The sequence below is a fragment of the Chelonoidis abingdonii genome, chromosome 6 (assembly GCF_003597395.2).
Source record: "Chelonoidis abingdonii isolate Lonesome George chromosome 6, CheloAbing_2.0, whole genome shotgun sequence".
NCBI lineage: Eukaryota > Metazoa > Chordata > Testudines > Testudinidae > Chelonoidis > Chelonoidis abingdonii.
In genome coordinates this window covers 102915793-102987881 of record NC_133774.1, presented here as the reverse complement: position 1 = coordinate 102987881, position 72089 = coordinate 102915793, and the positions used below count along the sequence as shown (strand labels likewise).

The 72089-nt window shown below is 40.9% G+C and overlaps 1 protein-coding gene across 2 annotated transcripts; it reads right to left on the bottom strand.

Annotated features, from left to right (window-relative positions):
• Positions 1-14851: 14851 nt before the first annotated feature.
• CEP78 (centrosomal protein 78) lies at positions 14852-70573 on the bottom strand. 2 transcript variants are annotated; one of them, XM_075067297.1, is made up of 17 exons: positions 69255-70573; positions 68678-68861; positions 62643-62925; positions 61869-62044; positions 61296-61368; positions 60556-60659; positions 48910-49084; positions 46668-46781; positions 45640-45704; positions 41899-42007; positions 39270-39402; positions 35847-35892; positions 33891-34037; positions 27053-27130; positions 24493-24659; positions 20661-20814; positions 14852-18110 (listed from the first exon to the last, which is right to left on the bottom strand). In XM_075067297.1, the coding sequence occupies exons 3-17, from the start codon at positions 62893-62895 to the stop codon at positions 17589-17591; spliced, it is 2316 nt and encodes a 771-aa protein (XP_074923398.1). In that variant the 5' UTR covers positions 62896-62925; positions 68678-68861; positions 69255-70573; the 3' UTR covers positions 14852-17588. The 2 variants fall into 2 exon arrangements, with proteins under 2 accessions (XP_074923398.1, XP_074923399.1); XM_075067298.1 differs by lacking the exon at positions 69255-70573 and having other exon boundaries at positions 14852-18059; positions 68678-68918.
• Between the last annotated feature and the right edge of the window lie 1516 nt (positions 70574-72089).

The following is a 72089-nucleotide window of genomic DNA, read 5'->3' as shown; positions in this document are numbered from 1 at the left end:
GTTCCAGGGAGTAGCCCCTTGCCCTGCAACACGGTGCCTGAGCCATGCTGGCTCACGGTTCTTAGTCTGTGCCTGCCGGCCTCCGGCCGTTGCTGACAGAAATCCACAACGACTCCTGGTTACGGTGCTCGGGGGATCACAGATGAAGTGCCCATTTGCCCGGCGTTTAAGCCAACAGCAACATGGAGTGGCACTTTCATTTCCCCTCACCTTCTGCACAAGCCGGCGCTACTCGGCGGACAGAAGCGCCTCCTCGGCACCGGACCCCGCTGGCAACGGCGTTGCCGGCACCGAAGATCGACTCGGCACTGCTCCATCTCTCTGAGGTTGAGGAAGCCCACGACTCCTCCTACCAGTGCGTACAGCTCCCGGCACGCGCCGTGGTTGAGCTCCCTGCTCCTGCTGCTTCTTGGCACAACGGCACCGCAGCCGAGAGCTCATCACAGTTGGATCGCCCCAGGCACGACACTGAGAGACACGAGGACGCCGCACCCTTGATTCCGGTCCCGCGGGGCCGTCGAATCCAGTGCCTGGCGCTCCCCGGCATGCCCGTGGTTGAGCTTCCTGCTCCGGCGCTTCCGTGCAACTGCACACGCAGCCAGTGAGCTTCATCGAGTCGGATCGCCCGGCACGGGCACCTGCCCAGCACCGACAACGCCGGCCCGTGATTCCGGTCCCACAAGGGCCGTCGAATCTGGTGTCTGTGCGCTCCCGGCACGCGCGTGGTTGAGCTTCCTGCTCCTGCTGCTTCCATGCCAACGGACTGCAGCCCAGAGAGTCACCTTCTGGCTCGCCCGGCACTGAGTCCTGCCGCAGCACCGACAACATCGGCACTGTCGATCCCGGTCCCCCAAGGGCGTCGGACCCAATGCCTGACTGCTCCCCGGCACGCGCCGTGGTAGAGCTTCCTGCTCCTGCTGCTTCCGTGCCAACGGCACCGCAGCCAGAGGGCTCATCTCACTTGATCGCCCGACACCAACACCTACAGAGGCACCGACGAGCCGGCACTGTTGATCCCATACAGGCGCTTGGGACTGCCGTACCGCTCCCGTCCTCGAGGTCTTGGTCGACCTCCCAGGTACCGCTGTAGTAGGAGGTCCGGAATCTTCGTTTGGCCATCCAGTGTGCGCCTTCCCTGGGAAGAAGTACCGGTCCAGGTGCAAGTTGGGAGTTCTGGTAGAGTCAGGAGACTCTGACCATGATTTTTCGAGCAACCTCCATGGCCTTCCAGGGTCCGACCTGTCTTCCCACGCGGACATCTCTTATTGCTCAGACCGCGATTTCTGGTGTGCCACAAACATCCTACAGGCATCAGGACCATCCACTTGGAGACGGTAGCGCTCAATGTGGACCTCCAGGTGCGGACGGTCCCGGAGGAACAGACCGGGTTAGGGCTGTTCTATCGAGGTTGCCCACAGAGAGGAGGCCTCTACCATTCTTCGGACCATCCAGGCGATTGCCAATACTCTCTAGAGGGTCGGACTTGGTTGCTTGTCGTCCTCCCTACCCTGCTCACTGTAATCCAGTTTGAGTTAAGAACAGGTGAATGGATTGGCCAGCAGGTGACCGCCCCGAAATGTAGGGGGCTCAGCAAGTGACCCTACTTCACTTCAGGTGTACTCTGCAAGGGCCTTATGCCCTGCGTTAGCATCAATATGAGCCCTGCTTGTCCCTATATCCGTCCACGGAGATGTGATGGAATAAAGTTACTGGGAGCTTCTCCATCAAGACTCCGCCAAGAGCTCACTGCCCTGAAGAAGGAAAACGGCCGTCAGAGCTTCCCTCAGGCCTTGTTACCTTAGAGCATCTCCATGAACATCAGGTTTTTGAACCTCTGCGGTGAACTCAACCACAGATGGAAAGCCTGAAAGGACAACAGGGTCCTCATGCGATCTCTCTCGGCGTGCATCGCCAACGTCCGCTACTGCAGGCCTTCCGTACCCAGTCCACACCGACCACACTCTCTGTTGCCGCCACAGATACGGCTATTGGCAGCGCGCGCGGCTGCACGTGGTTCACAGCATGACTGCTCAGGACCCGAGGAGAGGCCAGATGAGGTCCCTCGCAATCGCATCGGCGGACCAACGACCAATCTGTTCGAAGGTCTGCACCCCGAGGGGTGGGGTGTTACCGGTACAGGCCTGATCCCCTCCTACTTCTCTTGGCGTGGTCCCCAGTTTACTTCAGTCGCTGTCTTCTTACACACTAGTGGAATGCATGGGCGCGCCACCTCCACTTTGTTCCATACCCTGGCTCCCTCTTCAGAGGCTCCTCTTGGGCGCATTCCTCTATACAAGAGGGCAGCGCCGTGGACAGAGGGGGCAAAGGGGTGACTTCCCTTATTCCCTACACCCCAACCCGTTCGTACGGTCTCAGACCTGTCCTAGACCCAAGAATTCAACAGCTTATGATAGGTTGAAGTCTTGCATGGTACTCCTGGGAACCATTATCCTGTCCTTGGATCCTGAGTTGGTATGCGCCCTCGATATGAGGACGCGTACTTTCACAATGCCATTCTTCCCTCTGACGGGAGAACCTCCACTTTCTAGACCAACCGTCAAAGTACTTTCCGGTTTACAGCTTGCTGTTTGGCCTCCATTTCACGGCCCAGGCATTTGCCCAAGTGCGTGATATGAGCATCCCCCACGAAGGGAAGCGAACCGGGTAGTCAGTGGGGATTCGGTTTGGTGGGAGTGCACGTGGGGCAGCTGGGTTTGGGTTTTTTGGTGGGGGGCAGACAGGGTAGGATTCAAAGAGCTGCAGGTTGATAATGGGCTGCTCTCCATCTCCAGTCCATGGCATGCAGGATGTGTCAAGTCACAGTGCCAATTGCAACAGGGCACTGGGGTGCTCGTCTCCGTCCGTCTGCACCCAGGCTGGAGAGTTGAATGCTTGGGCTCTCTCTCTGCAGGGGGGTGGGGCAGGCGCACTGTGAGGAAAAGAGTGGTGCGGCCCTACACCAAGCAAGGTTGGGGAGGTAGAAGCTGGGACGGAGTGGATTAAGTGGCTACCACCCTCTATGCAAGACAGCCCACAGAGTCTGCACAGCCTGCTTCCCTCCCTTCTCTCCCCCTAGGGGCAGAGCCCTCTGAAACCATGCAGCTGTTCCAGTGCTGATGCATGTCAAGCTGCCCGGCTGCACCTTCTGACAGCCCACAGTCAAGTCGTGTCTGCACCACACCCTTCCTCACCCACCCAAGCTGCTCCACTCTCCTTTGGCTGTTGGCTGTGCCAAATCTACCTACATTCTGTTAAGTACCTCCACGCAGAATCTGTACATTACTGATTCACAATCAGGACTTCAACATGGCAGAGTCCGAAGAGCATGGGACTTCCTTGGTTTTCTAAATGCAGGAGCCAGGAGCTAAAGAGCATCACTGGGAGCGTGGTCTTATCCACCTCCTCCCTATAGTCTGCATCTAGGTGCCAAAGAGATTTCGCTGCTTCTAAATGGCAGAGTAGGAGAGCAATTTCATTTAGGAGCGTGATTTCTCCATCTCACATAATAGTCTGCGATTATTCAAACGGATTTCCCTAATTCACTGGCTTTTGTAATGCAGGGAGCTCAGTTCATGGGACTAGTCTTCTACGTCCTCCCTACAGTCTGCTCGATCTGCAGCTAGCTGGTCTTGTTTTTCACCAGCTTTCAGCGCCCCAGATTCTCCACCCCTAGAACATAAGAAGGCGTAGGTTTCCATCCTGGACCAAGGTCCATTAGCCGCATCTGTCTACGGTTGGCCATTGCAGTTGCCCCGAGGAGTGATCTAACAGACAATGATAATGATTCTCTCTGCCATTCCTTTCTCCATCTCCGATGAACTGAGGCTTGGGACACCATCCTTTACCCTTCCTGGATACCAGCATTTATTGGATTAGCCACCTTGGAATTTATTTCCAGTGTTTTTACCCATTGTTATAGTCCCAGCCTTCACAACCTCCTCAGTAAGTTCCCAAGTTTGACTGTGCGCTGGTGAAGAACTTCCTTTTATTTGTTTTAAAACGTACCTTTATTCATTACCCTAAGTTTCTGTATTATGGGAATAAGTAAATAAACTTTTCCTTTATCCTTTCTCCATAGTTTTCATTTCATGATTTTATATACCTCTATCATATCCCCCCTTAGTCTTGCAGAGGGCCAGCTCTTTAATTCTTTCTTCATTATGGGACTCTCAAACCCCTAATTCTTTAGTTGCCATTTTTGAACCTTTTTCTAGCGCTAGAATATCTTTTTATTGAGCAGGTGAGGGAGACCACATCTGTACACGTCATTCGAGATGTGGGTTTGTACCATGGATTTATATAAGGGCAATAATATATTCTCAGTTCTTATTCCTCTCATCCCCTTTTTAATGATTCCTAACATTCTCTCTTATCGCCTTTTTTGACCACCTCTGCACCACTTGCAATGACCCTCTTCAGAGAACTTATCCCACGATTTGACTCCAAGATGCTTATTTCCAACTCGTTGTAGCTTAATTAGCCTCCATCATATTTGTTGTATAGTTGGGTTATTTTTTCCATGTACATTACTTTAACATTATCCTATTAAAGTTTCATTGCCAATTATTGTTGCCCCATTCACTTTAGTTTGTGTTGAGATTCTTTTTTGAAGTTTCTTTCACAATTCTGCTTGGTCTTAACTATCATTGAGAGTTATTATCATCTGCAATTGACCTCATTTTTACCTTTTTCCGATCTTTATGAATAACTAAAGGAGATGGTCCGTAGGACTGACCCTTGTGGAACCCTCTCTGAGGAAATTACCATTAATGTATCCTGTCCCCGTCTTTAAACAGTTCTCAATTCTATTGAAAGTTCTTTGTCCATGACGCTTTAATTTATAGTTAAGAGCCTTTGGTTGAGACCTTGTCAAAAGCTTTCTGGAATCTTATAGTACACTATGTCCACTGTATCCCCTGTCCCACCATGTGTGTGGTTGGACCCTTCAAAGGGAACTCTTCATAGATTAGGGTTCAGGACACGATTAAAGGAACTGAAGGGCGGCTGGGTCGGCAGGGGTATATATCCGGCACCATAGCGGCGCCACTCCAGGGGGCGCCCTGCCGACCCACCGAGTGTTGCTAGGGTAAAAATCTTCCGACGAACGTGCACGCGGCGCGCGCACACCTAACTGGAATGGATATAAGCAATCACTCGAAGAAGAACATGCAGCTTAAACATAGTATAACAAATATGAACTGGAAAAACTTTCAAACAAAAAAGATGTGCATAGTTTTCCTCTAATGTCAGAACGAAGAGAGAAGTTTCAGGTGGACCCAAGAGGTTTTCAAGCCTCGAGTGTTCCTGAAGGGGAATGTCAAGGTGGCAATCTAGGAAATCTTCCAACATATTTCCTGCCGCTTTTGCAAAAATCTCTCCGAAACAGAGGTGGGAGTTCCATTCAGATTCCAACATAGACTCATCAGCAAGTTGGGTGTCTGGAGACATGTTTGGTTGCAGTGATGGAAAATGGGACTCTCTGACCAGGAAGAAAGAACCTAAGTTTCCCAGGCTGAATGTGAAGAGATACCAATTATTTCATATGACAGGTAGTTCAGCCTCAGTGCTAGCAGGAGAATCCATGTGGAATTATGGGGTTTTCAAATATAGGACAAACTCACAATGAAGTTTAGACATTTAAATACTAACATTTTTAGAAGTACTGTAGTAACCAAAATCAAGTAATATTTTATACATGATTTAAAATGAGATGCAGTGGAATTGCAAAAGTTGTTATTATTTATTCTATCTGTGCACTGTGAAAATATTTTCAGATCATTTTATATTTGTAACAGGATATTTATGTCAGTCTATTTTTTGTTCCTATTTATGTATTTATCATAGATATTTGTAACTTATAAATAACTATTTTATATAAAATGGCAACCTATAATAGTACTGATTTGAATTAAATACCTATTGAACCAAAAAGGAGAATAAAAAAAGAAAACTCTAATTGTTCAGCCTTAAAACCTCAATTCGAGAGAGTACTGATGCATGTGACTAACAAAGTATGTGAGCCATTCCACTGATGTTAGTGCTTCCACTTCGGAACATGCTTAAATACGTTGATGAATCAGTGTCTCAGTTCACAGTAAATCCATATTAAAAATAATCGTTACAGAATGATAATTAGCCTTTCCATTCAAACAGACCAAACACCATAGCTGAACTCTGCCACCTTTTACTATTCTACTTTTTACCTGGTTACTTTTCCCCCCAAAAAACTTGCCATTTTGGATGTTTGGTGTAGTAGATGGTTGTGTTGGAAGAGGCTAGATTGGTGCCCTTTCCCCCAGTAAGCAAGATTGCATGCACCCCTTAACACACACCAATTGTTAGTTTGGAATTAGTCTGCCCATACCCCATCAATCAGGTTTATGTGCATTCATATACCCTCTCTCTCCACCAAAACCAAATCAGGTTTGTACGTATCCAGCACCTACCCACAATACATTTACTAGCCCTGCCCCCAATATTAAGTCTGTGCTCACATGCATTCTTATCAGGTTTGTGGCCCACTGCCTGATCCCATTACCTCTGTGTGCACCCAGGCCAGATTCATTCTTGGGCGTACACCACAAACAAAATTACATGTGAATAATGAGAGCAGGAATAGGCCATTTTGTATTAGGATTATCAAAGTTTCTCACTGTCATCTCTAAAATGCAGCTCCCCTTTTGGTGGAATATGTCAGTCAGAAACTACCCAGAAAAATATGGAATTCTTCTGAAAAAGTCTAACAACCCCAAACCTATTCAGTGCTGGGGGAAAACTATTCCCCTTCATTCCATCAGACCTTTAATAAAAACCGGGAAATGCTGAACGCAGTGTTCAATTGAGCTCTTTGACAATATCACCCATATCATAAGGAGCAGCCATGCCTGTGGGGAATCCCAGCTCACACTTCTTAAAAGAGAGGAAAAATTTGAGAATCTGAGATTCTCCCACAGCCTTCCACTCATGGACAGGAAGAAGGAGGGGTGTAAACCACAGAATCTGCTGAGTCTGGAGATGGAACAACAGCCACTTCCATGAGGAAGTCTACGGATGAACCCGTCCCTCCTTCCTCCTGGAGCAGAAGTGGGAAGAGATGGAGTAGAGGCGGGGCAGTGGTGTGGCCTTGAGGGAAGGGTTGGAGTGGGGGCAGGGTCTGGGGCACAGCTGATGCTGGTCGAGCACCCCCTGGCACAATGGAAAGTTGTCACCTGTGCTTGGAATAGGATTCAGAGAATTCACCCAAAGAGCTTTCCTGATCAGATATGCTGTTATTGGCTCCAGTATTATGTATTATAATTGTGAAATGTGTATAACAGCTTCAGATTCCAAATGAAGGAGGCAAAAAGGCTTAAAAGACTGATATGTAAGTAGTTCAGTAATATGTGCCAAAAAGTCAATGTATTGATATCAGACGTTTGCCATATCAAACATGAAAACTACAAACATGTAAAACATTGACGACCAGCAAGAGTTTGAAGTAGACAGTCTGTACCCAAATCCAAAATGCATAATGAATTTGCATGCACATTCCCACAAAAAAAAAAAAAAAAAAAAAAAAAAAACCTTTGTTAACTTAAAGTTAAGGTTTCTAAACTGCATTTCTTAAACACTTTTTACTAAAAATATTGCAAATCTCCAGTTTCCTTAATACCCAGTGAGACTACAATATCTTTAAGAGATCTTATTGAATTAAGTTTCAATAGCTTTGGAATCCATTGAACTATAAATGCAAAGTTTGTGTGTTATTTTGGGATTGTATGTAACCCTAAGAAGTGTTAGGAGCTTCAAAGGACTATTTTAAACAATGAACCAGACAAGAAGGAACTCACAAAGTTCAGTGGGTTTCCTAGCAAATTCGTGGGAGGAGGTGAACGCAAATTCCCACAGTTGGATCCAACCTTTTGAAGCTATGCCCTGAGGAGAGCACCACTGTCTAACTGGTTACATATTCTTGGTCTCTGAAGATCCCAGACCCAATCTGTATAAAGGAAAGGCTAATCTATATATATGGGTTCTAATTGTGAGCAAAAAGTGGAAGTTAGAACCACAGAAGAAAACCCTGTGTGGGGCTTGAAGGACTGACCATCTACCAGATCCATTGCGGGAGTTGGTAAGCTTATTAGCATGCATACTTTTATTATTTTTAATATATTTTCTCTGTGAGGCTTTCACCTTAAGAATAAAAGTGCTTGCTTGGAATGGGCCGTGTGGTAACTTATAACTGTGAGCAGTTATGCTGTTTGTAGCTTTGGGAGAGAAAGCAAAATGGAGACACAGGCTGTTTGGGCCATCTAGCTTATTGAGGAACTCACAATATAGGCAGGGAACTGTGCAACCTGGAGAAAAAGACCCAGTGAGGAGGGAGAGATGCAGGTCTCCACCCAAGAGGTGATGGCTGAGGAGCTGGGAACCTAGATCAGGTGCCCTTACTGGACCACAAAGGGGAAATATAGGTGCAGTTGTCCTCAGCTATGACACCCATGTCATCTCTAATACACTTAATTTACCTCTCAGACACCTTCATATTCATCTTCTCCTTTACAGTTCCAACATATAGCCCCAACAACACACACATCTAGTTTCTCACAGTTACACTCATCCACACAACCTTAGCTCTGGCCTCAGCAACATTAAAATTCTTTATTGACTAAAATATATTTTAGAAGAGTTTAGAGTGCGTTATTAGTACAGAAAGATCAGAACAACACATGCACATGTAAAAGCTGAGTATTATATATAGACTACAGATTATGTGGTGGATCATGCGGATCATAAAGGCTCTTGCTGCATTTAAGCAGTGAACACAAAGTTGTTTGTGGTTGTAAGGGATCAGGGAGTAGATGGGCTGGTCTAGCAATCACAGCTGGGCTGGTGTCACCAACTCATAAATGGTCACAAGACAGTAGTCAGTGCACAGAATCAGAGTAATCACTGGAGAAAGGATCCATAGGTGCCAACTCCATGGGTGCTATGGGGTTAGAGCACCCACTGAAAAAATATAGTGGGTGTTCAGCACCCACCAGAAGCACGTCCAATCAGCTCCTCCTCCTCCCCCACAGAGCCTCCCACGCACCACGATGAGTTGTTCAGCAGTGTGCAAGAGGCGCAAGAGGGAGGAGGAGGAGAAGCGGGGGCAGAAAGAGTTGCGGGGAGGGCAGGGCATGCTCAGGAGTGGGGGCTTGAGGGAAGGGGTGAAGTGGGGACGTGACCTGGAGCAGAGAGGGGGTCAAGCACTCCCCCAACAACTAAGAAAGATGGTGCCTCTTCTAGGATCAAAAAGCAAAAGTAGTTACCAGGCTGGAATCACATGGTAAGAGTCAGGACCAGAGACAGGAGAGCAAAGATAGCTGTCATACTAGAATCAGAAGGCAAGAGTCAGGACCAGGCTGGGGTCAGAGATTGGAGATCAGCAAAACAAGATGAGAAGTCTGCAAAATTACACAGACAATATCCTGGGGCATTCTCTAAGTTAAATAGTGAGAATGGGCCAAACAGAAGGTCACAGGGAGCTGTCACCCTGGATCCGTTGGGTGATATTTCCTGCAGCACCTAAACTCCACAGTGGTCATTGGTTGTGACACTGCATGACCTCCTAGTGCTAATGTAGGACCATCAGCTATCCCATTTTTGCAGACCTGGGTTCTAGTCCTACAGATCCTTACATTGACGTGCCTATACACAGAACCAGTGGCACTGGTAGTTGCTACTTCAGTGTCAGAATTTAAGAGTACAGAAAGGTCTGATGGCAATTATCACTGTGTTATAGTATGGCATTTCTTCATGAGTCAAACTTTGCCCTTTAATAGAATGGTTCCTTAAATCTGTGTTACTGCTCTAAGGGTTATGTCTGGGTTTTTGTTCTCTTTATCTCCTTGAGTTAGGCCCCAATCCTGCTACTGTTGACTTCCACGAGAACAAAACTGAGTCTTTTCTGAGTCTTTAGTAATAAAAAGTAGTTAGAGGTAAAACCTGGTACTTTGTATGTCCTTGTGTAGAAATAAAACGATGAAGATGTGGGTAGACAAAGGGTTATCAGGGCTACAGCTTTACATGTACTAGAGTTGATGTAAGACTATTTCATCTCGACTAAAAATCCTTTAAAAAACAGCGAACAAAGAAACATTTAGGTGTTTTAGCCCTAGTTAAAGGAAAAAAGCCTTCTCCCTTCTACAAAATATAGACCTTTGAAGGAGGTCAAAGTTATAATAATTTTAATCAATTGGGTTTAATGATCTTTGACACAATGTACAAACTACTTTAAAATAAGACACCAAAATACTTACTGTAAGATATAGGCTAGGGCATTTGTGCCGCCAAGTTATAGACACACATATATACACAATACCTTTGGTACCTCACAATGAGACCTTATAGTGCAGTTAAGTGAATCAAAAGCTTAGTTTCCCAGATCTAAATATCATTTTTAAATAGCAATTTTCTCCACCACTACACAGCTCTTAAAATTAGAATCCAGAGTCTCAGTGAAGATGCATTTTACTGTGAAACAACAATCTTTACAATTAATGTTTTTGCTGCAGTAATACCAACATGAGGAGGCAGTGGGGAATCACACCCTTAAATGAACCATGAGCTAAAGTAATAAACGAAGAGACACCTTGGGCCAGAACTTCTACCAGCCTATCACATATGCGTACTTCCTAAGCTGATTGTTTAGGAGTCTCTCATCCTATGGGAGAAGTGGCAGGATAATTCCCTTGGCATTTCAAGATAGATAGCAAGTATTTAATTTTAATTTTTGTAAAGAATTATAAAACGTATATAGATGACATACTGTAACTAACTGTGTAATAGCACATTTAGCAACAGAATTTAGATCTTGTAAGATATGGAGGGAGATTTTATGCTATTTTGCCCAATGGGACAAAATGCTATTGGGAAGGTTTAAAGTAAGGCCCTGCCCACACTGCCAAATTTCTGCACAGTAAAGCAGCTTTCTATGCTGTAACTCCCAGGGTGTACACACTACCAAGCCACTTGGTGCGCAGAAACTGCACAGTTGTAGCGCTCTAAAAAACCCACCCCAATGAGCGGCATAGAGCTTTCTGCGCCTGGGCTACAGCACCATGATTGATTACAGCATCGCAATTGGCCTCCAAGGAGGTGTCCCACAATGCTTGTTCTCACCTCTCTGGTCATCGGTTTGAACTCTACTACCCTGCCCTCAGGTGACCAACCGTCAAGCCACCTGTAAATTTCTTTGGAATTTTGAAAAAGTTCCCTTCCTCTTTGCTCAGTGATGCGTGCAGTGGTCTCAGCGCATCTTTCCAGGTGGCCATGCCTGATCTACGCAGCAGGTGATCCCCCACTTGGAGCAATGCCGAGCTGCTAGACCTCATCAGCATTTGGGGAAAGGAGGCAGTGCAGTTATAGGCACCGACTCTGTGGCTGCTCCAGGGCTGGAGCACCCACAGGGAAAAATTGGTGGGTGCTCTGCACCTATCGCAGCTCCCTGCCCCGCCCCAGCTCACCTCCACCTCCTCTCCTGAACATGCCGCCGAGCCATGCTTCTCCCCCTTCCCTCCCAGTGCTTTTGTTGCGAAACAGTTGTTTAGTGCGGCAAGCGGTGGGAGAGAGTCGGAGGAGGAGGAACGCAGCATACTCAGGGAAGAGGCGGGGCCAGGGACGGAGAGGTGCGAGCACCCACCGTTGCCAAGGAAAGTTGGTGCCTGTGAGTGCAGTCACAGCTGTGCTCCAGACATCGGAATTATGATACCTATGGACAGATTTCATGGCACATGACAGAAAGAGGCCATAACCAGGACACATAGGGTGTAGGGTAAAAGGGTGTAGGGTAAAAGTGAAGAAGCTGCATAATGCCTACCACAAAGTGCAGGAGGCAAACAGCTACTCCGGTGCTGCACCCATGAGTTGCCAGTTCTACAAAAAGAGCTGGACACGATACTCGGTGGCGACCCCACCTCCACCGTGAAGACAACTGTGGATACTTCAGTGGCTCATGTGCCAATCGAGAGTGGACTGAGCCAGGAGGAGGAAATCTTGAACGACAACGTGGAGGGAGAGGGGGACCCAGAGGCAGACGATGACTCAGAGGTCAGAGATGCAGGCAGCCAGGTGCTCTTTTCCACCCCAGAGGAGGTTAGCCAGTCATAGCGAAGCACAAAGGGGAGAGCATGAGCCTGGTAAGTGGATCTGATTTTGGGAATCACTGAAGCGAGTTGTTGGGGGCAGGAGGGTTGCAGAAAGCAGGCTTGTCTCTGTATGATGCACGTACCCCCACGTCTAGTCTGAGCGGCAGAACAGGCTGTTGATAGACTCCCTTGCTTCATGGGAATCTCCCTCAGAGATCTCCAGAAAACTCGTGGAGATACTGGGCAATCCGCTGCCAATAGTTCTTTGACAGAGCTGCTTTGTTTCTTGCCCCATTAACAGTAATTTTCTTGCACCACTGTGCTGTCATGGGGAGGGGGAAGGGAGGGATCATTGCTGCACACAGGCGAGCCGCATAGGGGCCAGGGTGGAAGCTGCAGTCTTGGAGAAGATCCTCCCTTGATTCCCTGTTCACTCTCAGCAGCAAGATATCTTCCACAATGATCACATCCTGTGGAAAGTGTGGGGACAGGAATAATTATCAGGCCCCTCCTACAGTGCTGGCTCTCCCCAAGAGCCCCACGTGCCCAGTGTACAGAAGGATCAAGGAAGATCCACTGCGTTTCCTTTGTCTAAAAAAATCTGTTACCTTCTCAAAGGAGATCAGGTTGGTTTGGCACAATCTATCTTTTGTAAAACCATGTTGTATTTTGTCCCAATTACCATTGACCTCAATGTCCTTAACTACTTTCTCCTTCAAAATTTTTTCCAAGACCTTGCATACTACAGTTGTCAAACTAACAGACTTATAGTTACTTGGATCACTTTTTCCCCCCCTTTCTTAAAAATAGGAATTATGTAAACAATTCTCCAGTCGTATGGTACAACCCCTGAGTTTACCGATTCATTAAAAATTCTTGCTAATGCGTTTGCAATTTCATGTGCCAGTTCCTTTAATATTCTTGGATGAAGATTATCTGGGCCCCTCAATTTAGTCCCATTAAACTGTTCAAGTTTGGCTTCTACCTCGGATGTGGTCATATCTACTTCCATATCCTCATTCCCATTTGGCATCCTACTAGTATCCCTAAGCGCCTCATTAGCCTAATTAAAGACTGAAGCAAAGTATTTGTTTAGATATTGGGCCATGCCTAGATTACGTTGCTCCACTGTTACGCTGGCAGCCTCCCTACGTGCCCCCTCCCCAAAGCACCTCCCACTCACTGGCAGACCCCATGGATCAGTGCCTTTCCCCTCCTCCCCTCGCCTCCTGCCCGTGGCAATCAGCTGGCTTGCAGCATTCAGAGGGGAGGGAGGGAGGAGGAGCAAGGACGCAATGCATGAAGTAAAAGGAGAGGAGGTTGGAGGGGAGAAGAGGTGGGTCAAGGATGGGGGTTTGGGGGAAGGGGTGGAGTGGATGGGCCGAGGGTTGAGCCCCCTACCCCCCGCAAAGTCAGTGCCTGTGCTTGCAAGAACAGCAAGAGGATCAGCCAATCCATGCTCTTCTCCTCTCTGGACTCCACCACCTCAACCAAGCTTCATACTCAGTAGTGATGGTTGTAGTATTAAATTGTTTCTTTAAAATTGTTTTTAAAAAAACCTTATATCTGTATTAAATCTCTTGTTTAAAATGTATATAATGCCTTTTATCTGACAAAAACAAATTTTCCCTGGAACCTAAGACCCACTATTTATATTAATTCTTATGGGGAAATTGGATTCCCTTACCATCGTTTCACTTCAGGTCGCATTTTTCAGGAACATAACTACAACGTTAAGTGAGGAGTTACTGTACAGCCTACATCTGCTGACTTTCAGGACATAGTAAATAAATGTAACTGAGACACAGCTAGTGCCACATCCTGTTACCTGATGCTCATTTTGTCCCCAGTACTCTCTGTATGACAAAAGTTGTGGCATCTCTTGGAAGCATGTAGCTTCTCTTTACCACAATGTCTCTCATACCACTCTATCTGGTGTATGCCAGAGAAACAGGATCACGTCATCTTCAATGACTTGAGTTTTTCTTCAATAAATCAGGTCACTTTTGATTAACTAAAGTCGAGACATCAGTATGAAATTATTAGATATTTTCAAATTGTTAATTTTCTGTATTTAAGTGTTACTCAGCATTTAAACAATCTGATAAATTATACAGGTTTGTCATACACTGCTTATTACCTGCTACAAAGCATGTTTAAGAACCTGCTGTCACTCAAAGACATCATCTGTCTCTCTTTAACCATAACAAATCTGACTACTTACAGAAGCCAAGTATAGCCCAATTCTTCTGTAAAGGTTTTAATCCACACATCAAGCACCAGCTTTCTTCACACTACAGTCTTGTTGACATTTCATTATTATTCATCCTGTGTTGATACAGTCACTTGCCCCTGTCAACACCAACAGGTAAAGTCATTTGCTTGAAAACGATGGTGATCTAGCAGATTAGACATTAACTTGTGATGCTAAACCTTGTTCTGTGACCTTTTCCATAACCTCTCATAATCAGTTTTCCTCATCAGTGAAATCAGGGTAAATGTATCAACCTACTACATAATTAAATGATGACTGTAAAGGTGCTATTTAAATGTGCAGGAATAAGCAAAGTTAGTGACAAGCTGGAAATAGATTTTAGTACCTCCTTTCTCCTAGCCCCGTGCATAATCCACTAATCCATATGGCTTTGGGGGACTAACAGCATCACTTCCAACTCCTCTAGAGTGAATTCTTTTAAAAATATGAACAGCTGAGCTATCAGATGCATGCATTGTTTAAAAAATTAAACAAGTTCAATTTTCCACAGAAAAATTGCCAACTTTTGAAAATAATTGCTTGCTTTACAATCTTGAAAAAAGCCACATTTCAACACATATATGTTGTCTAGATCTCTCTTCATTACAGCCATTATTTCTTTTTCTCGATAACTGAACACAGTAATGAAAAACAATATTTTGGACACTTCACTTTTTTCTGTTAGCAGTGGTCTTGAGTCCCTCATATTCGCTCTTTAGGAGGACATATTACAGATGGTTCTGGTTATAAAGCAGTTGCTGTTCATTATGTGTACAAGAGTCCCCTGAAGATAGAATAGCTAGATGATCTCAGAGGAGTCCTTTCTAATATTCACAAGCCTATAATTTTTCCATCAGAAACCTAATGACAAAAAGGACAAGAATGCTTTATTCTTTACAAACTTTATTTTAAAAAAATATTTACATAATGTTTCTATTTAAAGTATTTTTTTTCAATTCATCTCCCACAAATCTATCAAGAATATTAGGCAGAAATAATACAAGAGGAAAGACCAGAGAGAGAGAGAGATCAAGTAGACTTTTTTCAGTCCATTCAGTATCTGCAGAAATTCAAATAAAATAAAAAAAAGTGTTCATTTCAATATTATGCAGGCGATTTAAGCCTAGAATAAAATCCTGAATTAGTAATTTTGTACTATATGTTTCATACTCAGAGGGTACAAAGAAATTAGAAGTTTAAGGTAAATTGCTACAGATAGTTTAAAAATTTTTAAGGAAACCATTGCTTCAACAACATACTACATGTTTATCACTAACTAGAAAGCTAGATATCACCCACAAGATACAGAATGAGTTTTTCGTTGAAAATAAGAAAATTTTCCTGGCTTACAAAGAAGTATCTTAATTCTAGCCATTAGTTGACCCACGTCATGATTTCTGCTGTGAAAGGAAACAAAGTTTCATCCAGATATCCATATTATTTCAATATTTTTCCATTTGTGTGGGATAACATTTTCCACTAGAAGCAATTCCCCATATAAAGTTAAACAATTTTGCTGGGGAAAAAAGTTCAATTTTGTTGTTCTTTTAAATTCAAGAAACTTCAACCTCTAGGGCTGTCAATCTTTCATAATCACTGAAATTTCATATTTCTTCATTAAATGGACTGAAAGAATTCCCCACTGCCTGAACCAGAGTGTCTCAATGCTGTTTTGGAGTGTCCTCTAGGACAGAGGTGGCCAACCTGTGGCTCCGGAGACGCATGTGACTCTTCAAAATTTAATATGTGGCTCCTTGTATAGACACCGACTCTGGGGCTGGAGCTACAGGCACCAACTTTCCAATGTGCTGGGGGTTGCTCACTGCTCAACCCCTGGCTCTGCCAAAGGTCCTGCCCCCACTCCACCCCTTCCCGTCCCCTTGGGGGACGGTGCTGATTGGCAGGCTGCCAGTGGGTGGGAGGCTCTGGGAGCAGGAGGGGTGCTACTTATAGGGGGGCTGCTGATGTATTACTATGGCTCTTTGGAAAAATGTACATTGGTAAATTCTGGCTCCCTCTCAGGCTCAGGTTGGCCACCCCTGCTCTAGGACAAGGAGGTAGTTCTAACTTCCTAGGTATTTTTGTTACTCTCAGCAGCATCAAAATCTGATTTTTCAGGCTCTATGTTCATTCTGTCATTGGCAGCACTGCTAAGATTACTAACAAGAGGACACATTAGATAGAATATGAATTTTTGTGATAAGGGCACTTGTCCACTAAGAACTGGACCAATACAATTCATTCATTTTAAAAGACCATTTAACAGCCATTTGATAGTAATGACTTCACTAGCTAGTCTTGAACCAGCAAGCAGGAAGTGATCCCAATACCAAGCCTCTTAGCCATCTCTATGAAGCCAAATCAAATTGGTTTCACTATCTCAGAATAACCATCACCATCTCGGAAACTAAAAAGTTTCAAGTGGGACATGCTAGTGATTGAATGCAATCAATAACTGTCTTAATACAAAAACAGAATCACCATACCTAATATAGGCTGATTAAATAGAGATACACTCCACTGTCTGAAAACAACAAAAATGCTTGAAATTTTCAATTGAGCCAGTAAGAGTTATGGCTTACGTTCTATAATAATAAAAAAGAAGAAAACAAATCACTTAAATAGAATTACTGTAATTTCAATTCATGTGTTACTGCCAAAGAGATACAAAACCACTATTGTGTCTATAATTATGAACCAAGAACATACTTTAATAAACAGAATTAACTAGCAAGGGGTTTAGACTCACCTTTGATTTTCCCAATAATAATGGGAGCTATGCATAAACAATGAAGGGAGAATATTCCCTAGTGTCTTAGGCACCAATGGATATGCAATTGCAACTAAACAATGGTCTGAAATATGATCAACTAAAAATGCAAATCATAATTAGTACTGTCTCATTCATTTTATTTGCTTAAAACTTTACTATTTAATAAATCTATATTCATTTGTACTGCACAGCAAATCAAACACCCCTCTGCATCACATCAGAGCCTTTCTAAACTCAGACAACATTGAAGGGTACCATTCTGATGATGATTCATTTGGTTTTGCTAAAAACTGTGTAATGAGAAAAGATTATGGTTATATGAAACAGAAACAGTCAAGAGTGTGAAAAGTTTTACAAAGTTTTCAAAGCACACATTTCTTTCAAAAAGAAACTATGGATATTTTTTATTCTACACGTGGAAAATAATGTGAACTTTCTTTTTAGACTCATTTCAAATGCTTTTCATGGAATGGATACTTTCTTGTATTTCAGAATCAAATCCCTCTGTGTCATTTCTAGAATGATCTACTGTTTGGTGTTTACTTGGATCTCCTTGGACTGCAACATTTACAATTCCAGTTTCATTTGTCCTGTAGATGTGTTTTTTTGAGGAACCGTTTTGGACGTCTTCACTTGAAGTGGCACTGAATTTTTTGCTACCCCCACTCTTCAGATTTACATTGGAATCAGAGGATGAACGCTGACTAGTAGCTGATTGCTTCAAAGAATGTCCTTTTGTCTGTTCACTTAATTTGACACTCTTCTCAGAGGATGATGGCCTGCTATTTCTGGATGTTTCCTCTTCCTTTCTTTGATTATCCATTTGAACTTCGGTTTCTCCCAATAAACCTTGCTGCTGCTGAACAGTGACCTGAAATTCTTGTATTTCTCTGGGAATGGCACAGGTATTATTCACAAGGACCTGAGAATGGATGAAGCCAGGAAGAGAAACTTTGATGTCTCCATCAACATTCTGAAGCAAAAGATTCAAAATAAAATCAAATTTCTTAATGAAGCCAGGAAGCCACTAATTTAATTTACTGTACTATTACACAGTCATCTTTGTAAAATACATACGTAATGAAATTGGATGAGGGTACATTTTTAGAACATCCTTTGAACTTTCTGGAAAAAGTAGTTTAGGAAGGAGAGTGATACTGAGAGTGGTTGGGGAAAACTAATGAAGAAATAGGCATATTGCAACAGTTTTGTTTGCCCCATTTATTTTGGGCCTTGTCTACACCTTAAAATTGAACCATTTAAAGCACGTTGGAGTTAATAAAGCCAAACTAGTCATGCAGAATTATTTAAGAACCATTACATGCTTGCCTTGTGTCCACACTAGTGTCGTCCTAAATTATTTAAATTGCAATGCCTTCTTAGTACGTACCCCACAATCTGTTCTGTGTCTGTACAGCCCCTAGCAAAATCATGTCCTGGTCCATGACGGGGCTACTCATTGCCATGGTAATACAAATAATAATCTCTAGCTCCCAGTAGCAGTGCATGGTGGGAGATTTTCTGAAGCCACTGGTGTACTGTGGACAACAGTGGAAAGATTAGATGAACCCTTGAGTTAGTCTGCATTCACATCGGCACTAACACCCTCCAGGGTGAAATGTTCAGATAAAAACAAACAAACATACATTTAAACTGGGGTCTGGTGCGGGTGATGAGGAAATGGGCAGAAAGTTAGAAGCTATACCTGGAAGTTCTGTAGCAATTCAGGGGAATGAGAACTTACCTTCCTATAATGGGTTAAATTTCAAAAAAAAAAAAAAGATTCAAACCAGCTTTAAAATCAGTTACAGACAGCATAGACAAGGCTCCAGAGGCAAGAACCACAACTAAATCAGTCACTAAAACAGTTCTAGCAAGAAGATCCTCATCTACAGTAACACTCCAACTAGTTTTAAAGCTCGCTCAGCTTAATTAATATTAAAACCGATTTGATTTAGTCAGAGAGTATAGACCAGTCCTCATAATTCCACAGTGTCCTGCAGTTGGTAGCATGCTTGTAAACCATTTGGAGTACTTTTAATGTGTATGCAAAGTGTGTTACAAGCATGCTAGATGGTTACAATGATATTGTAGCAAAACCAAATTTTTTTCTGCGGTAGACAAGGTTTTGGATACCGACTCATTTTTTAACCTCGCCGTTAAAATCCTCTGGAACGCTCAAGCTGACAGCCCCCAGATCTGCCCATTTTTAGAATGGGCAGATCTGGGCTCTTGACTCTGGAATTCACTTCCATTTAGTCCAACAGACACAAAAATTTTAAACAAACAGTTTAATATTGTACACAGCAATGAATGATTGTGAAGCTTGGTTGAGGTTGTGGAGTAAGAGGGTGGAATATTTCTCAGAGAATGCCTTGCTGCTAAATGATGAAGTAACACTCAGCTGAGCCCTCAAGGGTTAATAGGCTTTTGTTACTGTAGCCTCACACTCTACAAGGCAGCATGGACTGAGGCAGGAGGGAAGAAATACAACAGATGCAGGGCAGTAGCTGCAAACACTTCCCTGAAAAAATTGAACATGATGCTGCGCCCATGCTATCCAGCTGGAGCGCACCACTCGCTCCTCCTTACAGAACATGCATTGACTTTCCAAAGTGCTCCAGGGGTGCACGCAAGGCGAGTCAGAGAGCGAGAAATGTGCATTGTCCCTTTAAGTACGCTGACCCCACTTCAAGCACATTGCCCTTTTAAGCAGATCAGGCAGGAAGCAACAGCTTCTGGCAAGCTCCCTCCTTTCTGTCCCGGAGCCCTGTCCCCCTCCTCCACTCAGGGCCAGCTCCAGGCACCAGCCCAGCAAGCAGCTGCTTGGGGCGGCCAATGGTGAGGGGCAGCACATCCGGGTCTTCGACAGCAATTCAGCAATGGGTCCGTCAGTCCCTCTCGGAGCGAAGGCCCAGCCGCCGAATTGCTGCTGAAGACTGAAGCGGCGGCAGTAGAGCTGCAGATCACAATCACAGCTTTTTTTTTTTTCTTTTTTTCCCTTTTTGCTGCTTGGGGTGGTAAAAACCCTGGAGCCGGCCCTGCCTCCGCTTTGTGGAGATGGGGTATGGAGCGGTGCATGGGGACTGGAGGGGGTCAGGAGCAGGGGAACATCCTGATATCAGCACCCCTCTCCCACCTTCCCCCAGCAAGCAGGAAGCGCCTGGGAGCAGCTCCAAGGCAGAGGGCAGGTCAGGAACAGCACTGCGGGGGAAGGGCCACTTGAACTGCTGCTAGGCAGCTCCCGAGCCGCATACCTTACAGGGAATTTAGGGGAGCTGATGGAGGACTGCCAGCCCCCCCCGTTCTAATTTCCACAAGGAGGGGCTGCTTTTCCAGAGAATCCTGCAAACAGTGGATAAAGCAGGCAGCTGCCAAACAACATTATAAGGGAGCATTGCGCAACTTTAAACTAGCCTGTTCCCTAACAGATCAGCAACGCAACAATGAAACAACGTTAATCGAGACAACGTTAAGTGAGGAGTTACTGTACTTCCGACTCCCCCGCCACACACACACTTACTTTGCTATTCTGTGTTTGTTCTTGTCTTTCTTCTTCATATGATTTCTCCTTTTGTACAATAGCAGGTTTGCTGACAGTAGAATTCATTTGGGGATGGCCCAACAAACCAAAATCAGATTGGTCTATCCCAGCTATTGTAGCAAGTTGTCCAAGTCTGTTAAAAGAATGTGTGTAAAATGTGATTTTTCCAGAATGAGCAGTAATTACCTGTACCAGAGGAAGGAAGAGAGCTATTGCAAAATAAATATTTGTTTGAAATTTCCCTTTTAACTTCAGGCTTTTCTAAAGCTTGGAGAGTCCAAAGATAATTAAAAATTATGGCTACTATAAGCTACAGGAGTTGCCCTGACAACTTCAACTGGGAAGCGAAGAAGCAGTAGAGATGGAAGGGGTACTGGAAAAGGAAGGGTAGATGCTTCTATTTTATGGGTTACTTTTTCTGCCCCATACTACCAGAGAGTCAGATTGTAACACTTTTATTAACAATGATTATCTTTCCTTATTAATCCCAGATTCTCAGAGAAATCAATGGGGCTATATATGCAGTCAGATAATATTCAATGTGAGCAAGAAAATCAGTTTGGCCTAGAGAGAAGAAAATCCTACAGTTTTTGCCAAGCAGATCAACTGACAGGATTACAACAACATTTTGTGGTTCTAGAATACAAAATAGTGACCTGAGGGGAAAAAATTGAAATGACTGACAAAAGCCCGTTAACATTGACTAAGTACACAAGGAAGACAGGATAAAAATTAACTTAAAAACATGAAAGAACATTTTTTTCTAAGGAAAAATTTGTATTTCAAAAGGTCTTTGACTTAAGGAGCCTCATTCCCAAAGAACCTTTACTAAGAATAATCTGAGACAAGTGAAATAATTCTATTTTTAAATGACAGGAACGACACATACATCAAAGGAACATGCAATACAAGCACACACATATACACACACAAAACAAGAGTGAGGAAAAAAAGTACAATTAATTTAACTTATTATTATCCCTTCCGAAGTACATACTAGCTGATCCACAACTCCTGCACTGATGGGAAGAAGCAAGTAGTAGGAAATTTCCCTCATCAATGGGGAGTACAAAAATTTCCAACTCAGACTGACTCCGTGAAATATCAGAAACATTTTAATATATTTAATAATACCAGTATGCTTACTGAAAGAGACCAAGGGAAGACTAGAGTGCCCTTCATCAAAAAGCTGCTTTTGGCTTGGTCTGATGCATCAGCATGATAAGCACTTAGAAGAGGAATGCACTGACAACTAAAAAGTTATATTGCAGATCTATTTGAAAGATATGGCATACTACACACATGGCAGCATGGTCTTGGTACTGTGTGCTTTTACCCCTGCAGAGGAAATCCTTATTGGATAATTTGTAGCTTGATCATTTACTTTATCCTCTCAGTCACCATAAACATATGAAAGAGAAATTTTATCATAGTAGACCCGGAAGCTTTGTACCCTCTCTCAAAGACCTCTCTACCATGCCAGACTTCCTTCAAGGTTATGTATGGTGCAAGTTAAATTTCACCTTGTTGGCCACATACAAAGTATGCAACTATTTTTCCAGGTTGTGATAGAGCAGTGGTCCCCAACACAGTGCCTGAGGTTGTCATGGCGCCCACGGGGCATCTATCTGTGCCCACGTACTGGCTGTCGGACAAACATCCGCCAAAATGCCGCCCAAAAGCAGTGTCATCACGAGGCATCGCTGCCAAAATGCTGCTGATTTTTGGCGGCGACGCCTCTTGACGACTCTTCTTGGCGACATTTCGGCGGCAACGCCTCTTGACATTGCCGCTTCTCGGCAGCATTTCAGCGGATGCTTGTCCGCTGGCCACAGTCCTTGGTGGCTAGTCATCCAGCGCCCGCCAGACGAAAACGTTTGGGGACCACAGTGATAGAGTATAGGACAGGAACAGGTCAGAAAATTGACTGATACAAGTGAAAAGCAAAATTTCTGTTGAGAGCAAATTCTGGAGTTAGCCTGAAAACCATCTTCGGGGGGCAGGAGAGGGAAGGGAAAGGAGAATAAGCTGCATGTATAACTTTTGGATGGATAACGTCTCCAGCTCAACAACTCATAGGCGAAAAGGGACTATCACGATCCTCGTCTAATCTGACCTCCTGCACATTGCAGGCCACAGAATCTTACCCTCCCACTCCTGTAATAGACCCAGAACCTCTGGCTGAGTTACTGAAGCCCTCAAATCATAATTTAAAGACTTCAAGTTACAGAGAATCCAGACGTTTTGGTGCGGTGGTTGAACAAAAATTTAGTTAATTTCATACCAAATAAACCTGATATTTTTTGTTTTTCTTGTCAAACAAAAATGTAATTTCAAATAGACATTTTGTTTAGAAAATATCAATTCAAAAATGTTCACTTGGACATTTCTGAATTTTTAACTTTTTTTCTGCCTGAAACTATTTGGACAAATTCAATACAGTTTCGGTGCCCTGAAAAATGCATTCACTGAAAAAAAACTTTGCCTAGCTCTAGATTCAATCTGAAAAGGCCCAGAACAAGGCAAACCTCTCTTTTTTACCTCGCCCCCTCAAAATCTAGGGGGCAGGGGAAATTGCCTCTTTTGCTGATTTGGAACAATGGTTCCTAGCCAATGAGACTTATCGCTGTCTGGTCAAGCTTGTTGTTTGAGTTCTGAGGAAGGAAAGAAGACAGGAAAATCCAGAGGAACAGTGTCTAGGGGCTCTATGGACAGTCTCTTCCTAACTGGAGAGTTCACATGTCTGAAGTGTAATCTGCACAGGAGGAAAAAAGTTCTTCAATCTTTCTCCAAGAGAAATTTGTTCATGAGGTAATAGAATTATTTTCTGGAGTAGAAGTCATTTGGAAAACCACCTCTATCACTGCTGAATCAGGGATCGGTTGATTGAAAGAGCTGTGTGAGTGAAATTTACAAAAGCTATATTTGCTCATAAGACATGGGAGAATGATCGAAAGCCACTAATAATTCAACTTTTAATTATTTGGCCTACCAAATCCATTAGAGATTTTTGGACTGAGATTTTCCTGTGTCTAGTGGTCTTGTCTGAGACGGAGAAATAAAGAGCCAAACTTAAGGTCCAAAAATATTTTGACTAATTTGTTCATTTAATTCTGCCATAGCTTTTGTGTGGCCTTGCTTTTCTTTTTTGATTTAGACCTGTAAGTGTATATCTTTTAAGAGTACAGAGGAAAGCCTCCAGGCCATGCTACTCCATTCCAAGGTTGTCATGGCAAAGGCATACTGTATCTTCTGAGATAAGCAAAAAGCCAGTGAGGGAGAGAAACTGCTCTTGGAAAGACGATAGAAGGATCAACAAAACAAACTTAAACTGCTGCCTCTAATCAGAGTCTGAGACCAGAGGTCCCACATGCAGAGGGCGAAGGAACTTTCCTCTCAGCACTAGGATTTCTGAGAGCCATATTTCCAGAGCTGCCGGTAAATGGAGGTGAATCCAGTAAGGGGGGAATGCTTGGAAGGAAGGAGAAGCAGCTTCTGTCTCTTAAGAAAAAGAAAAAAAGAAGAGGGATTGGAAATCCTGAAAGTCTCTCCTAGAGACAGGTAAGTAAATTTGTATTTGGGTTAGTTTGGGTCATTGGTTCTACTGAGGAAAAAAAAAGTTGGGAGGGGAGAAGTTTATCTTCTATTTACTCCTGATAGTGCATGCCTCCCCTCCAGGTGTCTAGGAGACCCATGAGATCCTCTTAGAAACCTGAAGGGGGGGCATGCCCTATCAGGAGGAAGATGGGGCAGGAACAGGTGGAAGATGTAACAGAACAAAGTAAAAAACTCAGATATTACAATAACCTACCCAGCATCTTTAAGAAGGTCTAAAAAAGCATGAAACTTTTGGAAAGAGGTCTCAATGCTGCCCAGAACACCTTCATCTTCCAGAATCATGTTGGTTACTGACTGCGCATGAAGAACCTCAGATAGAGAGAAGTTTAGATTCCTTAATCTGGCATTTTCAACTTCCAGCTACAAAAAAGGGTGAGAAAAAAGTAAGTATCACAATGTTATCACTGAGGATGATATAAGTCTTGAAAAAGGATGCAAGGCATTTCAAACTGCGCTCTTTTAGCTGAAAAAAGTGTTCTGTGAAACACTTTAAGCAACCAAGACAGTGTCATCATTATCAACAGAGAGATATCTCTTAGCAAAGGTTAGTATTCTCTTCATATTTAGTGTTACATGTGTCTAAACCAGATCTCATATTGGGCCAGTATAGTGGCACCTTTCGCCAGCCGCCTTTTTGTGACTGAGAATTTTAGCTTTCATTAAGAAAAAAAGGAAGTCTGCAGTGTAGCAGTGTCCTCCTGAATTTATAACAATAGCTTTGAAAGTTGTGAACAGTCCTTGATATTTCTTAGTGAGGTCTTAATTCAGATGCACATTGAAGATGATTTGAATGTCAACTCTAAGGCTATGTCTATACTAGAGACCTTACAAGAAGCACAGCTGTACTGATGCAGCTGCGTGGCAGCACAATCTCTCATGTAGCCACTCTATGGTGACAGGAGAGGGCTCTCCCGTCAACATAATTAAACCACCCACAACGACCGATGGTAGCTATGTCGATGGGAGAAGCTCTCCTGACAAAATAGCCCTGTGCACACCACCACTTATGCTGGCGAAACTATGTCACTCGGGGGTGTTCTATTCACACCCCTAAGTGACATAACCTTTGCTGATATAATTGGTAGTGTAGACATGGCCTAAGTATTTCATTGTTCATGAAGGAATGTAAGAAATGAGAGAGATTTATAGATCTGCACAATCTACCGTGGGTGGTGTTTGAAAGAGTACCATGACTTATCTTTTTCCTCCCCAAACAAGGGGCTTAGCAGAGTAGAACATCTGATCCCCATTAAGGTAGAGCCAAGCCAAAAAAGCCCAGCAAGACATCTAAGCACCCCATCAGTGGGAAGCCAAGCCTGAGGAGTTCAGAAGTGCCCACAGATATTATTCCAAATCTACTGAGGGACAGCCAAGCTCAAGCTGTCCAATGGAGCCTAGAGTGTACACACAATTATATTTTGGACATCCACATCCTGTACTGGGAGTGATGCCTCATGGCAACTCACATGGGCTGAGCTTGGAAGAGTACTGCCATATTTAAACCTCAACATTTACCCCCAATCTAAACTCTACATAAGAACCCAAATCCACTCATACATTGTTTCTTTGAAGATGAGTTTTGTTTAAAGGAATCCTATTTACTTGTTACTCTCTAACCAGGAGAATCTTTCTAGTAACTCCACAGAGAAATAGTTAATTGATTGTCTATTATAAATCACAAGCAATCAAAGATTAATCGCTCTTAACAAAAAGTGAACAATCAAAGTGGCCTGGATGCTAGATACTGAAAGTACACTGAAACAGTAGCTGGGCTAAAACGGGAGTTCAAGGCTCTGAAATGGGACCAGCAGTGAGAGACCAAGAGGGCAAACACACATTACTAAATACAAACGCTGCCATTTCTCTAAAGCTGGTAAATGAGACATTACTTTGACCTCAGTTATTCACATCTTTTCTTAGCTGGGACTACAGCAATACAATATACCTGGGCATGAAGCCTGCAATATTTAGGAAATTAATTGATAAAGAATGCTGCAGTGTGTCTCTCAGCAATACATGCTACTGTGAAGACATCAACCCTGTCCTCTATTCCACATTGGCTTCCCATGGAATATAAAATCAAGTTCAAAGTATTGGTCCTTATCTTTAAGATGCTCCAAGATATCTAAAAAATAAAATCACCTAGAGCTCCATGATAAAGACCATCGTCATCAATTACGTTCCTGTGCGACAATGCAGTTCTTTATAACAAGGGTGAAGCTCATGTGTATGGAAGACAGAACATCCTCAGAAGCCAATCCAAGTCTGTGGAATGAACGCCCTCAGGAACTAAAGACCATCATAAACCTCACCACCTTCAATGACAACTGAAATATGCATTTCTTTGACCGTGCCTTCTCTAGCATATACATGTATATTAAAAACAGCATTCTACCTAACAAGTCACTCCCTTGTATGCACTTCTCCGGCAATGGTGAGAGAACGAACAACACGTGATGGACGTTAGTCATGTCACTTAAGACACTACTGGAAAGCATTCAGATATACCAGGCTCATCAATGTACTATGAGCCTCTATAGAAAAGAATGGAACTAGTCATATTAAAGCAATTAAAACCCTAGATTTTTTTTAAAAACTAGTTCACATAATTTGGCTTGACCATTATAGAATATATTAACGCACACATAATTGTCATTGATAGTTCCTCCAAACTAAACATTTAGATAATACGACGTATGCAGCTATAAAAGCAAATGTGAACTGATATTAAATATTAAACAATCAATAACTACCTCCATTATCCGTTCATCAGCCTTTACTCTTGCCCTTCTTTCTTCCTTTAATTTTAATAGACATTCTTCCAATTCTGTCTGTCAGAAAGTAGAATATTATCTTTAAAGTATCAGACACACCTAGAATACTCTATATATTTGTGTTCTAATTGGATGTATACTCTTCGTCCATAACATTATAGATATGATATAATTACTTGCAAGAATGTTATTTTTGGTTTACTAATATGTAATTTTGAGGCAGTGGGGTGATTTGATGGTGAAGGAAGAGAGAGAAGTACTTTTTGTTTTCTAATAAAATGACAATATCATCATTTAGCCAGATTAAAATAAAAGTTTAAAATGTGACTAAAATGTTTACTTTAAAACTTTAACTGTTATTGTCAATGTTTTTCAATAGTCTTGCGTCGCCAACTACAAATTCAGGGATCGATTCTGTTTTTTTTTTGTCTGTTTTGTTTTAAAAATAAATAAGCCTAACTGGTCAAATCTCAGAGTGGGTTTAGAAAAAGTAAAATGCATTTTTATTTAATAGCTACATTTATCATCCAGGACTGTGAATGTGTATAGAAATATGAAGATTTCAAAGTTATAGGTGTTACCCTCCAATACTAGATCTTCCCTCAATTGGCTACTTGATTGGATTAAAGAGCTTATTTTAAATTTCTATTTTAATTATGTTTTAATATTTTTATTTTTCAGAACCCCAAACACTTTGGTAGGCTTAATAAACAACATTATTAATTATTATGATTATTATAAAGACAACAAAAGAAAATAGAAGTCTCAATCAAAATTAATGAATTCAGATAAAAGAAAGGAAGACTAAATTGGAATATGACATTTTGGATTATACTCCTCTTTTATACCATGCTCCAAGACTACCAATGTATGAGAGATTCTTGAATACCGATCAGTGAAGATGGAAAGCTGCATATGCTAAAAGGAAAGTAGAGCAGAGTTGTAGCAAAGATGTATATGACAAGGGCTGGAGAGGCTAATTGGCTGCCTCTCCTCAAGTGACAGGTCACACATGAAGCTTATTTTGTCAGGATTGGCCAACACTACTATTAGAAGCACTTAGAAACAAAGATTCTTCCATCTGTTAGCCCATTTAAGGATAGTTATCACATATAACTAATGTGGTCTTGTGTGGCACCAAATTAAAAAAACAAAAACCAACAGTTGCTTGTCCTTATAACTCTGGTTCTCCCACATGATTATATGCATGGATCCAAAATGTAGGTATTGTGCACAGCCTCTGAACTTTTTGGATAGTAATGTCTTTTGGTGCAACATGTACCATCACTCAAGTTCACATTAGGGAATAGATACACAACTGGCATTCAGTTCCTTCCTCTAATATTAACAATCTACTGTAAGACTCCAAAATCGTGGGTAGGATGGGAAGTTGGGAATTTGATTGCATCAATGTGTACTATGAGCCACAGCTGATCAGACTGTCGGAGACAGGAGGAATATTAAAAACGTTACTCTTGTGAAACTTTAAAAAAGGTCAGCTCTTTTAGGAGGTGGGAGGAATGGATCTAGGGATAAGCAAGAGGTCTACTGCAAGTTCTAGAACACACTTAGCCAAAAAAAAAAAAAAAAAAAAAAGGTGCTGACAGAATTACTCAGTAACAAGTTACAAACAACTCAAAGTGCAGGACTTCAGCTAGGCTTCTCAAGAGTTTCTCGAAAGTCTTGAAATCCTGAGTTAGGGAGGCTGGTGGTTCAAGCGACAGGATCATTCACAGACTAAAAATATGAGAACGGGCCTTCTACAGCCTCATCTTCCTCCAAGTACTCAGAGCCAGAGGAGAGTTTATGCAAGGACAGCTACTGATATGTAGAAAGCCTCACAGAAACTTATCTTGGAGACAGATCTAGCTGAATACAGACTTCTTCCTTCACAAGCGCTAAAGGTACTTGTCTACGACAGACTTTATGTCATTACAAAGGGGAGCTGGTCTTCACTATCACAAATCAAGAAAAAGGGGGACTTGCAGGGGGCGGGGGGGAGTCAGAGATACTTAGGAAAACACTCCAATAATGCCAAAACTGATTTTTTTTTTTTGCCAGTGTGTAACACCACATTAAAAATACCTTAAGGGCATAAAAAAAAAAAAAAAAAAAAAACACAACACACCTCAAAGTTTTTTCTGAGGGAACAGACAGCAGATATTACTCATTCCTGCTTCTTGCCTACATCAGAAGAAATTGCGTAATAGTTGGGGTTACATCTCCTTCAACATTGTCTGATGGGTAGGGGAGGACAACAAGATATGCAGGTTGATGTGCACCAGAGACACTACCATCCAGAAAGTTCCATATTTGCATGCTGAGGTGCATACACCGCCTCATCCTGGAATCCAGGCAGGCAATGCTTGAAGAAGAATTTTGGAGTAAGCCATAGATTTCATGGATCTGACCGATTCTCAAAGTGCTCTTTGCATCATTTAAGTTTTTCTCTAATATTTACCAAGTAATTCTTTTGTTTTTAGGGTTTTAAAATACCAATATATACTTTTGCCCTGGGAAGAAACTTGGTTCAGCATTCAAAGAGTGGCAAAGTTTATTTATTTTAACGTTTGCTGTTCTGGCTAAGTCACTACATGTCTTCCCAGGGCAAAAGTTTATAGCACGGTTAAACCCTGAAAATAGAGGTTTGTAAATAATAAAATAATAATATAATAAAATAAATAATAAATAATAATAAAGGATGAACTTTAAAATGGTACTGCAAACAGCCCTACAATAATTCTTTAGATCTAACAATTTCATGGCCATCTATTACAACATGTAAACATCAAGTCAATAAATAAATAAATTTAACTAGGCTCTGCCGGTTTAATATACCAAATGTAACAGACTTCTTAATTATCATTATTACATACTTGCCCATCAAAAGTACCTTAGGTCTTATAGATTTGCCCAATAATGCAAACACTACTGGCACACTGCTTACTACTGTTAACAGTCCCAAAGAAGTGGTAGCCACTACCACTGAGACTAAGTGTTTGCAGGATTAGGCCCTTAATTAGGAACTAGCAAATAAGAGTCTGCACTGTAGAGAGGAAAAATACAATTTCTGGTGAATCTTCTCCTAAGTATTATTAGAAGCCAAAATTTCAAATGAAGTTGACTTAATTGCACCCATTTGTCATACTAAAACGGGGGCATAATCCAGGTTTGTTGTGCAGCCTTGGTACTCACTTTTGAAATGTGTCCTTTTGTTAGTTTACCCTCTTCTGCAGTCCTTATGCAGAAAATCCTATTTAAGTTTGTCAAGGGAGTTCTATCTCCAGACAGTTTCTGACTTGCGTAAGTGAAACACAGAGAGAAGACTGTAACAAGAGCCTTAAAGAATTCCATGGATACTACTGGGATAGGTTTAAAGAGAAAACAAAATCTGCCCTTAAAGCCTTTGCAGTTATGGTTTCACATTAGATCACTAATACTAGATAAATTACCAGACTGATTAGCTTTTTAAAAACTAAAAGGAAAAAAGCAGGTTAACCCTTTTCACATATTATATAAACACCTGCAGTGCTTATGTAAAGTTAGAGATTGGACAATGTGGAGTGTGAAGTCCACCATTCAAATCACTATTTATAACTGTATAATCCTTAGGGCTTTCCACTATGCATGAGAGCCAATTCAAGCACTTCTGGTTCCCTCTAGTGGAGGGAAGGACTGTCAGTTCCTATTTTAATTTAGTTTTGAAAAACACCGTGGTTTTCATTTAAAATTTCAGAATCGCTTTATCTTGTTTCAAAAATGAATTACAGTAACTAAAATATTTTACTGAACATAAGAATTAAAGAGACTGTAAGCTGCCATTATGGCAAGAAGCATAAAAGGAAGCAATAAATTTAAATGCCACATTATGTCACCCTTTTCACATTCAATAGTACTCTGATCCTTGAATAGTCGCACTGAAATAAACCAACTACCCATTGCACCAAGTACTACTTCCTCAATGTGACAGGTATCAGAATCTGGCCCTCAGTTAATAGGAAGGGCAGGACACTCTGAAGGCATTTTTCAGATATATGTTTCAAAATGTACTAAATTTGTTCACCCTCCAAGAGAAGCTTTGTTCTAAATATAAAAAATATCTACTCCCTTTATCCTCCATCCCCTCTCCTTGTCTAGGATTTTTCAAGTAAGACATGTAGTAGGTTCTCCCTTCGCAAGAGAACCTATGTTGAAGTACAGTCATTCTGCTGTCTGCTCCAGATCCCAATCATTCTCTGTACTCAGAAAACATAAATCTGCCACTAAGCTAAATAAGTTAAGATTTTATTTTTATTTCATTTCTTTTGATTACATAAAAACCTATATATGTCCTTGGATAAATCTTTAAGAACCTAATCAGTACAATCAGATACAATGAATGATAGCTCAAATAGCGTGATCTGAAGCAAATCCCGCTGCAAGTGTGTGGTTTAAAATTATGTTAATTTGATGGCAAGATCTCTCTTGCAAACTAGATTCTCAACAACTAGCATTTCAGTGTCTAGTTATTCTGCCTGAGGGGGAGTGTTTTATAGTAATGCTACTATATTACCATAGCAGAATTACTGAGCCATTAAAACAAACCGTTTATTTTCCTTCTCTTCCACACATCATTATAACACACTCTGTATGAAGATGTTTGTAGCAGCTGTCAGGGAGTCTTGCTATCACTCTTCATTTTGCTATAGATAGCTAGCAGAGGAATTGGGAAGAATAATGAGGAAATGAAAAAGATGTTACTATAAAGCTCGACTGCAAATGGAGCTTTAAAGTAACTAATTTCAATTTACTTTTTAAAACATTTTTGTAAAAAGTACATTAAAGTATTTTAATTAAAAAAAAACTATGTTAAAAATACATTTACTCCCTCTATGAATTTTTAACGAAACAGCAGAAATAACCACCTTATTATTGCTCTAATAGATTTGTACATCATGAAACATTTTACAAATACATTAAAAGCAAGAGGAAGACCAAGGACAAGGTAGGCTCATTTCTCAAATGAGAAGTGAAAGACAGTAACAGAAAATACAGCAATAGCTTAAGCGTTAAATGCCTTTGTTTCATTTTCACCAAAAAGGTTAGCAGTGATCAGACAACTAACAGTGAACATCAGTGTAAATGGGGTAGGATCTGAGGCTAGATTAGGGGAAAATGCAAATTAAGAATTACTTAAATGTCTTCAAGTCAGTAGGACCTGACAAAATACATCCTAGAATACTTAAAAAACTGGCTGAAAAGATCACTAAGCCATTAGTGATTATCTGTGAGAACTCATGAAGGATGGGAGAGATCCCAGAAGACTCAAAGTGCAATATAGTACTTATCTATAGAAAGGGGGCACTACGGAAAACCCAGGGAGTTATAGACCAGTCAGCTTAACTTTAGTACTCTAAAAGATAACAGAGCAAAAAAATAAAAATAAAAACAATGAATTTGTAAGCATCTAAGATAATAAAGTGATAAGTAACAGACAACATGGATTTGTCATGAACAAATCACATCAAGCCAACCTAATAGGCTTCTTTGCCAGGGTAACAAGCCCGGTGGTTGGGGAAAAGCAGTAGCTGTGATATATCTAGACTTTAGTAAGGCTTTTGATACTGTCTCACATGACTTTCTCATAAACAAACTAGTGAAAAATAGCCTAGACAAACCTACGATAAGCAGATGTGCAACTGTTGGAAAACTGTATGTTGACTGAATCACTGATTACTCTCTATCTGGAAGGGCATGTCAGGTAGGGTCCTGCAGGGATCTGTCCTGCGTCCAGTTCTCTTCAATATCTTAATAATTTGTTAAGATAATGGCACAGAAAGTATACCTATAAAGTTTACAGAAGATACCAAACTCGGAGGGGTTGCAGACGCTTTGGAGGACAAGATTAAAATTTAAAATGGTCTTGACAAGCTAGAAAAATTGTCTGAATTAGATAGAATGAAATTCAATAAGGACAAATGCAAACAAAGTATTCCACATCAGAAGGAATAATCAATTGCACAAACAGAAATTGGGAAATGACTGCTTAGGAAGGAGTACTGTAGAAAACAATTTGGGGCTAACAGTGGCTCACAAACTAAATATGTGTAATATCTACTCAGCACTGATAACGCCTCAGCTGAAGTACTGTGTCCAGCACTGGGCACAACATTTACAGAAAGAAAAGGATAAATTGAAGGAAGTCCAGAGGAAAGCAACAAAAATGATTACAGGTCTAGAAAACATGACCCATGAGGAAACACTGAAAAAAACTTGGTTTGTTTAGTCTGGAGAAGAGAAGACTGATGGCGGATAGAATAACAGTCTTCAAGTATGTAAAATGTTGTTGTAAAGAGAAGGGTAATAAACTGTTCTCCTTAACCACTGAAGACAGGAGTTGCTTAAAGTACCCTGTTGAATTGAGGCCTATATGCCATATACTAGTGGGTCTCAAACTTTTTTTTTTTTTAACTGGCAACACCTTTCACATTGCAAGCTTCTGAGTGCAACCCCCCTAATAAATTAAACTAAAACACCATTTTTAATATATTTAACACTATTATAAATGCTGGAGACAAGCAGGGTTTGGGGTGGAGGTTGACAGCTCGTGACCCATGTTCTGACCTTGAGACCCCCTGAGGGGTCCCGACCCCCAGTTTGAGAACCCTGCCATACAGTATGACATACATAGCAGAAGTACGCAAATATTCAGAGTTCCCTTTCAGTGATTATTTACTCATTGAAACCTAATTCTAAAAACCCATTTTTCTGGAAAAATAGAAGCTCTATGCACTCATCCCTTTTGAAATATCTGAAGAACAAAATTATTTTTTCTTACCCGTAACTGCTGATATCGTCTTACATTAGTTTTAATCGGGGATTCTGTCAAATCAGGATCATGCATAATGTCCCCCAAAGTCCCTTCTTTCTCTTCAGTTTCAGATGCAGAAGCACTTTCCACTGTCACTTTCACAGGAATGCCTGTCTGCTTATATGAAGTAAGTGAACATAGAAACATTATTAAACAATGCTTAACAAGGAAATAAGTCATATAATATTAGTGAACACTTCCAATTAGAAGCCGTTATCTACAGTCTTTCTTCTGAATTAGTTATAACGTTCATTTTAAATAGTTTCACACAATCTAGAAATAAGTGTGCATGTGCAAAGAGTATGGTAAATCCTTGGCAAAGAAATTCCTTTGCCAAAATGGAGCAGAGTATATCACTTGTCAGAAGGTTTTACTTTATTTGTAGCCTCTCTTTATACTAGACTTGAAACATTCCAGTCAACCAGGAAGAGTAATTTTTAAGTACCATAAACTATTAAAATATTGTTTCATTATCATAACAATGGGCACAGAGGTAAATGTTATGCCTGGATGGTAATTTTTGTTACAGTTATGCCAGGGCTCTTCATGTTTGTATGTAAGTACATCTCCACAGAACATACAGTGCACTGGTTGTGAGTGACACCACATTTAGCCTCACTGCTTCAAGATCAAAAACAGCAGTTTGACAGTTGTTATTTTGAAACACTGCAGTGTCAGTAGCGTGTAAGACACCTAATAGTACAAATAAAAACATGCGGAAGGATTGTCCCCTCAGTCCCTGAACTCTGCTATAACAGAGCATAGGGGCCATAAAAGCCCCTTAGCTGACAAAGGGGAGAATTCCCCCTACACAGGTACTACATAAGATAAATCCTAACCACTGTCTTACCCAGAGATCTCCTAAGCTCTGGTATGGTAGGTGGGGGACTGCCTGCCAACCTGCAGGCAGGAGAGGCAGAGGTATAGCGCACAGAGCTTCAGTAATTCTGCACAGCTCTGGGTTGCAAAAATGCTGAGAGGTAGCCCAGGCATAACTAGGAGCAGCTCCCTGAAATGCTAAAATTAAGCTGGAAGCTGCTTTGGTTCCTGATCAGCCCAGATTCTAATTGACAGCAAAAGTGACGTTATTCCATTAAAATCACACTTAAATATAAGAATGGCAAATTTTGCTGTATCTGTCAGGGGTCTCTGCCCCCTGCAGCCAATTTTTAAAATGACCATCAATAAGATGGTCATGCTTTCAGTAACAGGTGAAATGATGTCAACTTCAAAGCAGGCGATTAGTGCCAGTGATTTCATTAGTATTCTTCCCTCAATATCTTCTATAAAACAATTAACTGAACTCAAAATGTTTTGAGATTTTTTAAGCTAATTTAAAAAAAAAGAACTGAGGTCTGTCTACAGAAGAACACTATGCTGGTTTAGTGAAATCAGTGTAATCCTCTCATGTGGACATTTATTTCAGCTTAAATCAGTATGGAATTAGTCTTCACCAAGGCCTGAGGGGTGGATAAGATATGTTGTAGTGTGGAGTTTTTGAACCACAAACATCCTTGATAATAAAAAATTCAAAGCCATGCCACCTTAATTATCTTCTTCCTAGTTATGTTTGAGTCTCACAAGTATAGATTTGCTTCATTTAAAAAAAAGTCAGAAAATAGCATTGAAACCACTTATTTGACAATAAAAAACCTGACACAAAGGAAGAAAATAAAACCTCAAGTATTGCTTAAAAAAATTTCTTCCCAAATGTTAGTGTGCGACCATGAAATGTTTCAAACACGTAGTTTCCATGTTTCCAGGAAGTATTTAAGCCATAAAAAACACTCTCCACTTCTGTTTTGTCACCTTGTGTTTTTATAGTAGAAGCTCACTGGGTACAAGGGATTTTTATTTGTTCAGTATATTAGCTACAGTACCGCATCACATGCCTATCTATTGATATGTAATAAATAATCATACCTGGAACTTCAGTGGTAACTCCTGAGTACCATCCACTGGGAATCCCCTACAATGATATGTTTAAATCAAGGTGGGTTTTTTGAGAAAAATATTGTAATTTGTCAACATTGCAATTTCAAGGTATAATTTTGATTTAAGGGTCCTGATCCTACAAACACACATTGCTAAGATATTCAAAAGAAATAAAAGTTAAAAACACAGTATAAAAATATTTGACAGGATCCTTTGAACAAACTGTCACTAAAATATCATTCTGTACAACAAAGTAGCGCTACTTTCTAATCAAGATTTAGGCCACACTTTCAAAACTAGGTGCCTAAAGTTAGGCTCCTAAGTCCATATTTAGATACCTAAATAAGCAGCCTGATATGGCACCATTGCAGCCGCCTTTGGAGTTAACAAGAGATGTTGTGTGCTTGGCACTTTTGAAAATCAGGTCTTATTTAAATGATTAAATATGGATTTAGGAACTAACTTTAGGCATCCAGTTCTGCACATCTTGGCCTCTAATATTATAAATTATTTGTAACTACATGTACAGTTTTTCTGTATGGTTCCTTGGCCAAACCTGCTCATGCAGGAACTATGTACAAATGAAGTTTTGGATTCCAAATTTGTGTCTCAATGCTTACAAGATCAAAATTATTGCTTAAAAAAAAAAGAGAAAGAAGAGCTATTTTCACTTGTTAACTATAAGCCAGCTCTGCACCTAGGCTCATAAAGGTAAGCTGCAACGTTTCCTTCTTGTGCATCACCAACAGCAAGAAAGGCTGTGGCAAACCAGATTTTTCCTTCAGTTACACCTGTGCATTCCCAGTGCCTTCAAAGTTATGCTCTCAGTATTTTTAAGTACTTATAAAGCCCTCCTATTGCCTTGGTATCTGAGACCCTTAAAAAAGCCACCATGCCCCCCCCCCCCCACACACACACAAAAAAACCCATAAAAACAAACTACCCAGAAATAGCAACAATTACTTTCTCTTCCTTCCCAATCTCTAGCAGAAATAGCCTGATTATAATATTTTGAATGGAAACTGTTTGTGGCAAAAATACTTAGAGGGAAAGTAAGTCAAAGAAATGAGTCTTGTATTTAATTCTGAAAGTGGTAAGGTCCATGATCTGTCTTATTCCTCACAGGAGGGAGTGCCTCAAACTAGATCCAGCTCCTGTGAAAGTTCTGTCCCCTGCACTCACAGGCCTCCACCTAACAAACATCTATAAACCAGTGAAATAATTTCACCAACAAACTCAGAAGAAAGAAAGAATGTTAATGTCTATCTTTAAATATTTAGGAAGCACTCACAGATATGGTGATGGGAGCCATGACAATTGACAATTTTATTGTGCTAGAGGAGTAGAGATAGCTTGGGAGGTCACGGTCAGAAAGGAGGTGGTATCACAGGTAGGGCCAATCCCATTGAGGGCTTTAAGTATCATGAGAGAAACCCTGAACTGTATTCTATACTCAACGGGGAACTAATGCAGAAAGCAGAGTCCGAGAATAATATATTTACAGCAACCTTTGCTGTTATGTTTGTACCAGTTGGAGTTTTTCAATGTTTGTGGCTTCACCCTTAGACACAAGATGCAATAGAAGTCATGAATCCATAGATCCCTGTGGCTTGGTCTGTGCCCTCTGAAACACTTGTGCAGACCAACTGTCTTCACGAGGTTAGCTCAGGTGTAGCCAAAGCCGTTTGTAGTATGTCACAAAATAGGCCTAAAAACTAGGCAGCAAGGCATCCCTCATGCTGATCGATGTAGCTAAACCACACTGAATTATGCAGCATCATTCATCAGCATCCAATTAACTGTTCAAGTTATGATTAAGTGTTAACACTTGTGAACTTCCACTACCCTACCATAATCATAACCACATTTATTCTGCTATTGGCTGCAGTCAGTTTTGTCACCCAAGGTGGGGTGGGGGAGGAGGAGGCCAGGCAACTCCTGTAGAGCTTAGGAGCTATGCATGGCCATTACCCCCTCCTGCAAGCCTCTTCTAACCTGACAAGAACTTTGACCCATTTCACTGTTTGAGTCTCCAACTCTATCATTCTTCTAACCACAGACACAGTCTCCCATTCTGAGGGGCTGCTCAATTCCACTTATGTAGAGCAGATTACAAACTTCTGCATACCTTACCCTACCTGGATGATGAGGTTTGACAAAGATCTTCCATCACCCAGATCCAGTGATCAAATTCTTGTGCCTTTACTGCTGTATCAGTTGTGGAAGAATTTCCCACTCTGTCTTTTTAAAAGGTCGCAAAAAGTGAGCAGATGTGGGAAATACAATTAACTCCACATTAGGTGAAAAATACAGCAAATAAAAAGAGACTGGTAAATAAGCCAGGAAGGAAAGTAGTAAAGAAAGTGGCTGTTTTGTGAATCTGTGTGGCAAAAGCAGACTGATAGGAAAACATTACAAAAAGATAAGTTATATGTTTATTTGTATGGTTGCATAAACTGATTGGAACTTAGTAAACAATTCTCTTGATGATGTACAAGAAGGAATGGTACCCTGGTCAGTCTCTCTCAGTTGTGTTAGCACTGCAGAGCTAAAAGGAGTAACAAGCATTAGAAAGTGTTGTCACTAATGCTAGGTGATACGACTCAACAAAAGGAATGGATCAGCTGAACTAGAAGGTACCAAATTTATGATTACTTTTTCAATAGCATTATTCATCTGCTTGGTTTACAAAACCAATTATAACATCTGAAATATTCCATGTTTTTATTTTAAAAAAGCCCTATATAAAAACAAAAACCTATGTGCAGCTAAGTTTTAGAATTCTTTTGAAACATCCACGTTGTAATTGCTTCGTTTAATTATTGCTGAAGAAGCTAACCAATTGCAGCTATGGGCAGACAAGTTACAAAATTCAAGACACACAAAGGATTATGAATGCAATGTAAAATCTGTTTTGTGTACTCTAATCTGTTTTTAAATGAGTACAGATACGAATTTACAGCAGGGGTGGGGAACCTACGGCCCACAGGCCGGATCCGGCCCCTTGCTCATTTTCATCCAGCCTGCAAGCCATACACGTCCAACTCACCCGCCAGGCAATAGGGCAGAGGGGGCGGCACGGAAGTTCGGGGCTTCCCCGTGCATCTGGAGCTGGAGCTGGAGCTGTAGCGGGGAAGCTCCGAGTCTCAGCACCCCCCTGTGGGGTTGTAGTGGCGAATACCGTCTGGCCCTGCTGCAGGGGGAAGCCCTGAGTCCCCAGCTCTGGGCAAGTGAGTTGAACACGTGTGCCTCGCCATCGTTTTTTTTCCAGCGGGTCAATGGCCCAATACAAAAAGAGTTCCTCATCTGATTACAGTATGACCTCTGTAAACCACATCCACTTATTCTACTATAATCCAAGATACAACATGCAGATTCTGTTTTTTTAAACTCATACTCTCAATACTTCACCTGCACCTCTTTGCACGCTCTGCAGTACGCCAAGGTAGGAAACCATATGCACCTGGTGGTAACGGTTTTGGGGAATAGGTATCTTTATCAGATGGACTCTTTCCAGGGTGTATGGGCTTTTTAGATGCTAATCCTGTATCGTACAGCAGGGATAGGGAGGGAAGAGAGAGTTCATTACAGTTACAACATGGAGCAACAGCTAGAGTTAAGGTTGCTTAGGCATTTCCATTTTAAGGATCCTCTTTCAGCTGCTCGTAACTATCTCAAATATACACCTTTCCAGCTGAAATTTTTCAGGGTAAGTTTCTGACTAATAGCTCTGGTATTCTTCAGTACCAAGAGAGTGAGAATATATTCTTATACCCATTAGCCCAGAGGCTGATTTAGCTTACAGCATGGACTGCACCACATTCCTGACTGTACAGCTAAGTGTCTATCCCACCTTTGGTCTTCCATCAGTTAAAACCCAGCCAGACTCAAGAAGTGCTCAGGAAGGTTATATTATTTACCTAGTGACATGTCTGAACATGGAAATAAATTGTTTAACTTTGAGTTATATTTCTCTGGAGGACATCCCATAATCCTGCTAATCTGTTGGAAGTGTGAAAGGACATAACTGATGTTGATGGGATTTAAAATTCCTGGTGACAGTTTAGCAAGTAAGTAGGATTAAGAAGGTTTTTTTTAAAAAATTAGCAGCAGCAGGCATTTTCCTCCCCACCCTCACAACTGCCTCAATTTCAAGCCGTTTGAAACTGATTGTGCAGTTTGACTTATTATGCTTACCTCTGTATCTCCAAATCACTGAAGCAAAGATTAAAAAAAGATAAACAGACAAAGAAATGGAATTAAGTACGATTTTAGTAACTTTTAAAAATATTTATACTATCATGTGTCTCACTCATTAACCATGTTTAATAGGTACATATTCAAAATAAGAAAATTTTGAATAATTTATTCAAATTAGCAGGTTTACTTGCAGTAAAGAAGTGACAGGACTGCCATCTATATATAGAGCCAGATTCATCCTATCTTATGCTGGCAATGGACAGTCTGTTATGGAAAGCTTGAGACATGAATAAAAATAGACAACTATCTGTTGTCAAGTCTCCAAGAGCCATAGCAGTTGAAAAAGTGAGTAAAGTATGGTAAGGCCATCCTGGGAGGGAAGGAAAGGGTCTTGCTGATGCAGCACACATCATTCAGAGGTTCTCATGTTCATTTTACTTTTCTATTGTGTGTTATTTGGTGTGACATGGGATCAGCAGAAGTAGGAAACTGAATCAGGTAGCAATGAGAGAATCTGGAGAAAACTTTTATATTTTAGGAAATACATAGAACATTGGGCAAATTTTAGCTATTCTAACACATTTTCAGGGCTGTTGGGTTTATTTTTTTTTGGTTTATTCTGCTTCGTTTTAGATTGACTCTGGCATTCAGTTGTTGAATCCTGATCTTCAAAATGTCATCTGGTTTTCCATAAAGTGTTCTTGTCTGGCCACAGAGGCTCACTGCTTATGCTGCTCCCAAATTACTGGATCTTTTGCTTTTGTATCTTTGATCACTTCTCAGTTCATTCTGCATGAGCCTAAGTACACAATCTATTGAAAATATTGCAACCCTCTCAAACAGAAGAGGGAATGGAGCACCAAAAGCACTAATCCAGTGTACATGGAACTGAGAGAACTCACAAAGAATGTTACTAATTCTATCAAGCACCAGGAAAAAGGGGAAGGAAACAATAAGGCCTGGCCTAGACAAAGTTTCTGTACCAGTAGAAATATTTTGGTTAGGGTGTCAAATTTTACTGAAATAATTATACCAGTAGAATCCCTCGTATGGGCACAATGATACTGGTACAACAGTGCTTCCTGTAAAGGAAGAGGAATAAATGATACTGATAAAAGAACCTTTATACAGATATAACTGCACTAGGGGGGCTTGTACTACTTTGACTATACCAGTAAAGTTAAAGCAATACAAACTTTTGTGTTTAGATAAACCCTTAATGCGGCCTGGTCTCTTTTATGCCCCCAACAGGAAGGAAGCAGTGAAATTTGGCTAAAACAATTCATTTATGTTAAATTCAGTTTTGCCAAACTAAAAGAGGGGAAACTCTACAGCTGAGGTTTTCCTACCTACGTTCTACAGAGGAAAGTACAACTAGCTATGTCTAATGTCATCAACATAAAAGATATCCCAGTTAATGACTAGAATGATGATCAACATGAGAACAGAACAAGAGATCACGAGCTAGGATTTTAAATCTGTGGGGGGGGGTGGCTAGGGGCTAATTGTTTGTTTAAAATTGTAGTTTCAATGGTTATTTCATAACCAAAAGCACTACATCTATTTTCCTCCCATTCGCTGCTGTTCTTCACAAAAAAAAAATTCTATTTATTTTTCTCTCACTGTTAAGATCAACATGTACAGCAAAATCAACATACAAAGCTGAAGTGTTTGTATAAAGTCAATGAAAACCGGATCATTACAATTTGTATTTGCCATCCTCTTGGGGCCAATTTCACTGCCTTATTTCTAGACAGATCGGGTCATGTAGAAAGCAAGAACTGGCAAGCTTAGTAATAACTTTCGATTTCTTTCAAAGAGAAAGGGAAGGCAGTATTACCAATACGAATAGTAGCTTTTCCTTTCCGACCACTTCCTAGGACAATAGTTCTTTTTTTTGATTTAGGTTTGAGAACATCTTTTGAAGAAGGAGATGTCAGCCACTTGTACTAGAACATTAAATAAAAACAAAAAAACACAAAAATCTCAAAATGTTAACTTCATTTTAGTAACGGATATTTCAGGAGGTACTAGCTTTGGAGTTTCATACTAATATGCTAAAGATTATTAAATAAAATATTCAATATAGAAAAGTAAACTTCACGTATGTAGCCCTTGTTAACAATTTGAGTTTTCAGTAATCAGGAATGAGTTAAAAATCTTCAAGATTTTTAGAGGGTGTGATCACTTATTATTTAACAAAATAATTTCCAACTTAATTGGATATAAATATAACATGATACTATCTGCAGGCAAATGTTCCCAGAACACCTTTAAAGCACCCCATCCAATTTTTCTTCCTCTGTGCAACAGTTCTCCTTTTATAGTTAAGAAAAACAGCACATGCTCTGTAAAAAGCAAAAACTGGCACTTGCTTTCCATGCTCCCCTACAGCACTGGCTTGTAGGAATGTCTGGCTCCAGCCAAAGTTCTCCAATGTAATAAAGACTTTCTCGTAAGATATTATATTACAAATAAAGTACAGCTGTTTTTTAAAAAGCATCAGGGTTTTTTTTGTTTTTTTTCCCAGTGCTTGCAGTGATAGGGCATGCCAATAGGGCACACTTATCTCAAGAATTCACACTAAAATTGCAGTGTACTGAGATCAAAGGAAAAGCTGTGCTTTGAATTTACTGTTTTCCTTCAAGGTGACACCACGCTGCTCTAGATGGTTCTCAAAAAGGACTGGGTCTGACCAGTATTCTTCTAGGTTTATATTCCAAGTATTTACTCCAGTGTTTTGTTTGTTTTTTAAAGTACATGTCTCCATGTTGTAGATATGATGACACTTGGAAGCCACTGGCTCCAAAAAGCTTGGCATCAGTACAACAGCATTTGTCACATCTGAAAATCCTACCACCGCCCCCCATTGTGTAAAATTATTAAGAGTGTTCTGGTAGGATTTTATGATTCTCTCTCTTAGTGTGGTGATTATCAGAAAATAATGTTAATGTAAAAACAGCTTTGTCTTTCTCAGTTGGTCTGCTTTCCTTGTATTGAGAGTCAGATTTACATACTTTATGGACAAAAATAAGTTTTTACTACTTCTTTACGGCAGAGCCAACAATTATGGGAAAGTTGACTGGACTCTAGCTCATGAGTCAACAGAAAAAGTTTCTGCAAATGAAACTTAAAGTAATGACAAAATACAAGCAAGAGTGAACATGGCTGGACTTCCAGCGTCCAGGTTGAATTTGCAGGTCTGACAGTTAGAAAGAGGGGCTACTTGTCATTTACGGTTGTTCTTTGAGAGTCACCTCTGCATTTTCACACTTGTATTCCCATTTCTGGGATATACTATCCCTGGTATTGAAATGTGGAACTGTTTTGAAAAGCTGTGTCCTTTCGGAGGTGCTTCATATAAGGGTGTGCAATCCCCAATTGTCTTAGTTCCTTCTCTCTAATCACAGAGGCCTGATGCTATATGGAACTATGAGACAGAAGAGAAGGTACACAGAGAGAACAAAATACACAGACATAACTTGAAGAACAACAGTCACTGGTAAGTAATCTCCCTTTCTTCTTCAAGGTCTTGTGAGTCTTTCCACATGTGGGAGAGTAACAAATAATGAGATCCACCAGCAGGACAGCGAGCTAAGAGTTTAGTTAAATATGGATTGTAGCATAAAAATCTCCTAAACTAAGCACTAGAGCACAATGTAAAATCCAAAGAATGGAGTTTAGTGAACACTTTCACCAGACACCAAGTTGCTGCTGTGCTTATCTTCATTAAGAGAACTTGCCTAATGCAATTATGCTGCTGTCATAACTATAAAGGGAAGGGTAACAACCCTCCTGTAAACAATTCTATAAAATCCCTCCTGGCCAGAGGCACCAAAATCCATTTACCTGTAAAGGGGTAAGAAGCTCACGTAACCTGGATGACACCTGACCCAAAGAACCAATAACGGGACAAGATACTTTCAAATCTTGGAGGGGGAAGGCATTTGTTTGTGCTCTTTGTTTTGGGTGGTGTTCACTCTTGGGACTAAGAGCGATTGGACATCAATCCATGTTCTCCAAATCTTTCTGCACAAGTCTCTCATATTTCAAACTTGTAAGTAACAGCCAGGCAAGGCATGTTAGTTTTATCTTTGTTTTCTCAACTTGTAAATGTTCCTTTTGCTAGAGGGTTTACCTCTGTTTGCTGTAACTTTGAACCTGAGGCTAGAGGGGGTTCCTCTGGGCTTTTTTAATCTGATTACCCTGTAAAGTTATTTCCATCCTGATTTTACAGAGATGAACTTTATTTTTTCTTTTAATAAAATTCTTCTTTTAAGAACTTGATTGATTTTTCATTGTTTTAAGATTCAAGGTTTTGGAGCTGTGTTCATAAGGACTAATTGGTGAGGGTATTCTCTCAAACCTACCCAAGAAAAGGGGTGTAAGGACTTGCGGGGTGGGGGGGGAGGAATTAGTCTCAAATCATCCCAGGAAAGTGGGGGGTTAGGGACTTAGGAAATATTTGGGGGAAGGCAGAGTTCTAAGTGGCTCTCCCCCAAGATTTGGAACTTGCTTGGTGGCGGCAGCTTACTGTTAACCTAAGCTGGTAAAGAAGCTTAGGGGGTCTTTGATGCGGGTCCCCACATCTGCACCCTAAAGTTCAGAGTGGGGAAGGAACCCTGACAGCCGCACTGGCTCTCCTGGAGTGTGTATTTTATAACGCGGTGTGCTGGTTTCCCACCTGAGATGTAACAATGTTTCATACATCTCCTAATCCAGTGATAGCCTCTAGTAAAGAGGTCCCTGACTTCTCCCCAAATGCTACAAATAACCTACTGGATTGTATAAAAGGTTTGGTATTTTCCAAGTAAGAGAAGAACACCCTATTTACACCTGGGGTCGGGAAACAAGATTACCATTGGTGGAAATGGGGTCTGGAGAAGAAACAGGGAGAGAAATACATTGTGCTACGTACCAATCTGAGAACACCTTATGCATGAAGCTGGGATGGGGCCTTATAATGCCTTTAACCTTGTGTACCACAGTACAAGATTGTGCAGCCATCAAAGCCGATGGCTGTCCCAAAGGGTACCAGTGAGGTAAAAAGATATCCCATAACTGTACACTAGGCACACAATGGACATATGCAATCACTCGAAGAAGAATTTAATTCACTGATTTAAAAAGACAACATATTTTTTAGGCTAGGTGTTATTTTCCTAACCTAGGGAATTAGGAACACAAAGAAAGAACTGCTTTACTGAGACATTAAGGTTGACCAATTAAAGACCACTAAACATCAGGACTTCCAGAAGATACAGAACTTCCAACAGCATTTTTAACTTTGTTACGTTGTACATATGCACTGTTTTCTATTTTTCTTATTAAATATCTAATTCCTGTTTTATTAGTTTACATTGTAAAAGACATAAGATATACAGGATGTTCAATGTGGTATAGTTAATGCTGCTGCTGGTGCTTTAACTTCTGCATTTTCTAAACTGCAACCTGAACATACACTTAATTTTATAATTAGTTATACTAATCTGTACAGAATCACGTGGTGTCATAATATCATGGATTGTTTTACATCCAAATACAGACAAACAAAAGTCATTCCAGAATGCCTGAAACATACCTCTGAACTGGCACTGTTTCCATTCATGAGAACTCTTTCAATAAGTTTTTTCATCAAAGTGTGATCTAGAGTGAAAACAAAATTAATTCATTTCATCAATTTCAATATTAAATTATTTTTAATAAAATATTCACTAGAGCTGTCAAGCAATTTAAAAAAAAATAATCGTGATTAATCACACTGTTAAACAATAACAAAACACCGTTTAAACATTTTTGAATGAAATCAGTATATTTTAAAATGTAGAAAACAATCACAACACAGAATACAACGTGTATAGTTCTCACTTTCTATTTATGTTTTATTACAAGTATTTGCATTGTAAAAAAAAAAAAAAAACAAAACAGCATCAGAGAGGTAGCCATGTTAGTCTGTATCCACAAAAACAACAAGGAGTCCAGTGGCACTTTAAAGGCTAACAGATTTATTTGGGCATAAGCTTTCATGGATAAAAACCCCACTTTTTCAGATGCATGGAGTGAAAATTACAGATGCAGGCATAAATGTACTGACACATGACAAATATATTGACACACTCCCTTCTCTTCGTGTGTCAGTATATTTATGCCTGCATCTGTAATTTTCACATCATGCAAAAGAAATAGTATTTGGTGAGTTGAAAAATACAAGTACTGCAGTGCAATATTTCTTTTATCATTTTTACAGTGCAAATATTTGTAATAAAAAATATACACTGATTTCAATTATAACACAGAATACAATATATATGAAAATGTAGAAAAAATCCAAAATATTTATTAATTTCAATTATTCTATTGTTTAATAGTGCAATTAAAACTGATTAATCATGATTAATTTTTTTTGAATTAACCATAGGAGTTAACTGTGATTAAATTAACAGCTTCAATATTTACACAAATAAAGCGAGATAAAACAAGTCAACATCTCTCTTGGCAAATATTCAGTAAAATCCGGTTTAATTTTTCTGCAAATGCTACATTTTTTAGAAGTTATAAATGAAAACTTTGTTTTTTAATCAGAATGGAAGGATAGATAAAAGTACATACCAATTAATGGATTTTTTCTTACATCCAATATCACTAGAGTTGTATTAGTTTGAAAAGCATCTAACAATGATTTTGCCCCATCATTGGAAATTCCACACTGCTGCATGTCAAGTGCTGAAATGTTTGAAAAGGTTAAACATTACTCAGTTGCATCACTTGAACCAATCATTCAAATAATTAATCTATCCATAATGAAAACATCCACATGCATGTACCTAAGAGTCTTGCAAGTAACCAAAAATAAACAACAAAAAATAAATAAATAAATAAAATAAATAAATAAATAGTATTCTCAGCTCTACCCAAGGGAGAGCTAAGGTAATATTTTAAAGGCAGAATGGAAACTAACATTTAAGACATAGCTGCTGACAGTGTTCCCTCTAATTTTTCCCCACCATGTGCGGAATTAATTTTGTTATGTACACCAATATGGAGGCGATGGGTTACACACCACCTCCATATTGGTGCACATAACAAAATTCATGTGGTGGGGGAGGAGCTGAGGGGTTCGGAGTGGGGGATAGGGCTCTGGGCTCGGGCATAGGGTTGGAATAAGGACTCCGGCTGAGAGTGTGGGCTCTGGGGTGGGGCCACGGATGAGGGGTTTGGGGTGCAGTCTGTCCTGGGAAGATAGGACTCCACTCCATAGCAGCACCTGGGCTGGGCGGAAGGGGAGCTTCTCCCCACTGCAGCAGTTCCAGGACTGGGGCCGTGGGATAGGCGGCTTTCCCACAGCCGCAGCAGGTCCAGACCAGGCTGGATTGGGGCTAGGGAAGGGGCGCACCTCCCCTAGCTGCGGCAGGTCTGTGGCTGGGCTGGGTCCGGGGCTGGTGGAGAGGCATTTCTCCTGGCCGCTGCCCTGAGTGCCTGCACGGTGCTTAATAGGAAGCTTAGAAGAAACTTAGGCTGAGGGACAGACATGAAAGAAAATAAATATTTGTGAATAAAAAAAGGACTGCTCTTTAAAAAGTTTTAAAAATATTGAAATAAATCAGCAGAATTTAAAGGCTTATGTTTAAATCCAGAATATTCTTGACTATAATGTCTTTTTTGCACTAAATGATAGCAGTTGTATAATATTTCTAAACAACATTTAAAACTAAATTAAAAAATCCCTACCACATCATTTCATACACTCAGTTATCTTTATGATTGGTTCTGAAAATTGCTAACTTGAACAGCAGTGAAGCAAGGTCTAATATGCAAGGCAATATTAAATGTAATGGTGCTGAACACCAACCAACAGCTGCTGGGAAAAAAAAAAAAAAAATTCAATAACTTAGATTTTAAATACTGGCTTCAGGATTTCCCAGTGGGGGCGGGGGGGGCGGGGACCACAATCATATCACTATGCAGATAACTGCACTATCCAATACTTTTAAACTTGCTGTAGCTTTGCCATTTCTTGCAATATTCTTTCATGTTGTACAGCCACAGTATTTTCCCAGATGTGGCCCACAATCAAACATACTGAAAGGTAAAATAAATTCTACAACCAATAAATTACTCCACATTACAGAGCTGTAAGAAAGCGAAGAAAGTATAGACTGGAATTCTATACCCACCTTAGGGTTTATGTACAGTAGATGATGAAGACCCTTATAAGATAGCCACCAAAATTTGTTCAAGAGTTTCACAAAATTACAGTTACCAAAATTAGAATTAAATACCAAGTAGTGGTCTAACTAATCATCATGAAAACATTATTTCTTCTTTTTCAATAAAACCTCTCCACATATCGGCTACTGGCTTTATATTTTGTAACTGTTATCCCTAGCTTGTTAAATACTTAAATTTAAAAATTTATTACCTATACATCTATTACAGATGCAAATCAGCTACTGTTAAGACTACTTCTAATGTGCCTTAGAAGTAGGGTGACCACACGTCTCATTTTGGCTGGGAAGGTCCACTTTTTAAGCCCTGTCCCAGGGGTCTCGATTTTTTTGGCATAACTGGGAATTTGTCCCATTTGCTCTTGCCATCTGATCATCAGTTGTCAAGAGCAAATGGAACAAATGCACAGTTTTGCCAAAAAAGTGGGGCCTGCCTCCCACTGGGACATGGAGGAATGTTCGGGTGTGGGGGGATGGGGAGGAGGGAGAAAGAGCAGCAACACCAGCCCTGCACAGCAGGCCTCAGGTGGGCAGTGACACTCACCCAAGCTCCTCCCCGTCTCCCGTTTTACCTTTGGGAAATATGGTCACCCTACTTAGAAGAACAAAACAATTTTTTACAATACCTTTCAGCCACAGGTCCTCTCCAAGACATTCTGCAAAGGCTCTAGCCCCTCGATCACCAACAAGTGTATTGCAGTTGAGAGTGATACGCCTCAAACCTGCCATGCAGTCAAGATCAGGTCTCCTATAGCGCAGGCTTTCAGCCCAAGCTTCACCATGTCTTTTCATTGCCTGATGCTTTGAAAACAGAACAAGTTAACATTAGTGGTGAGGTGAAGCCATCAACACCGAAGGAAAAAAAGATTAATTAATTACAATAATACAACTACAATTACTATTATTGAAATGAAATAAAACCTAACTACAACGTTACTGAAAAGAAGAAATACACACAATCATGCTCTTACACAAACTCTCATTCTTATTACTGATAAATTATTTCAGGAAGTAAAATATAAATCAGGTTCAGAGAATTCCTTAGGATGTAGGGATATTAAAGAAGGTTTATACTAAACATGGTTTATGTGGGAAATGATTTATTGATTTATTGCCAATAAATACTTTATAACTTAAGGTTTATGTTCTAAGTAGATTTAGGATGATTTATTGATTTATTGTTAATTGATATTGTATAACTTAAGGTTTATGTTAGAAGTAAATTTGGGATGATTTATTGATTTATTGTTAATTGATATTGTATAACTTAAGGTTTATGTTAGAAGTAAATTTGCAGTGATTTATTGTTAGAAATAGCTGTGTCTGTGTGAAGCCTGCTCAAAAGAGATACGTTGTATAAAACCGGTTCTAAGTGAAACTTTGTAATTGTTCTAAATTGGTTAATTGACTCAGCAGGCGAGCTGTCAACTGATTCTGTAAGCTGCTAATTGGTTAATTGACTCAGTGCGGCAAACCGTCAATTGACCCTATGCCTCAGGCAAAACTGTGTAACTACTACAAATAGAGACCTCCACCTCTGTAAATTCCTTTATATTTCACTTTCCCGCTCAAAAAAAGTAAAGAGACATAGAATAAATGTTATAAGATAAAGAGTGTATTGAATGAAGTGCCTAGTTTAAAGTGATGAATGTTAGGGATTACCAGCCTGAAAAATTCATTGTCCGCGGAAGAAGGTGTCAAGTGGAATCAACCAGGCGCCCGAGGCGAACTGGGATCCACCTGAGCACCTACACAAACATCTGCCGAACTCAAGCACCTAAAAATACACTGGACAAATTGGCCAGTGACTGGCTGAGCATGATTGTGGAACAGGCGAATGAAAAACACAGGGATAAAATCCTATAAAGCTGGACTTCTGAAGACGAGGACTTTGAGTCTAGGTTCTGCTGCAACCAAATACAGGGCATCAGGCGCACCTGACACTGGACTCGCTCGCACTCCTTGTGTGCAGGTACCTCGGCAGTATTCTGTCACAAACTTTAGGCGGCAACTGAAAAACTACACAGAACTTGTATGAATGTTGTGAATGGATATATTATAACAGAAAAAAAAAAAATATTCCCTCTCACCCTAGGGTGGATGTTGTCTTCAATCAACCTCGGGCTCTCCAGAGGCCGTGGGAGTTTGAGTTCTGCGCAGTATTTAGCTGTTCCTAGCACTGCCACTTTCTGGCAAGGCAGCTCTGAGTTCGTTTTCTGGGATCTTTGAGCCACTCACCCACTAGGAGTCAACAGCCCGAGGGCTCTGACCTACTGGGACCATTTTGGCCTATCACTTTTTCACATCCTCTCTAGTTCCTCTTTCAGGGCCCTGGTACTTTCCAGCTTTCTCATATCCTTCTTCTTCGATGTTTGCTTGTCACTGCACTGCCTAATCTTGCATGCCACGCTTGTCTTCTGCTCTTGTTATTACCACGATGTTCTGGTTGATTGCCAGTTACCGCCTGTCGGCTGGATCTGAAGTCCCACAGAATCTTAGCCTGCTGATCTCCCACAACCTTTCTGCGAAATCTCTCCCATCGGTCTTGGATGGTCTAGCCCATTACGCTGTGCAGATGTCTCCGTAACCAATGCCATCCATCTGGTTTGCCGTTCAGTGATTGCGTTCCTGGCCTGCATCTACAGTCCTGCCACATGTTTTGACTGTCTCTGAGGCCATCTCTGCAGTCTTGCACCTGGTGTCTCCTAGTGTGAGGACCCCTCCTCAATGGATTTGGTGCTCAGTGCCTGTTCCTGCCTGCTATGATCAGTGCTCAGTGCTGTCTTTAGTCCAGCCCTTTCCAGCCACTGGGTAGGATTTCACCAATGTCAGCCACATCAGCCTAGTCGATGGTTACATCCATGAAGGTTGGTCTTGCATTGGCACTTCTTCTGCTGGTCTTCCTCCATGCTTCGCGTGCTCAGGCATTCTCTCAAGCAGCTCATCTTTGGGCCATCTACTGTAGTTACTCTGGAGTTCGGGTTCTATCCAGGCTGTAGTGGCCTTTGAGCGCTCACCAAGCCCCGCCCGCTCTTCCGGTGGTTATGACAGTCTTGGGATTTGGACTGGGATGGAAACCAATCCGTGCATTGTGAGGAGCTTCCGGGCTTTTCCAATGGTCGCAGCCTCCTGGTCCTGCTTTGGCAGCTCACGAATCTAGGCAGGGTATGATGACCGGCAGGGCGTATCCTGTGCGATGGCGTGGATCATTGGTTCTTCCGCACTGACTGGGTCTTCAGGACCTGCTTACCTTTGGTGTCTTGGATTCTCCTGTCTTCCCTTGCTTCCTCATCCGTGGGTTTCCCATTGATTTGCGCGGATGCCAAGGTATTGGAGCTGGTCTGGTATGTCTGATGTGCCGCTGATAGTTCAAATCATCCTGACTCTTCTCTATCAACCAATCTCGAGGGCCACACTTCTCCAGTCAATACATCCGATATCCTCACTGTAGATCCCGTTCAGGGGATTAGGCGAGCGGTGTCTCGTTCATTCTTAGCAAACAGCTTGATGTATCCTGAGAAGGGGCTGATGGTTAGTTCCACTCTGACTGTACCCGTATTCCTCTGTGTATATGCTTGAGGGGGTTAAGCCTATCAGACACAGCAGCGGGACAGTGCATCACCTGGTTGTATAGCGCACTTGATCGGCCACTTGTGCAAGTTGCCTTGAGTTAAAAACCTTCTAAGTGTTGTCTCCATAGTCCCATGAGTCTCTGAGGAGAGTCTTAGTGTCCTGTTTGACGTTTGTATGCGCGCAGACATTCACAGACACGTGTGCGAATTGAGTCATAGGCTTCCTATAGTCCATCCAGGCTCTGCCAGATTGGTCTGTCTAGCCTTGAGTCTTGTGGCGAACTGCTCTATCATGAGCAACTGGTGTTTGACAATCTGGGTGGTCCCAAGCCGCCGAGCTGGTCTCCTGTACTGCCGCATGTGGTCCTGTACTTGGGAGCTATATGCCTGAATAAGACTTCGCATGTTGGGTAGGCAGGTATTGGCCGTATTGCCGGTCGTCCCCTTGCAGGGGGGGGGGGGGGGGTCTTTCAGACAGTACTGTCTCCTTGTGTAGCCAGTTGGGTGGGAGCTGCTGCTAGCAGCTGTTCTCGTGCGCTAGGCGGTCATGCACTGCTTTAATTCCTTTAGCCAGTAGTGGGATCATGTCTGTCCAGTCTGTCAGCGTTTTCATGTTTTGACCCCTGCTGGATGTCTTACTGGAGTGATGTTCTGTTCTGGGAGATGGTGTGCCTTTCAGGTCCTGCGCCATGTCACTGTGTATAGTCTCTCTTCCCATATGTTCTCCAGTTATTCTGTTCAGTTCTGCGGCTGTGCTCGCTGTTATGTGTGTTGCATACTGCAGTTTGGGAGTACACCTGATGGTTTCCTGGAAACAGGGCATTACTCTTTTGGCCTCTTCCTCTAGTGTTCTCCTGCAACTGGTAGCAGTGCTGTAGCTTTGTTTAGACAGTCTCTAGCTCAGGAGGAGTCAGGCCTGTATTTTCAGTAGCCGAATCTTATCTAATCTCAACCCTCGTAGTTCAAACCACTGACTAAACTGTCTCATCCCGATCCCTGATCTTATCTCCAACCTCCATTTTCCAGGGGGGTACAACTGTGTTCTTCGTGCATCCGTGTAGCAAGCATCTCCAGGATTATGAGCTTAGCGTATACAGTTATGGTGAGTTTACGTGGAGTCAAGGGAGTAGAAGGCTCCTATTGTGCATCTTCTAACATACATCTGGTACTTCTCCCTGAGTTGGCAATGTCTCGAGGATGACTGGAACTAGTTCTCATGATCTAGGCCCATCAGCGCGTGCTGCATGAGGGGGTGAAAGCTGAGTTCAAGTCATGTGTTGGCGCACATCCACTGTCTTCCAATTCTTCTTGAGGCTGATTAAATTTGGAGGAGGTCTACTCGCAAGCGTGAGAAGCAGCTTCCTCTTTATAGCTTGAAGCGTTGGGTAACTAGTGTTTTCAGTAGTGTGATGTAGTTTTCTGTCCATCCACAGCCTCATACGTTTCATATATCCATCTCATTAGGTCACTGGTAGTAGCATTCCATCAATCCATTTCTGTCTCGCATGAATGGGTTTCATAGCCCATTACAGTCAGATTGCCTGCCTCACATCTGGCCGGACCATTGTAATCCGGCGGACGTCAGCCGGCATGAATCCCTAGTCGTCGCACTCTCATATTGGTAGCAAGCTGAAACTGGGGGTCTTTGCAAAGGACCCTACTGGAAAGTTGGGTACAACCGGATGAATATAATATATTTATATAAGATAATATATATATATAGATATATATATAGAGATATATATAGAGATATATATAGATATATATAATCATAGGAATAAGTAACCAAACAACATTGTTTGCTGTTATCTTTTATTTTATTATGGTATTTACAATAAATGTGACAAATGTCTTGTCCCCTTTAAGATCCTGCTAGTTTTTATTGGTATAACAAGGTTTCTCCCTGCCTGCCTGTTATCAAGCAGGGACAGATATAGACTCTTTGACACTTGTGTCTTTAAAATGAAATGTCTGTTAGTTAACACACCTTATAGTTCTACCATATTCTCTTCTATTACTGAAAAAACTATTTAAATAGTTTTAATCATTATGAGCTTGTAATGTTCATTGTAAGTCTTGAATTGCAAACTTGATTTGCTCATTAAACCGAGAAACGTAGGGCTGGAAGGGACCTCAAAGGGTCATCTACCTCACCCTCCCCAGCAGAAGGACTGACTATCTAGACTATCCCTGAGAGATGTTTATCTAACCTGTCATTAAAGAACACCAATGGCAGGGATTCCACAGCCCCAAGGTAACCAGTTCCAGAGCTTAACATTCCTTATAGTTAGATAATTATCCTAACATCCAACCTAAATCTTCCTTGCAGAAAATTAGACTAATTACTTCTTGTCCCACCCTCACTGAACATCGAGAACAACTGATCGTCCTTTTTATAATAATCTTTCACATATTTGAAGACCATTACCTGGTCCCCTCTCAGTCTTACCTTCTCAAGACTAAACATGGCCGATTCTTTCAATTTTTTCTCATAGGTCATGTTATCGAAACCTCTTATGTTCCTTGATCTCCTCTAGACTTTCTTCAATTGGTCCACATCCTTCTTAAAGCATACTGCTCAAAACTGGATGCAGTTCTCCAGGTGAGATGTCACCAGTGCCAAATGTTATTCTTGCATATGACATTCCTGTTTAAATATCCCTGAATGACACTTACCTTTTTCTGCAACAGTATCATATTGTTGACTACTATCCAATTTGTGATCAACCATAACCTCAGTCTTTTTTCTACAATACAACTGCCTAGCCAGCTATTCCCCACTTTATATTTGTGCATTTGATTTTGCCTTCCTAAGTGCAGTACCTTACAACTGTCTGAATTTTATTTTGCTGATTTTATGCCAATTCTTCAATTTATCAAGATCGTTTTGAATTCTAATCCCGTTTGTCGAAGCTCTTGCAACCTCTCCCAGCTTGGTATCATTCGCAAATTTTATGAGCGTAACTCTCTGCTCCATCATCCAAGTCATTAATGAAAATACATTACAAACAAAAACACAAGCCAGATCCCTCCAGGACCTCATTTGATATGTCCTCCTACGCTGACTGCCCTTTGAGAAAGGTCTTTCATATAAATATAACATACCTAATGCAAAAACCGCAAAAGCAAGGAAGAGATAAGCCATGTAGCACGTTTATAGCTTCTTCGCCTTCTCCCAGAGACACAGATTTCCCAAACAGCACACCCACCATATACCACTCACATTGCTGGGTAGACAGGGAACAGTGTATTCTTCATGTCCTACTATTGTTTTAAAACCAAAATTTATAGTACAAAAGAAAACAATAATTAAGCCTCAGAACTGGCATTCTAGAACTTTTAAGGTAGGTGCTGATGTTTTTCCATCAGTAAAAGGATACCAGCCCCACAACTGTCTTCATGAATAAAGACTTTTCTAAGGTCTTCTGCCTGGGAAGCAGTAATTCAGAGATTTCAGGGTCACGGTGGATAATCAAACAAACATGAGCTTCCAGTTCAACACTGTGGCCAAAGGCCTAATATGATCCTTGACTGCATAAACAGGTGGATCTCAAGTAGGAATACAGAAATTATATTACTTCTGTATTTGGGACTGGTGTGAATACTGTGGAATGCATCCAATTCTGATGTCCACAATTTAAGAAGGATGTTGATATATTGAAGCAACGTCAAAAACCCATAAAAATTATTAAAGTACTGGAAAATATGTTTCAGAATGATTGAGCTTCTTGAGTCTATTATTTAGCTCAACAAAGAGAAAGTTAAGGGGTGACTTGATCACAGTCTATATATACCTACATAGGATACAGGTGCATGATAATGGGCTCTTTAATCTAGCAAACAAAGGCAGAACAAGATCCAATAACTGCAAACTGAAGCTGACAAATCAAACTGGAAATAAGGCACATAATTATTAAGGGTAATTAATTCTTGAAAAAACGTACCAAGGTTTGCGGAGGAGTCATCATCATTGGCAATTTATTTATTCTTTAAATATAACAGAGATGACAAAGAAAAGAAGGGCATCTGACTTGGAATAGAGAGACATCATCAGATTATACAACAAGATAGGTAATACAAATAAAAAACTATTCTCCAGAATCACTTGTTTAGAAAGGGGACGAGAGAGGGGGGAAAAAAAAGAAGCAAAGTAAGGAAAAAAGGATATTGAAAGTGAAGAGAGGACCAAAGAAAAGCGTGAAAGGTAAGTAAAAAAGAATAAGAGAAAAATGATAGAACAGAGAGGAAAGGGCAGCGCGCGGCAGGGGGAGAGGAAGAATTACAAGAGGTAGAAGGAATAGAAGACGAGTGGTAGCTAGGGTCTTGGAGGGCAAAGGTTACCCAATGGGGAATTATATTGGATTATTCCAATACTTCCAAAAATGTAGACCATATATCTATACATTCATCTTGGTTGTTACTATTGCAAATATTAATTTATTGCACTGCTGGCAGGTTAACCATGTCAGACTACCAATCTCTGGTATCTAGGCACCTTTGGAACTTCCACCATTGTAGAATTAAACATTTGGCTACGATCAAAGTTTCTCAAAGGATTTCAGTTTCAAGACAAATTGCATAGGTGAGGAAAGGGTATGAAGAAATCATTTTCAATTACATGGTTTATGCTTAAAATCTCTTTTTAATCCTATCGGGCCAAAGAATAGGTCTATGGGCAGTATGGGCAGTTTTTCAGGTTATCAGAACTAAAGACAATGTAATAAAGAATGATATTTAAACTCAGAAGCAATCACACACAAGCCTTTCCTAGCAGCAAAATTGTGACTGATTTCTCCCTAAAGAAAGGATAGAAGTCTAAGTTTGGGACTAATTCTGGTGGCAGTGGGATAACAATTCCCTCTTCCATGCACAACTGGGGCTGGAGAAGATGGGAATTAATATGAGAACTGAAAGGTGGGTAAGGAACTGATTAAAGGGGAGACTAAAGGGGATCATGATGAAAGATGAACGGTCAGAAAGGAGGGTAATTACTAGTGGAATTCTTCAGGGATCATTCATGAGACCACTCTTATTTAATATTTTCATTAATGACTTGACACAAAAAGTAGGAGTGTGCTAATAAAATATGCATATGACACATAGTTGGGAGGTATTGCTGGTATGGAGGAGGACTGGAATATCACACAAGAAGATTTGGAAGACCTTGAAAACAGGAGTCAAAAATGGGATGAAAACTAATAGTACTAAGTGCGAAGTCATGCACTTAGGACTAATAAGACTTATCAATGACAGAGGAGGAGAAAAAGCTGGGTGTACTGGTCAATTATAGAATGACTATGAGCTGCAAATGCAATCCTACAATGTATCAAGTGAAGTATTTCCAGTAGAGTCAGGAAAGTGTATTACCACTATACAAGGCACGGGTAAGACCTCCTCTAGAATACTGTGTGCTATTCTGGTCTCCCATGTTTAAGAAAGAAATTCAGACTGGTCCAGAGAAGGGCTACTAGGAGGATCAGAGGAATGGAGAGGGAAGAGGCTGGCTTGTTTAGCCTAGCCCAGTGGTTCTCAAACTTTTGTACTATTGACCCCTTTCACATAGCAAGCCTCTCAGTACAACCCCCCTCTTAAATATATTAAAAAGTGTTTTTAAAGTTATACCACCATTATAAATGCTGGAGGCAAAGCAGCGTTTGGAGTGGAGACTGACAGCTCATGCCCCCCACTCCCCCCATGTAATAACCTCACAACCCCAGAGAGGTCCCAGTCCCTAGTTTGAGAACCTCTAGCCTAACCAAATGAAACCTAAGTGGAGATATGATTATTCCTCTGATATATTTATAGAGAGCAAACACCAGGGAGGGAGAGAAGTTATTTAAGTTAAGGGCCAGTACTGGTACAAGAACAAATGGATATAAGCAGGCTATCAACAAGTTTAGGCTTAAAATTAGACAAAAGTTTCTAACCATCAAAGGAGTAAAGTTCCAAGGAGAATAATGGGAACAAAATCCTAACTGGCTTCAAGACTGAGCTTAAAAAGTTTATGGAGGAGATGGTATGATGAGGTTGCCTACAGTGGCAGATGACCCAGTCCCAATTGCTATTAGCAAATATCTCCAACAGTCAGAGATGGATCACCAGAGGGGCAGGGCTCTGAGTTATTACAGAGAACTCTTTCCTAGGTGTCTGACTGGTGGGTCTCACCCATGTGCTCAGTGACTAACTAATCACTGTATTTGGCATTGGGAAGGATTTCCCCCTCATATCAGATAGGCAGAGATCCTTAGGGTTTTTCATTTGCCTCTGCAACATGGGGGGGCCAGGTCACTTGCTGGTCTGAACTAGACAATGATGGATTTCTTTGTAACATCAAGTCTTTACATCAAGATTTAAGGATTTCAGTAACTCAGCCAGAGGTTATGGACTTATTACAGGAATGAGTGGATGAGATTCTGTGGTCGGCCATGTGCAGAAGGTCAGACTAGATGATCACGATGGTCCCTTCTGGCCTTAAAGTCTACAACAGGCTGGGTGTCAGGGGAAGGGACACTCCATTGTGTTGCCTTCCTCATGATTGAGGATACATAGTAAAGCCTCAGGTTGGGTAGACCGATGCCTCCTGGTTTAAAAGGCAGTTGTATTTTTTCCAAAGAATAGTCTGGGCTTGTTGCCCATACCCCACAAGGAGCTCTTAAAAGTGTTATTAATTTTGAAAAGAAACAGAGCAAGGAGCTAAGAACAAGTAAAAGTCACAGGAGAACATTCGTTTTTAATATTCTAACTCTGCCTGGATAGAGGGAGGGCTTGACATCTATGTAAATCCAAAACCACCTGTGTGATAAAAGAATTGAAATTAATTCTGACTATTTTTCTTAGGTCTCTGGAAAATAGGACTCTTAACTACCTGATTTCCACCTGCTGCCAATGAAAACTATAATCTGAGAGTGCAAAGTTAAGCACCCCTGAAAGATACTAAGAGCTGCCAACCTGAGCCAATATATTTTCTACCCTGAAATTTTCCCGAACAATTCAGCAGTTTGTAATATTGGGGATGGTCTGAAGGGGGTTGGTAGAGAATAAAAATATAAAAATCAGCATGTAGGCATATTTTCATCTTTGGGAACCCTAGGCATTCTAATTTGTATTTGACTCCAAAGCCAAATCAAACGGGGGAAGAGAGGGGACATCCCTGTCTTGTACCAAGGAGGGGAGATAATGTGATTGGTTACAACAGAAGCTAAGACTGGAGTACAAAAGTCTAATCCAGCAAATGAAAGAGGGACCAAATCCAAATTTTTGTAGAAAGAGGAACAAAGACATTTTCCTACATGTGACAGAACAGTTCTGAAGGGTTTAATAGTAGGACAGTGCAGAGAAGCTCACGAATGTTGGCTGACCCACGTCTCTTTTTTAAAAATCCTATGTAAGCAGCGTTACGTTCCTCATTTTTTCTAGTCATTTAGGTAGAATTTTAGACAAGTAATGCCAGAGTTCATTAAGGGTATTGGGCAAAAGCTAGAACATTCTTGGGCATCTTTGCCAGGCTTAAAGTTTGACAGAAAATGGGAATTAATTCACTAAAGAAGGTAGAGAGTCTTTAACAAAAGCCTCTGTGTATACTTCAGACAGTCTGGGAGCCAAGCTGTCTTTTATTTGGGCCTAAATTTCAGCTAGAAAGCTATCTAGACAATATTTTTAATTATACAGCTCTAATCTAAGCACACCTGTTTTTCTTTCATGCTTTAATAACTTCCAAATGATCAAATACAGCCTATAAGGGCAAGAGTCCTGATCCAAGCCCACTGAACTCAGTGGAAAGACTTCCATTTTCTTCCATAGGCACTGGATCAGGACCTCAATGCTTGGGATAGAAGAGGAGGTTGTATTGCCAAAAATACAAATACACTTCTACCCCAATATAACACAGCCTGATACAACATGAATTCAGATATAACACGGTAAAGCAGTGCTCGGGGAGGGCTGCACACTCCGGCGTATCAAAGCCAGTTTCATATAACGCGGTTTCACCTATAACACGGTAAGATTTTTTGGCTCCCAAGAACAGCGTTATATCAGGGTAGAGATGTAGTTCTCCTTGAGCTACTGATGTGCATAAGCTTAGCTTGTTTCTTTATCAACAAAAAGAAGACAGCAGCTAAAGTGTAGTGCAAACAATTAAAATTAGAATGACTATTTGTGCTCTCATAGGCCCTAATCTTGGGTGGTATAGAAGCATATATATATAACTTTAAGCATGAAAATAGTCCCAATGACTTCACTGCTTGAAGTTATGCAGATGTTTAAGTACTTTGTTTAACTGGGGCCTAGTCACCTAATCAAACCAGGATATGTAGAACTATGACTACATTAATGTGCTGAGCTATATTATTGGAGTCTTAAATGTTCATATGACATGAACTATTTCTCGTAATCTAACCTTCTATTATTTTCACAGATGTAATAAATAGCCATATATGCATATCTTGCTAGCAGCAGTTCTCACTGAAGAGATATCATCTTAAGAGGAATATTGGGAACTCAATGCGACACTAGGAGTAAATTATACTAGGGCTTTTCCTATAGTATCAGAATGTTATTAATATCAAAATACGTAAATACATTGTGTTTACATACTAGACTCACCTATGAATCATAATGTGTGTGTGTGTGTGTGTGTATATATATATATATATATATATTAATCCATTTAAATATTTGCCTTTACAAAAGGCAGGTTACCTTTAAGACATTGGCCAAGTGTTCTGCTCCCCGCCAGGTCAAACTACATCCTGTAAAATTTATAGATTTGATGTTGGCTGAGTTTCTCACACTTTGACAGATTGCTGAAGTTAAAAAGATAAAAAAAATTACAGTCAGATAATTAAAATGAATAATACTTACCATGTTTCTTACAGTGATGTTATAAAGGCATAATTAGCATTCGGAAAGAACCTAGATCCTTGAATGAAGAACTATTGTAGAAGAGCAAAGTATATTATTTATTTTAAATAAAAATATTTTAACTGTTCCATAACTCTGCATACAAACATGAAATATCTTTAAAATAGGTATATTTCAGAAGTGCTTTATATTTCATGTTAAAGCAGTCTAGATATTCCACTTAATATAAATGCTAGCTAATGTATTTCATGACTTGTAAACATTTATAAAAGGAACTTTTCAACATAAGTGTTCGTTTGCTTGCAGCATACAGTAGGGTACTACTTTATTTCAGTGTGAAGAATGCTAAAAACCAAACACTGAAAAAACAAAAAGACAGTCACAGAAATGACGACAAGTTTTGCACTTCACACACAAAATTTCACAAAGTTCAAAGTGAATGATTGTTTTCTGTTATAATCAATGAAGATTTAAATAGGGATAGAACAATGAGATTTTTTTTTAAAAGGTATTTTAAAAGCAGTAACACAAAAGACACAGATCACCTTAGGCTATTTCTTTTAAATTTCAAAACTTACTTTCCAATCCTCCATCTCCAATTGGACAATGTGCTAATGACAAGCTCTCCAAAGATGACGTCTTGGCCAACCCCTTCAAAACAAAAATCATTGAAAACATTTTTAAAGTGTTTGAACAACAATATTTTAATAGCACATATCTGAAGAAAAAGCAGTGGTCCTCACTCCCACTATGGATCCTTTATGCATGTAGAAGGGCCAGAATGGTGCAAAGGGACCCTAAAAGCCTTATTTGTGTCTGAGGGAGGATTCTCCTAGTGCAGAAACTGTGGAAAATAGCTGTAAATCTGCCTTCTAAGCACTCCTCTTAATCCCCAGTGAAGGGGGCATGCCAGGGTAGTGCTGGGATGACATGTCAGAGGGAGGGCTGCAACAGGCCAGAAAAACTGAAGAGGCTACAGTAACTTTGAGAAGTCCCCAACCCTGAAAATCATCAAGGGCAAAAGAAGCTTAAATCTACCATAGCTCCACCTACATCTGTTGTGGACCTTTAAGAGTGCAAAATAGACTCTCACCCAACATCTTTATTGCTAAATGTATACATCGGGGTTTTTTGTGTATTTGAAGTCTTACCTTTGTTAAAAATATTAGATCTCGCTCTCTTAGAAGCAGTCCCTCAAGTTCCAAATTTTTTAGAGCACTTGATATATTCAGACAACCTCTGATGGCTTTACATAATTGAGTAGTCATGTCTTTTGATCGAATTGCTGGAATTCGTCTTCTAAAGTAGGTTTTAGGTCTGTCAGCCCCTAACAAACAACAAAAGTGAATCACTGATAAAATCCAGGTCCCATTGAATCAGTGGGATTTTTGCCATTTAAGTGGCGCCAGAATTTCTCTCTATTTCTTTGTTTTATGATTGTGATACCTGAAGAATTATTCCCTTTTTTCCCCCATACACACACCAACTGCTATATTGGATCAGAACTGTCGTTCATTTAATCCAGTATCCTATCTCCCATAGAAGCCAAAACTGGGGGGGGGGGGGGGGAGGAATCCCTTAACAGATATAAATAAACTGGCCATAGGGAAAGTTTTTCCTATACCCAAGAAGTAATGTCTGAAATTTCATTTTTATACCTCTTGGATTTTTTTTTTTTTTTTTTACCACCACCACCTCGTGGACCACGAAAGGGAAATGAGAGCTCCACTAAGTGTCTCCAGCTAATGCTATTCATACCACACAATCCTATGTTGTGATAACTCAGCTTTCAACACAAGATTGGTCTATTGTGGTTTAACTAAGAGGACATGATGTTAAACCATTTTAAAAAAAACTCCCAGTTTTCCTGTAATGAATTCCCAACTAGACAGATATAATTAAGATCTCAAGTGTTCATTACAAACCTGATTCTCCAAGACCCTGTTGATGAAAGCTTCTTATTACAACAGAAGTCAAAGTCTTATTATGCCTGATAGCATTCAGAAGTGGTGTCCAGTCAGGAGCCTTGAGGCGATCTGCATTTAGCTCAAGAATGCCCTGATTCACATTAGCTTTCACAGTTTTTAGTGGGACAGAGCCTTGAACAGCACAGAGAAATTCATAGTGAGAGTAAAAATCCAAGGTGCTCTGTCTCCTTATTTTGACTGAGTCAATCATTTCTATTCGTGTGCTGAGTTCCTCTCTAAACTGAGGGAGAAAGAAAAAAATAAAAGACAACTGATTCCACTGAACAGTAGATTTAATGTTACATGCTTTCAATATAAACATACGGGCACACAATATTAAAAAAGCCAGAATAAAGCTTACATTCGAACAATTCACTAAATTCAGCACATATACGAAGACAATATCATTATGTTTAAAGTACTATACCCAACTGAATGATAGGAAGGAAAGAAAAACCCTTACATTGATACCTTCACAGATGTAGTCAATGTGATAACTACTATAAAGCTAACCTTTCAAGGCTCCATGTTGCCACATGCTGAGTGCTTCTTGTGGAACGCTCAATACCTTAAGCTGGTGCTGACTTACGTTCTGATCCAGCAATGAGATACATACAGGGAGATCCTCGCTCCTAGGACTGCTCACATGTTCCAAGTTAAGCACATGATCAGGTGCTTTGCTGGACAAGAATCTAATCTACTACTACGGGATAGTCCAACTATAGAAAATAATCAAAACCAGAACTTATCAGTTGCAACCACTGAGAAGCTGCTTCACTGACTGCAGGCAGAACAGAAATTGAGTTTTCTTATTCTAAAAGAATTGGAGTAATCATCTCACTGTTACCCTGTGCTTCCTCTATGTACCAGTCTCTCTCATCTTAGAATGAGAAGAGCTTACGATCTAAGTATTTCTGTTCTGTGTTGGTATAGCACCTAGCACAATGGGGCCTTAATCTATGGTTAGGGTCTCTAGCCTGCTGTAACAGGGTGGATAAAAATCAGTGATTTAAATTAAAAAATCCAATTTTTTTTATTGGATTTTTTGGGTAAAATGCTTTTTGAGGAAAAAACCTATCTAAAGACAGTTTTAATTAAGATTAATTAAGATACATTATAGTTCAAAGATATCTCATCATGGAATAGGGATTATAAATTCTAATTCTATAGTATAAGACAATATATTCATGTAATGTTTAAGAAAAGTTTTGTAAATGAATTCCAACAGTGCATTGATTAGGGACTCAATCTTATGGGGTTCCCAGGGGCTTCTGTATAGATTATTTAAATTAATCTTTCCATCTACTCAATGGGACTCAGTGCTCAGTCTAGAAGATACCATCAGAGATGCTTAGTTTTGCAGTTCTCAAACTGTGGATTTGTGTCTCCAGAAGTAACATGCTTGTTAACAGCAAAAATGTTTAATAAATAAATACATAAATAATATAGAGGTGAGAAATAACAGACCTCAATCCTATCATCCGTCTGCAAATTTGTGTACGCACAGTTAATCCCTTACCTCTCTCTAAAAGTGCAAAGTTTCAAAAAGTTCAGTGAATAGAAGACTGTTGGGGTCAGAATAGATCTGGACAAGAAGAAGTCTGGAGATAAATGTGAGCAGGGAGAGACAGGAAGAAACAAAAGTGAAACTGAGCACCATATTCCAGAAGTCTTGAGGTCTTTCTGACTGTAGCCTCTATTGATTTGAGATCTACCATACCATTCTCTCACTAGACAGGAAAACCTACAATGGCAGCAGGCTGTAAAAGAGACACAGTCTGGGAATATTTTAATGAAGTTCCTCTACCTGTGGGTAAGAAAGGCATGCCTGCAAAATGCAAACAATGCAACAAAAAAATGCAAGGCCTGGCTGCCCGAATGAAACAACATCATGAGAAGTGTCTCTTCTCAGGAGGAAGCTGCCTTGAAAATTATGAAAGAAACATGTCTGAAGATGCAGGATCTTCAGGTGGGTAAACTTTTTTATTTCATACTTCTTTCTTAAGGACTGCCTGTCTTCCTTCTGGACTATTCTTGAGTTCTCACGTTTGAGCAAAAATATAGTTGCTACTCTATGGTACTACCATTTTAGATGCAGTTGTGACAAAAAATGAATAGCTGAAGTAGGCAGATGTTCCTTTTACAATTTCACCTTTAAAGTAGTCAGTGAATGCAATGAGTAATACTAAATGAGCAGTATGGTAATTAAATAATTGCATTGACTTATTTTGTTTAGGAGAATCCATCCTCAGCACACAGGATTCTGAAGACTATCCACCTTCAAGATCACCATAATTTTCTATAGTTTCAGAGTTATCTGCCAATGACCGTGTTTCAGTCACATCATGGATGTCACATAGCCACAGTATATCACCTGTTGCAAAAAAAAAATTGCTATCATCCAGAAACAACCATGGATAAGTTTGTGAGAAGAACCAGCAGATTACAAAGAGAGGTAATTGATGAAAAAATTGCCTGGTTTGTTTATGCAACATATTCTCCTTTCCGTATGATTGAGAACCCGCATTTCATTAACATGGTTCAGTCATTAAGACCAAAATACAGTCCACCCAACAGAGCAGATGTCACAGGCAAATTGCTGGATAGAGTGTATGAAGAAGAAATTGAGCAGTGCGCAAAAGGTCTAGAGCGGGGGTGGGCAAACTATGGCCCACAGGCCGGATCCACCCCCTGTGGTGCTGTGGGCCCTGCACTGCTCGGGGAAGCAGCTAGCACCATGTCCCTGTGGTCCCTGAGGGAGGAGGGGCAGAGGACTCTGCATGCTGCCCTTGCCTGTGGGCACCTCCCCCAAAGTTTCCATTGGCCAGAAACTAAAAGAGATGAGCAACATGGCTTTAGGAAGGGAAGGAATACTATAGACACAGTATTTACTGGAAGGAACTGAGTGAGATCTTAAAGAGAGAAATATGCAAAGACAGAGTTAAATTACAAGCATTAAAAAACAAATGGGAGAAGCACTATCTGCAGCTTATTTTCTTACAGATATTCTCAATACTCGGTACCAGGGTCAAACGTTAACTGCTGAAGAGGAGGAGTTGGCTATGACATGGACATCCAGCAATCATCCTTCCATAATGCCAACTATAATAAACTTCAGAGCGAAGGGTGAACCATTCAAGAAATATGTGCTTGCTGATGATGTTATAAAGAAAGTCACACCAGTGAACTGGTGGAAGTCACTTAAGCACTTGGATTCAGAGATTGTTGAAGTGATAATCTCACTTAACAGCAGTAGCTTCTTCTGCAGTGTAGAAAGAATATTTTCTTCCTTTAGACTAATTCATTCCAAATTGAGAAACCATTTGGGACCTGAAAAGGCAGGAAAGCGTGTTTTTCTTTTCTTTTCCAGATTATGAATGAACAGGAAAATGAAAGTGAAGATGACAGAGTTAGCTGCAAAAGCCAATATTTTACGTTTCTCATGTTGACCTGGCTGACATAGTCCATTTAGTTTTAATTTAACTATTTTAGTTAAAAACAATTTTAACAAAAACAAACCTGATTTTAAAAAACTTGAATGTTTAACTAATTTCAAAAATCCATATGCTTGTTTTGTTAAAATATTATGATTGCTGTTGAAGCAAAAAATCCAGAATACATAACGTTGTTGTTTTAGTTAAATAAAACAATTTAAAATGTCTGTCTGGTGATGTTCTCCTCCTAATACAGCATAGCAAGAAAATCTTCCAAATATTAATGATTAATCTGTCGAATTGGAGATATTTATGAAGCCACTGGGAGGTGAACTATCTGCTTCAATTACCTTTGGTAAATGGTATCATAGGGGTAGCCGTTTTAGTCTGTAGCCACAAAAACAATGAGGAGTCAGATTGCACCTTAAAGACTAACACATTTATTTGGGCATAAGCATAAGCTTTTGTGCTTTTTACCCACAAAAGCTTATGCCCAAATAAATTTGTTAGCCTTTAAGGTACCACTGGACTCCCCATTGTCTACGATGAATGCTTGTTTGGTTATTTCATTAATTTTCAGATATAGCTGTAAAACGAATCTGCAACATTTTGAAAATAAATCACTTAAAATTGTATAGAGTGTACTTTCTAAAAATTAAACTACATCTATCTCTGAGTTGTGAAGAATATGTATTAAGCTTATAACAACCAACAAGAATGCACTTTTATGTAGAAATCCATGACTATATTGAGTCTTCCTGACTAGTGATTTAAATCAAATCCACCCTGTACCATTACACAAATAACGAGACCACCAAAAGGTTCTGGGACCACCCTGAGATTGGAGATGCTCAGAGGGTCAAAGATTTTAAGAGAGTTACGGGAATTTTATACATGAATCAAAACTGAGCCTTGATCTACACTACAAACTTATGTCAGTATAATTATGTCACTACACTGACCAACATAGAAATACCGATCTAAGTTCTGATGTAGACAGCGCTATGTTGACAGAAGGGCTTCTCCTATCTACATAGGTACTGTCTCTCGGGGAGGTAAAAACCTACACTGACAGAGGAACCTCCCTGACAGCATAGGCAGAGTCTTCACTAAGCATTACAGCGGCTATGCTGCTCCAGCGCTGTAAGTGCAAACAAGCCCCAAGTATCCTGTACTGATAGTACCTACAGAAATAATTTGAAAAAGTGTTTGGAAATGTAAAAGCTGACTACACAATTTGCGTGTTACAATGACATACTTTGCATATATTACATCTCCATCAAGGCGTGAAACTTGTTTTTCCTAATAGTTCCTCCTGAACTAGAAATTGTGACCAACCACTGCATGAGATTAAGCAAATGCTGATGTTAGTATGTGACAACAAGTTGATGGTTACACACAGACATAGAATATGAACATGCTAACCTGGCCTTAAAACAAACCAACACAAGCAAACCCCTCTGCTTCCATAACCAATAATACCCAACTGTAAAATCCAACACTATGCCATTACATTGGCTATTCAGAGTGTCAACCACTTCCTCCACTTTTAGATGCAATAATCTGATTTTTTTAAGAAAACTATTAGGCATATAAAAGTTACACTAAGTCACTGCATCTCCTGCACAACCACTTTCTCATATTTCTTGCAAGGAAGAGCCAGGAGTAAGCACAGTCTTCCATTTATTTACTTGTAGGCTGTAAGATTTAGGAAGACTTCAAAAACAGGGCACTGTATTTTCACATCTGTTTTACTGACAGCTCAGGCACAATCTAATTAAGAAGCTCCTTCAGTGAAAACTACAGCTTTATATGCTTCTTTTGGAAAAACTTACTAGGAAGGATTTGAATTGCCTCTTATGGCAATTATAAGTGATACCAACAAGAAGGAACATAGTCCAACTTTGCTTCCCTTTCCTCACAGACTGGGCGTTAATTTTGTAGACAACATAAGTATATATGTATGATAAGTGTATCAGGAATTTATTGCCTTGCAGGTTGAAGACATGACAGTAAATGAAGGTAAAGTAGACAGTGGGCTCTGATGTATTAAACCTCCCAGGACAAGCAGTTTTCTATTATATACTTCCAATATATATATTATCAAAGACAACCCTGACATTCTTATCACGGATTGCTTTCTGCCACTGGCCCTTCCCACCCAGAGTTATAATAGGGCTTGATTTTCACAAGTGCTAAACCTCACAACTCCATCTGCAGTCACTAGATGCTATAGGTGCTCGGGGTCTCTGAAAAATGTTCAGAAGTTAAATATACAAAATGCACTCAAAAGCTACCATCCCTGCTGTTAAACAAAATGTTTGTCTTTTTCCTTGCTGTTAAAAAGATCCTTATAATACTGTATAGTATGCTGAGTTTTATATCATAAGCAAATAATTTATGTAATAAGATCTAATTACAGAAAACTATTCATGTTCTACGCGTTCAATGAACCGTTCCAAGTAAATCATTTATTAAAGCAGTAGAACTTGAATCTGTATCGTTACGGCAAAGCCCCAAACCCGAATGTGTGTAGAATGGGATCAGGAAACTACTGACCTCTGCTTAGGCTGATCCTAGCTTTTCTCTCGTCCTGATCTCACAATACGCCCCTCTCGAAAGCTATATAAACCTTCACTTCTGAGTCACCTGATTTACTAGCGCCAACCAGTAACGGAAACAGACTGGGAGCCTTGATTCCAGAGAGTCAAATAAGTCACTGCAACCAAACGGCGAGCGCCACCTGCAAGTTCAAAATCAGTCGCAAATATGCACGACAGGCAGAGACCCACCAGGACACACATGTAGTCCACACTCAGCGCTGCCCGACATGCGCGCGCCCCCTCACGTTCCCAATAAGCGTGGTCACGGCGACCCCCCGGCTCACAGATTTAACCCCCCCCCCGCCCTCCTCGCGCGCTCGCCCCTACTGTCCCCCGGTAGGCCCGTGCCCAGCGCCCCCATCTCCCCAGAGACTCTTCGGTACCGCGCTCTCTGCCTCTCCCCCCGCAGCACGACATCGCCCGCCCATCCAGGCTCACCGACCCCGGCACCAGCCAGCTGCGAGCGCGCGGGGACGTCTCCCCGCTTTCCCAACCGCCCCGTAACACGGTGCTCGCTACCCATTGGTTGTTACCACGGTTCAAAATGGCCACGTCCAACGAGCGGTTTGTGTAGTTAGGTCTCGCGCGCTGTTACTCAGCAACGCTGCCAGCCGCTCCTGGGCCGAACTTCCGAATCCAAGGACAGGATCAAAACGTCCCGCGTCGCCTGCTTCCTGCTCCGCTTCCATCCGGAGGCGGGATTTCACCGAGTCCGCTCACACCCGCTAAGCTACGCCACGCCCCCTCCCGCCGCGCATCAACTGATCCCTCTCCCCATCCCCATCCTGGTCACCTAGCTACACCTCAGCCCCTGCACCTCACCCAACGCTCCGAGGCCGGCACGCCGCCCATTGCCAGACAGTACGCAGTCCTCCCCCCAGCCTTAGACACCCCGCCGCCCCCTTCCAGCGGGGGCCACCTTCACTGCAGCCCCAGCACCTAGTGCAGGTATGGGCAGTGTCCACAGCAGAAACCTTTGTTTCTTGACTCCTTTTCCCATTTACATGAGGTTGGAGGCGCCCACCGTTCTTGGCCACTCCTTGGGATCCAGGGCTTGGGCATGTAGGTGTTAGGATTCCAGTCCTTTTCTCTTCAAAGGACCCATCATCATTTCCTTGGTCTTCCACACTGTTTCTTGGTGTCTTCTATCTCTTATGCTTTCTTTCCTGGTTATTCTCCCATTCTTATCACATGTCCAGCCCACCTCAACCATATGCTTTCAGTGGGAGTCCCAAGTCCATCTTCCCCCTAACTTCTTCCATGGACACAATCTACCTTCTACTTGCCTGCCATTCTCCTCAGTGTGTTATTTTCTACTACTTATATCCTCTTTTTCTTCACCATCTCCCTGAGACCCCCCAATTTCAAACCGTAGAGTAGGCTGGGACAGACACACGAACAGAGCATACAGTTTTCCTTTGTTTATTACTTAATTGCTAGTTCCACAGTACTCCTGCCCCCTTTTTCACAGTTGCCCATGTACATTGGGTTCCTCTTCTCATGTTTTCAAATCTCTGTCTGATGGTACTAAGTGTATTCCCCATGTACACAATTTTTCCTCTGGTTTAACTTGCTTCCTGAAACTTCAATCAACAGCTCTTCTTCTGCCTTCCTATTTGCATAACTTAAGTTCTCTTTGTTTTTACCTTAAAATCATGGTCTTTAAATATACACCCACTCTGATACCATATTTGCCAATTCCTCTTTGTTGTTAGTCAGAAGGGCCAGATCATCAACATACATTAGTTTTCTTTGCCTCTCCACAGGCTTGGTTATCCTACTGAACTCCATAACTAATAAGAAGTTAAGTGTAGTCAGCCCGCTCTTGTCTCAATCCTGTCACCACATCAAAACTGTGAAAATTCCATATATTGTTACATGCTTAATTCAACACCTCTATCTCTACTTCTTGAAGTCCCCATCCATTGATCTCAATACTCAAAACACCAGCTGCCACAGAACCAAGTCATTTGCTTTCTTCACAATCAATATATGCTCTATGTCTTCCATTTATCATTCTTTCAGACTTCTGTCTTATTGCAAATACTGTGTCTATACTATTCCTTCCCTTCCTAAAGCCATGTTGCTCCTCTCTTTTATCTTCCTCCACCTTTGCCCTTCAGAACTTTCTCCAGGACTTAGAGAGATGCACTTAACAGGGTGATGCTCCAGTCATTTGCATCACCCTTATCCTTCCAAAGACGCACAGTCATTTCTCCAGTCATCATCTTTGCTTGATCCCGCAAACACATAGTAATCTATGAAACCACTTTACTCCAGTATCTCCAACTGCGTTGATCATATCAACTGTTATTTCATCTTCACCAGCTGCTTTGGCATTCATTTTATTTAGTGCTTCTTCTATCTCCCTCACAGATATCAATACCTTTTGAAGGGTCCTCATAATTGCTGGCAGTTCTTGCACTCACAACCCTCTCTTCTTATTTAACAGCCTTTGAAAATATTTTTCCACAGCTTTACCACCTCTTTAGGGTTAGTCACCATACAGTTCCCATCCTTCAAACAAAGATCTCTTCATATTTTATTTCAGTGTTCCTCTTTTTTTGTTAACCCAAAAAACAATTTCCTGCTATTATGTTGCTCCTGCTTTCTGTACAATTTCTCTTCACCCTTCATTCTACATATAACAGGATCCACTGGAGTCAATTCAATACGGGTTTATGGACATGACAAGTAATGGCTAAAGTAGATTGAAACAGGAGGGAAAGTGTTTGTTGCACCTGCCAAGGAGAAGGGGCAACTGTTGAGGAGCTGCAGCTTAGTATCTAAGCCAAGGAGAGGTGAAGAGAGTGTTCCGACATCCCATTACTATAACGCCTGATAACAAACTACAAGTGTTGCCAAAGTGAAAAAGTAGTCATTTTTTATTCCAGATTGTCAAGGAATCTAAGAAATAAAGGTCACAAGTAAAGTGTCTCATGCTTCTGTTTGATATACTTTAATTGCACGACTCACGCACAACCAAGTTGAGGGCAGGCACAGTTTAGGAGACATGCACCCACCTCCCCATAGGAAAACCCTTACTACAGATATAGCCCTATGAAGATAGGTATTTTTCTTTAAGTCTGTAGCAGGTAGTTAGGGAGGAGGGGTTGGATGAAGGTTCTAGCCAGAAACTGTAATGAAGCAGGAACAAAATATTTATTGTACAGTATTAGAAGAAAGTACCTTTCTGAGACTCTGTACCGTTATCACATAACTTCTGTGACAAAGTTCCTCCTCTACCTTGGTGGGTCCTGCGCTTCTTGGCAGATTTGCTCACCTCAGTGATCTTCCCCACAGTCTGGGTCAACTCCTCCTGTGTCTGATCAGGAGTTGGGAGGTTTGGGGGGAACCCGGGCCCGCCC

Coding starts and splice junctions, on each gene's coding strand:
- CEP78 (XM_075067297.1), bottom strand. CDS start 62,895: ATGATTGACTCAGTCAAAATAAGGAGACAGAGCACCTTGGATTTTTAC. Junction 42,008..45,639: donor GAAACAGTGCCAGTTCAGAG/GTATGTTTCAGG, acceptor TTAATGTTCTAG/TACAAGTGGCTGACATCTCC. Junction 20,815..24,492: donor GACCTTCTTAAAGATGCTGG/GTAGGTTATTGT, acceptor TTCTTTTAACAG/ACTTGGACAACTTGCTACAA.